Source organism: Brassica napus, chromosome C5 (genome assembly GCF_020379485.1).
Source record: "Brassica napus cultivar Da-Ae chromosome C5, Da-Ae, whole genome shotgun sequence".
Taxonomy (NCBI): Eukaryota; Viridiplantae; Streptophyta; class Magnoliopsida; order Brassicales; family Brassicaceae; genus Brassica; species Brassica napus.
In genome coordinates, this window is record NC_063448.1 from 7,500,727 (window position 1) to 7,561,674 (window position 60,948).

General features: G+C 37.5%; 7 protein-coding genes, 1 long non-coding RNA gene, 1 other non-coding gene and 2 pseudogenes across 10 annotated transcripts; 4 read left to right on the forward strand and 7 right to left on the reverse strand.

Moving 5' to 3' along the window:
* The first annotated feature begins 10,696 nt into the window (after nucleotides 1-10,696).
* On the forward strand, nucleotides 10,697-10,803 carry LOC125588062. Its single transcript, XR_007324458.1, has one exon. It is a non-coding gene; the product is annotated as a small nucleolar RNA R71 (small nucleolar RNA).
* A 2,526-nt stretch (nucleotides 10,804-13,329) lies between these two features.
* LOC106399409 lies at nucleotides 13,330-15,364 on the reverse strand. The gene is made up of 2 exons (XR_001280015.3): nucleotides 13,852-15,364; nucleotides 13,330-13,594 (listed from the first exon to the last, which is right to left on the reverse strand). It is a non-coding gene; the product is annotated as an uncharacterized LOC106399409 (long non-coding RNA).
* Nucleotides 15,365-22,735: 7,371 nt separating this feature from the next.
* LOC106398451 (MLP-like protein 328) lies at nucleotides 22,736-23,483 on the reverse strand. Its single transcript, XM_048757161.1, has 3 exons — nucleotides 23,453-23,483; nucleotides 23,081-23,246; nucleotides 22,736-22,994 (listed from the first exon to the last, which is right to left on the reverse strand). Exons 1-3 carry the CDS (start codon nucleotides 23,481-23,483, stop codon nucleotides 22,736-22,738), a joined length of 456 nt encoding a protein of 151 aa, XP_048613118.1.
* A 13,114-nt stretch (nucleotides 23,484-36,597) lies between these two features.
* LOC106444282 lies at nucleotides 36,598-38,407 on the reverse strand (annotated as a pseudogene).
* Nucleotides 38,408-39,165: 758 nt separating this feature from the next.
* On the reverse strand, nucleotides 39,166-42,590 carry LOC106439967 (O-fucosyltransferase 4). Its single transcript, XM_013881535.3, has 10 exons — nucleotides 41,990-42,590; nucleotides 41,685-41,754; nucleotides 41,492-41,559; nucleotides 41,283-41,371; nucleotides 40,986-41,183; nucleotides 40,643-40,847; nucleotides 40,365-40,532; nucleotides 40,047-40,214; nucleotides 39,767-39,957; nucleotides 39,166-39,671 (listed from the first exon to the last, which is right to left on the reverse strand). Exons 1-10 carry the CDS (start codon nucleotides 42,395-42,397, stop codon nucleotides 39,524-39,526), a joined length of 1,713 nt encoding a protein of 570 aa, XP_013736989.1. The 5' UTR covers nucleotides 42,398-42,590; the 3' UTR covers nucleotides 39,166-39,523.
* A 1,060-nt stretch (nucleotides 42,591-43,650) lies between these two features.
* Nucleotides 43,651-44,584, reverse strand: LOC106439968 (10 kDa chaperonin-like). The gene is made up of 3 exons (XM_013881536.3): nucleotides 44,376-44,584; nucleotides 44,146-44,285; nucleotides 43,651-43,902 (listed from the first exon to the last, which is right to left on the reverse strand). Exons 1-3 carry the CDS (start codon nucleotides 44,478-44,480, stop codon nucleotides 43,851-43,853), a joined length of 297 nt encoding a protein of 98 aa, XP_013736990.1. The 5' UTR covers nucleotides 44,481-44,584; the 3' UTR covers nucleotides 43,651-43,850.
* Nucleotides 44,585-45,136: 552 nt separating this feature from the next.
* Nucleotides 45,137-46,580, reverse strand: LOC106439971 (annotated as a pseudogene).
* LOC106439970 (serine carboxypeptidase-like 50) lies at nucleotides 46,580-48,056 on the forward strand (the record flags this gene model as incomplete). Its single annotated transcript, XM_013881538.3, has 1 exon — nucleotides 46,580-48,056. A coding segment is annotated over one exon (1,323 nt), but the record flags the coding sequence as incomplete, so codon positions are not given.
* Nucleotides 48,057-51,761: 3,705 nt separating this feature from the next.
* Nucleotides 51,762-52,892, forward strand: LOC106444283 (splicing factor YJU2-like). Its single transcript, XM_013885773.3, has one exon. The coding sequence runs from the start codon at nucleotides 52,125-52,127 to the stop codon at nucleotides 52,890-52,892; it is 768 nt and encodes a 255-aa protein (XP_013741227.2). The 5' UTR covers nucleotides 51,762-52,124.
* On the reverse strand, nucleotides 52,882-54,190 carry LOC106444284 (agmatine deiminase). The gene is made up of 3 exons (XM_013885774.3): nucleotides 54,031-54,190; nucleotides 53,637-53,747; nucleotides 52,882-53,531 (listed from the first exon to the last, which is right to left on the reverse strand). The coding sequence occupies exons 1-3, from the start codon at nucleotides 54,118-54,120 to the stop codon at nucleotides 53,370-53,372; spliced, it is 363 nt and encodes a 120-aa protein (XP_013741228.1). The 5' UTR covers nucleotides 54,121-54,190; the 3' UTR covers nucleotides 52,882-53,369.
* A 1,239-nt stretch (nucleotides 54,191-55,429) lies between these two features.
* Nucleotides 55,430-58,174, forward strand: LOC106439973 (transcription factor BIM1). Of its 2 annotated transcripts, XR_002658769.2 has the most exons (5): nucleotides 55,430-55,661; nucleotides 55,827-56,117; nucleotides 56,251-56,340; nucleotides 56,675-57,018; nucleotides 57,101-58,174. XR_002658769.2 is itself a non-coding variant. In XM_013881540.3 (4 exons), the coding sequence occupies exons 2-4, from the start codon at nucleotides 56,081-56,083 to the stop codon at nucleotides 56,863-56,865; spliced, it is 318 nt and encodes a 105-aa protein (XP_013736994.1). In that variant the 5' UTR covers nucleotides 55,430-55,661; nucleotides 55,827-56,080; the 3' UTR covers nucleotides 56,866-58,174. The 2 variants fall into 2 exon arrangements, 1 of the variants encoding a protein (XP_013736994.1); XM_013881540.3 differs by having other exon boundaries at nucleotides 56,675-58,174.
* The last annotated feature ends 2,774 nt before the right edge of the window (nucleotides 58,175-60,948 follow it).

Below are 60,948 nucleotides of genomic sequence, written 5' to 3' on the forward strand. Positions count from 1 at the left end.
ATGTCTTTGGTTGAATAATATGAAAGCAATCATAACTAGCAAGTCCAATGGCTATCTTAGCACCTCTAACAACAAATGTCTTTGGCAAAGTATGCTAAAAGCTTAGAAGAGTTGCCTCGGGCATTTCCTCGAACACCTTTCGGGTGAGAAATGCCTAAGGATCAACAACTGAGTGGCCAACTCAGAAGATGCATTATGTTCACTCTGTTAGCAAGGAAATATGAATGATCTACACTAAAACATCCTAGCTCTAACCTAATCACCCTTAATCTCCCTAACCCATGAATTCAAAAGGTGATTACTCACTAATCTCCATGATTCCTCTTAAACCCATGTTGGATTTCAGATTAATCATGTAGAGATACACAGAAAATAGATAATAAAACACAGAATTTCAATAATAAAACTGATCAATTGATTCAAGAGATGACTTTCCAAAGGTTTTTGGTGGTTTTTCTTAAGAACAAAGATGATCCGCCTCCTGGTGGCTTACAGAGTATTAAAACATAGGTTTAGAAAATAAAAACGTGCATAATGAAATGACCAAAAGGCCTTTGAGAAATCATAAGTTCGAGCAGAAATAAGACGCGCAGCGACCTCCGCTCGTCGCTCCGACAAGTCGCTCCATGCTTCGGGAGCGACCTCGCTGCGTCGCTGCGAGAGGTCGCTCCGGACTCGTTCTCGCGTCTCTGAGTGATGAAAACGCGAGCGACTCCTCCCTGTCGCTCCGTGAAGTCACTCCATGCTTCGAGAGCGACCTCACTGTGTCGCTGCGAGAGGTCGCTCCGGACTCGTTCTCGCGTCTCCGGGTGATCAAAACGCGAGCGACTCTTTCCTGTCGCTCTGGTAAGGTCGCTCTGATAGGAAGATCAGAGCGACTTGATGGTGTCGCTCCGGACTGGTCGCTCCGGTAAGGTGCTCGCCCAATGATCACTTTAAACACTTCTTTTGAACTCCAATTGCACCCAAATGTCTCCAAAAACTCCATGTGGTACTCCAATACCTGATAAGGACTCATGTATGCAAAATGCAACCTAAACATGGCTAAATCCTAATCTATATGATCAAAATGCACATGGGTGAATGGATAAAACAATAGAAATATGCAAGATATCAACTCCCCCAAACTTGTTCTTTACTTGTCCACAAGTGAACTTTCTAGAACTCATAGGGAGAGAGGTTTGAAGGTGGGAGCTCATAGCCAAAAGAAACACAACTAGCAAACACAATTAGCACACTCTCTTATTATACTCTAGCTTCTCTAGGCCTATCTCAACTCCTTTTGCCCCTACACTCATCATCAAGCATCCACACATTCAAATCAACCAACTCTCACATTCATTAAGCACAAAACATCTAGTGAATTCTTGCAAATGGTCAGTCGGTCCAAGTCATTTGGGTAAGGGAAGGCTTTTATTCAAGTGATTCAAGAGGTTCGAAACATAAAATCTTTAAGGTGGTTTACTCTCGAAACAAGTAGCCTTGACATTGCACATAATATATCTAAGAAAGGGACCAACTCATGCATACAATGCTCAATCTCCATTGTTCTACCCTTTTCCCAAACATACAATTACACAATCTTTCCCCAATGTCAAGCCCAACTCACATCTCTCACCAAAAGATCTCAAGAACGCCCTGCACACAAAACTATTTTCTTTGAAATCTCATAAGGATTTTTCTTAACTTCAAAACAAAATTTAGCTCTAAACAGTTTTGCTAGCCCCCTTTCTTCTTTTTTTTTTTTTTTTTTGGGGGGCCAAGACTTTTCATAAACTGAGCTAGAAGTTTCTCAACTTATCCCATAAAGACTAGTCAATTAAGCACAAGAGTTCACTCTTTTCCTTCCACTTTCTCATACTCCCAAATCAAACTTTACAACACTCACCCCCATCTATGGCTAGACAATGACGTGCCTAATCTAGCAAGAATGAAGATCAAGCATTGTCGTTCCCGATACTCTCAACATTATGCACATGTAAGACTTTCCTAAGAAGGCCTCACTCATCAAACAATGAAAGCTTAAAAGGAGGGAAAGGTTTTTGGGAGTGGTCTACCACTAGAGTTTGTCAAAAAAGATTGGCATAAAAGATGCGACAACTCAAGTGTGTATAGCCATGACTCAGTACACAAGGGACCCTAAGCAAGAAGCATTAAGTTCGTTTAGTTCAAATAGGGTCGTAGTTGGCTTCAAAGACTAGGTTTCAGCAATCAACAAGTTTCAAGAAGAGTTTTCAAGGCACGAAACATACAAGTCTTTTCGAGAGGTGCATAGCTTTTCAGGTGAAACGTAGTGTTCTTTATAAGGCATTTAAAATCATTGCTTGAATGCAACATATATGCCCTAGACTCTCCTAGAAATGCAAAATGATGCAAACTAAATGAATTTGTTTTTTTTTTTTAATGCAAATAGGTATGCAATGCATGACTCATGAAACAACATCAAAGCAAACATGATCAAATGCTTGGTACCTCCCCCAAACTTGAGTTACACAGTCTCTGTGTTGTCAAGTAAAGAGAGAGAGATACCGAAAAGAAAACTAATATGCAAAAAGGAAATGGTATATACAAGGGAGAGAAAGAAGTACCTCCTATGGATAGTAGGTGGGGCAAGATGCCCCAGCATCGTCGTCGTCAGGTGGGAAGGAGGTGTAGTAACCACCGGATGCTGAACCGGAGCCTCCATACCATGGTTGGCTCTCAACCTCGTCAATCTCGACCTCACTATCAAAAGAAGCGAGGGATGGGGACTTGTTACCGGAAGTGGAAGGTTGAGTGGGTGGGTTCCTCCACTTACGCTGAAGCTGCGCAGCAGTCAGGGGGAAGCCAAGTCTGCTGAGGTGGAGGCTGGGGGTTTGAGGTGTTCGTGAAAGCAAAGTCTGCTGAGCTACATCCAGCTATTCCTCCCCTGGTTAAGACATCAGCTACTTTCTTCATGAATTTGGCTGAGGTCTTTGCCTGCTTCTTTACTGTCTTGCTTAGCGCCTTGCACTTATTCTTCAGCTTTTCTATCGTTCTGTCCTGAGCCTTGTTCCACCTCTGAAGGCGACCAATGTGGTCATGAGCATCACGAAGAGCTCCAGGGGGAAGAACTCCGTCATGTGGTTTGAAGTAGTAGCGCGGAGGTCCATAGATATGCTCAGAAGGGTCTGCAACAGGCGAGTCATGTCGCGTAGGAACACTCCTTCTCTTTGATGGAGCAGCATGAACTGGATCGAGAGGCCCGTGTTCTCCAAGAAAGTACTCATGGGGTATGTTGAAGCTGATAGCTCCAGGTATTTCTAAATTCGTCAGGTTCCGGTTTGGAAGAACCACTTCGACTGGCTTGCCCTGCAAGTAGTAGTGGTAGACGTAGTCCTTCCCATACATCCCACTAAAATAGGTAGCAATCCTCAAGTAGGTGCCATCAATGAACTTAGGTCTCGCTGCGTCCTTTCCCAAGGGAACATTCAGAAATTGGAGCAGTGGTGTGATCATCCACCTATCCCCATCTTTGGGCGCGAATCAGTGGTGTACCACGCCCAGTCTCTGTAGTGCTGGAGACGACCCACAAAGAAACTGACCATCCCGAAGGTAGCATAGATGTCGGTGCTGGGAAAGGGTAAAACTCCAGGTTGGGCGTAGGGTCGGATAGCCGGATAGAGCAGTCGCATGTCTTCCTCAGTAACCGTACCAGCTTGCTTCCGTGGGTAGAATGCATGGACGAGCATCATGTGGAGGTAACGTACGGACGGGTGTCGGATGTGTGAGTTCTTGTCAGCCCCGGTAGTGTGTTTGTTTCCAGTGATCAACTTCCAAAGCTCCGTGGGAAGGTTCTCACACTTGGGTAGGGAGTGGTCTTCTAGGTCTTGGAACCCCATGACTCTCCCAATGTCCTTGAAGTTCATGTTGTATTCTCGTCCATTGACCTTGAAACTGATTTTGCCCCATCCTTGCCTCACATGCGCGGTGTCGTGGTAAGTGACCGCAAGAGAAGATAAGAACTGACAAGTGACATCCTTGTAGAAAGGATATGCCATGGTGAGGAGTTTTGGCATCTTCAAATGTCCTAGCATCTCCTCAATGTCAGATTCAAGACCCAACTCCTTCAGCAGATCAAGGTCGGCGAACCTGGTTGGAGTCCAAGTGACCTCATTCTTCAAGTGATCATACAGCTCCTCCACAGATGGAGTTTTCGCCCTATCTCGATCAACCGCAACCCCCTTGCCTTTGCACATCTTGGCTTTCTTCGTAGGTGTCTGCTCATCAGCACTCTCAGTTTCACTTTCCTCATGGTTGGGAACTGCTACACTTTTTCCTGCCCTCTTCTCCTGTTCTTTCGATTTCCTTGCAGCCAAAGTCTGCTGTCAAACAGTCCTCTGCGTCCCTGAGCCAGTTGGCTCGCAAGCTAAAGCTTTTCCTCTTAGTGCAAACTCTTGTCTTTCAGCTTCTTGTCTCTCAGCTTCCAACTTTCCCTTTGTCTTCTTAGCCATTTTCACCTGAGAAATTAAAAACTCGAAAACGGATAAGTAGATGGAAGTAAAGAAGGGCAAGACTTTGCAAGTGAAAATTGCAAAAGTGAACTTAACAAATGAATTATCAATTTAAACTCAAGTTCAACACAATGCAACAATTCTCACTCTTGTAACACCTTAACGCATCTAGTTCACCCACAGACACACCCAATTAAGGTCAAATTCGAAAACCTTCAAATCCATGAACCCTAATTTTGCCAAAGTGCAAATTAAACTCAATTTCACCATTTATTCGACAACCCAACTTGATAGATAAGCTTTCCCTAGTCTATTTCACCACAATCTAGCAAGAAAATGACCAAATTTCGATTTTCAAATCCTAGGGTTCATGGACCTACGAATTTGAATTTAAAAGCTCAATACCTTGCTTTGGATGAAAAGAAATGGTGAATGGGTGGTGAGGAATAGGCTACAGGGGCGAAAGCTTGGATTTAGAAACAAGAACTAGTTGATTTGGGTGAGAATTGAGAAAGTTTTGGGATTTTTGGTGTGGGTGAGTTTGAGAGAGTTTGAGAGTTTGTGAGAGGAGGGGAGAGTGATAGAGATGGAGTCGCGGGGGTTGGGGTAGGTTTAGGGTCGTCCGGTTCGGTCTAGGGTGGTTAAGGTCGGTTTACTTGAATTAAACCGGGGTTTAGAGTTAGAAAACTTACCTGGACCGGCTCAGGAGCGACGTGAGGGTGTCGCTGCGAGAGGTCGCTCCCGAGTCATTTTCTCGCATCGTGATTCGACGAAAACGCGAGCGACCTTGGAGTGTTGCTCTCGAAACCTCGCTCTGGAGCTGGAGCGACTTCGAGGTGTCGCTCTAGGACGTCGCTCTGGGCCAGTTTTTGAGCTCCGTGACGACGAAAACACGAGCGACTTCGAGGTGTCGCTCCCGTAACGTCGCTCCCAGCTGGAGCGACTTCATGTGCTCACTCTGAGAGGTCGCTCCGAGAGTGTTTTTGGAGCACAAAACGTCTTTAAGCCGAGCGACCTCGAGGTGTCGCTCCCGTAACGTCGCTCCCAGCTGGAGCGACTTCGAGGTGTCGCTGTGAGACCTCGCTCCCACGCACGATTTTTGCTCAAACCTGCATCGATCAAGCACCTGCACACGACTTCTCTCTTTTTTTTTTTTTTATGCAATAAGATGAAAATGAAAATACCAATGCAATATATACAAGGATACGCATGGGACTTCCTCCCAAGTGAGCTTGTTTTAAGTCTCTAGCTTGACTTTGCCTCTTTTTGGATTAGGCCGGGGTAGGGTCAGACAGTGGAGTTGAAACCCCATCTTCCTCTGGTGCAGTAGCCATGTAGAGCTTAACCCTTTGCCCATTGACTGTGAAGTCTCTTCCATCAGTACTCCACAAAACTATTGCTCCATATGGCCTAACCTCTTTGACTTTGAAAGGACCTGACCACCTTGACTTAAGCTTTCCTGGAAATAGCTTCAGCCTAGAGTTGTAGAGAAGAACTTGATCTCCTTCTTTAAACTCTCTCTTCAGGATATTCTTGTCATGGAAAGCTTTAGTCTTCTCCTTGTAGATCCTTGAGTTCTCAAAAGCATCCATTCTTATCTCATCAAGCTCATGTAGCTGAAAAATCCTTTTCTCCTTGGCACTCTTGATGTCAAAGTTCAGCAACTTTATTGCCCATAGTGCCTTGTACTCAAGCTCCACTGGCAGATGGCAAGCTTTCCCATACACTAGGTTGAAAGGTGTGGTGCCCAGTGGTGTCTTGTACGCTGTCCTATAAGCCCAAAGTGCATCATCAAGCTTATTGGACCAATCCTTCCTTGTGATCCCCACAATCTTCTCCAAGATAGACTTGATCTCCCTGTTAGAAATCTCAACTTGGCCACTTGTTTGGGGGTGATAAGGAGTTGCCACCTTGTGCTTCACACCATTCTTCTTGAGAAGTCCCTCAAGCAGTTTGTTAATGAAGTGGGAACCTCCGTCACTGATCACAACTCTTGGGACTCCAAACCTTGGAAAGATGATGCTCTTGAACATCTTGGTTACAACTCTAGCATCATTGGTGGGGCTTGCAATAGCTTCCACCCATTTGGAGACATAATCAACAGCCACAAGGATGTATTTGTTTCCAAAAGATGATGGAAATGGTCCCATGAAGTCAATACCCCACACATCAAACACTTCAACTTCAAGGATTGGATTCTGAGGCATCTCATTCCTCTTGGTGATGTTTCCTCTTCTTTGGCAAGAATCACACTTTGAAACAAAGTCTTGTGTATCCTTGAACATATGTGGCCACCAGAATCCAGCTTGTAACACTTTCGCAACTGTCTTGAAGGTGGCAAAGTGGCCTCCATAAGATGATCCATGACACTGTGTAAGGATCCCATCAATCTCCTCATTTGCAACCACTCTTCTATAAAGCTGATCCTTGCAGAGAATGTAGAGATAGGGTTCATCCCAGTAGTATCTCTTCACATCCTTGTAGAACTTCTTCTTGGCATAGCCCACAAGATTCAAAGGTTCTCTTCCTGTGGCTAGGTAGTTCACCAAATCAGCATACCAAGGTTCCTTCTCTTCTGTTGCCTTGACTTCTTCCAGCTTCCTACCAGTCTCACAAACTGCTATCACTGCTTCAATAGCCATGATCTGCTCCTCAGGAAGTCCTTCGTCAATAGGAATACCAGACTCTACCCTCAACCTGGACAAATGATCAGCTACACCATTCTCAACTCCTGGCTTGTCCTTAATCTCCATATCAAACTCTTGAAGCAAAAGGATCCACCTCAAAAGCCTGGGTTTTGCATCCTTCTTGGCCAAAAGGTGTCTCAAGGCAGCATGATCTGTGTAGACAATGACTTTAGACCCAACCAAGTAGCTCCTGAACTTCTCAAAGGCAAAAACAATTGCCAGCATCTCCTTCTCTGTTGTGGCATACCTCATCTGAGCATCATTGAGGGTTTGGCTGGCATAGTAGATCACATGGGTTTTGCCATCTTTCTTCTGCCCCAAAACAGCTCCCACAGCATAGTCACTAGCGTCACACATGATCTCAAAAGGGAGATCCCAATCAGGTGGCTGGACAATTGGAGCACTAATGAGTTCACCTTTCAGCTTCTTGAAAGCTTGTAGACATTCCACATCAAAACTGAAGGTGGCTTCCTTGCACAGCAGCCTGGTCAAAGGTCTAGTGATCATGGAGAAGTCCTTGATGAACCTCCTGTAGAAACCAGCATGACCAAGAAAACTCCGGATGTCTTTCACTGTCTTTGGTGGGGGCAAACCAACCATAACATCGATTTTGGCTTTATCCACCTCAATCCCCTTCTCTGAAATCTTGTGTCCCAGCACAATCCCTTCCTTGACCATGAAGTGACACTTCTCCCAATTCAGCACAAGGTTGGTGTCTTCACATCTCTGTAGGACCCTGCACAAGTTTGACAAACAAGCAGAAAACGAAGATCCGTAGACAGAGAAATCATCCATAAATACCTCCACAACATCCTCAATCAGATCAGAGAAAATTGACATCATGCACCTTTGAAAGGTGGCTGGAGCATTACATAGACCAAATGGCATCCTTCGATATGCAAAGGTACCATAGGGACATGTGAATGTCGTTTTCTCTTGATCATTGGGATGTATGGGGATTTGGAAAAATCCTGAGTACCCATCAAGAAAGCAATAGAATGGGTGATTTGCAAGTCTCTCAAGCATCTGATCAATAAATGGTAATGGGAAATGATCCTTTCTAGATGCGGAGTTTAGTTTTCGGTAATCAATGCACATTCTATGACCTGTGATGGTTCTTGTTGGTATCAATTCATCCTTGTCATTTTTAATCACAGTGATACCACCTTTCTTTGGTACAACATGCACAGGTGATACCCATTTAGAATCTGAGATAGGGTAAATAACACCAGCATCTAAGAGTTTAAGAATCTCTTTCTTTACAACATCCTTCAGGTTAGGATTTAACCTTCTTTGATGCTCGATAGAAGTCATTGATTCATCCTCAAGATGTATCCTATGCATGCACAAAGAGGGTGATATTCCCTTGATGTCATCCAGTGAGTAACCTATTGCCTTTCTAAATCTTTTAAGCGTTTTCAAAAGTTCAGATAGCTCAGTTTCAGTAAGTTCACTACTCACAATGACAGGATAAGTTTCATTAGGACCAAGGAATGCATACCTTACACCATGGGGGAGAGGTTTAAGCTCCACTTTAGGTGCCTTAAGCTCACTCCAGTCATTCTGCTGGGTGTCATCTTGCTGAGTGGCTGAGACTTCTTGGTGAACCATCTGTGGAAGCTCCTCGTACTGATCCTTACTGACAAACCCCTGGTGTGAATCCAGCATCATCCCATAGGCAGTACTCTCCAGGTTCTCAATCACCACAGCCTCTCTCTCTACAGTCAAAGCATGCTGTAGAGGGTCCTCTAGTGACAACTCTTCAAGGAGTTCATCAGCAAGGGCGTCCATCTCTTCAATGTAGAACACTTGCCCTTGAACTGTTGGCCTCCTCATTACCTCCTTGATGTCAAAATGGAGAATGTGCCCTTTACCCAGATGGAGATCAATCTTGCCTTCTTTCACATTAACAATAGCTCCTGCTGTTGCTAAGAAAGGCCTTCCAAGGATTAAAGGGTCTTGAGCTTCTTCACCCATTTCAAGCACCACAAAGTCTGTAGGGATCTCATAATTTCCAACCATCACTGGGAGGTCCTCTAAGATACCCACAGGGTACTTCACTGAACGATCAGCCAATACCAGAGAAAGTCTACACTTCTTGTACTGAGTGAAGCCGAGCTTCTTAGCAACAGATAGGGGCATCAAGCTGACACTAGCTCCCAAATCGCAGAGACATCTATCAAATACCATAGGTCCAAGAGCACAAGGTAATGTGAAGCATCCTGGATCTTCTAGCTTCTTTGGAATGACAAGCCTCTGAATGATAGCACTGCACTCATGAGTGAGAATCACCATGCCCTCCATCTCTTTCTTCTTTGCAGCTACAACATCTTTCAGGAACTTGCTGTATTGAGGAATCAACATGAAAGCATCAATAATGGGCATTGTGACCTGGACTTCACTCATTTGCTTTTCAAATAGAGCTTGGTACTTCTCTAGCAGCTGCCTCTTGAATCGACCTGGGAATGGGAGCTTGGGTTCATAGGCAGGAGGAACAAAAGAACTTTCACTTGCAGGAGTGACAACTTCACCATCCTTAACTGTTTTCTTCTCTTCTCCAACCTTTCCTTTTCCTTTGGCTTCCACTATCTTCTCCAAGATCTCGTCATTGATCTTCTCATCAACAATCACCACTTCATCATCTATGTTGATGGCGACCCCCTCACTTTGTTTCTCAGATCCTTGGTGAGAGCTCTCTGAGGTAACTCCTTACCATTCCTGAGAGTGATAGCTTTCATGGTTTCCTTTGGGTTTTGCTCAGATTTTCCAGGTAGAGAACCTTGTTGGCGATTTTGTTGAGTGTTCATGGCAGCAAACTGGTTTTCCAAAGCTCTGAACTTATTGTTGAGCTCATTGTAGCTCCCATCAATATTTGAGTGAAGGTTCTTCAACTCATAGCCAACATGCTTCTCACTTCTTGTTTGAGACTCCATGATTTGTTTCAGTAGAGCTTCAGTGTTGTTGACTTGAGGAGTTGAGGTAGAGGGATTAGATTGTTGTTGGGAAGAATGGTTGCCCTTGTTGTTGAAACCAGGAGGAGGGTTTTGCTGAGGTTGATAGCTGCCTTGCTGATTATTCCGAGGCTGATAACCACTCTGTTGGTTGTTGGAATAGGATTTCTGTTGGTAGTTGTTGTACTGAAAGTTGGGCTCTTTCTTGTACCAGCTACCATTGTTGTTGATGAAACACAGCTCTTCCTGACCTTCCAAACCCTCAACTTCATGGACAACAACTGGTGTCTCTTGGCTTGGGTTGCCAACAAAGTGCAGCTGCTCTTGGGTAGCTTTGTCAGCAATGAGGATGTCTATCTTATCCTGTAGAGCCTTCAACTCCTTCCTCGTCTGCTTATCATCTGTTCTACTACCTCTGTCGTGGTCTCCACTGTAGACTGCATCACTCTTAACCATGTTGTCAACCAGCTCCTCTGCATCCTCCTCAGTTCTCCCCAAGAAGAACTCATTGCTAGCTGTATCCAGTCTGGCCCTGTACTTAGGAAAAGCACCACGGTAGAATGTGCTCAGCAAACTCTCCTTAGAGAAACCATGGTGTGGGCATTGAGCTTGGTAGCCCTTGAATCTCTCCCAGGCTTCACTGAATCCTTCCAAGCCCTTCTGTTGGAAGCTGGAAATCTCATTTCTCAGCTTAGCAGTTCTTGAAGTAGAGAAGAACTTCTCCAAGAATGCTCTCTTGCAATCATCCCAAGTGGTGATGGAGTCGCTGGGTAGAGACTTCTCCCACTGATGTGCCTTATCCCCCAAAGAGAAGGGGAATAGCTTGAGCTTTAAGGCATCTTCGGACACACCATTGGTTTTTGACAACCCACAGTAGTTGTCGAACCTGTCCAAGTGATCAAATGGATCTTCTAGAGCCAAGCCATGATACTTGTTGTTCTCGATCACGTTGAGGAGTCCTGATTTGATCTCAAAGTTGTTGGCTGCCACAGCGGGTGCTCGGATTCCCAATCTATGACCATGAATGTTGGGGCGATCGTAAGTGCCAATGGGTCAAGCTGCTCGCTGTTGGTTAGCTGGGGCATTGTTATTAGCGCCATTGACGCCTGCATCATGTTGATGAACGTCTCCCATATCAGTGTTCAGTCTTTGCAGTTGAGCCTGTTGCTCTTCATCTCTTTTCTTTCTAGCACACTCTCTCTCTAAAGCTCTGATGTCTGCAACTCGTGGAACTAGGTTTGATGGACCGTTGCTCCGTAAGTTCATACACCTGTAGATTAAAGGGAGGTGAAAAAGAGTCAGTAACAAAAGAAAATAAAAATGACTTAGTCGCAAGCAATTGACTAAATCTCAATGTTTAAATCTACTCAGAATTTGGCAACGGCGCCAATTTGATGTTAGGAGTTTTCAAGGCTCCTAAGACAAATGTTGTAGTATAAATGATTGTCGAACCAGTTCTGAGAGATATCAAAGCACCGAGAATGCAAGTAATCACTTAATCTAAGTGCAACCAATGATTTAGATGGGTTTTTAAACTATAACTAACTAAAAGGAATAACTAAATGATGCTTTCTTAACTATGGGAAAAGAGAACTCATGGATATAGGGATTAGAACTCGGGTGATCAAGTTTTGAACTAAGGATGGCAAATGATCAATCAAACTATCAACCTTAAGCTTAGACACAATCCTAAACAAACTCTATGTCTAGATGAATGTTCATTTACTAACACAATTCAAACATCAAATGTCTTTGGTTGAATAATATGAAAGCAATCATATCTAGCAAGTCCAATGGCTATCTTAGCACCTCTAACAACAAATGTCTTTGGCAAAGTATGCTAAAAGCTTAGAAGAGTTGTCTCGGGCATTTCCTCGAACACCTTTCAGGTGAGAAATGCCTAAGGATCAACAACTGAGTGACCAACTCAGAAGATGCATTATGTTCACTCTGTTAACAAGGAAATATGAATGATCTACACTAAAACATCCTAGCTCTAACCTAATCACCCTTAATCTCCCTAACCCATGAATTCAAAAGGTGATTACTCACTAATCTCCATGATTCCTCTTAAACCCATGTTGGATTTCAGATTAATCATGTAGAGATACACAGAAAATAGATAATAAAACACAGAATTTCAATAACAAAACTGATCAATTGATTCAAGAGATGACTTTCCAAAGGTTTTTGGTGGTTTTTCTTAAGAACAAAGATGATCCGCCTCCTGGTGGCTTACAGAGTATTAAAACATAGGTTTAGAAAATAAAAACGTGCATAATGAAATGACCGAAAGGCCCTTGAGAAATCATAAGTTCGAGCAGAAATAAGACGCGCAGCGACCTCCGCTCGTCGCTCCGACAAGTCGCTCCATGCTTCGGAAGCGACCTCGCTGTGTCGCTGCGAGAGGTCGCTCCGGACTCATTCTCGCATCTCCGAGTGATGAAAATGCAAGCGACTCCTCCCTGTCGCTCCGTGAAGTCACTCCATGCTTCGGGAGCGACCTCGCTGTGTTGCTGCGAGAGGTCGCTCCGGACTCGTTCTCGCGTCTCCGGGTGATCAAAACGCGAGCGACTCTTCCCTGTCGCTCTGGTAAGGTCGCTCTGATAGGGAGATCAGAGAGACTTGATGGTGTCGCTCCGGACTGGTCGCTCCGGTAAGGTGCTCGCCCAATGATCACTTTAAACACTTCTTTTGAACTCCAATTGCACACAAATGTCTCCAAGAACTCCATGTGGTACTCCAATACCTAATAAGGACTCATGTATGCAAAATGCAACCTAAACATGGCTAAATCCTAATCTATATGATCAAAATGCACATGGGTGAATGGATAAAACAATAGAAATATGCAAGATATCAACCGTCACTACAAGAAATATGTACATTGTTAGCGCTGAAAATATGCTATATTAGATGTTTGATAGCGAATTAATAAATGCTATGTATACGGCAGCCATCATAGGTACCCCTTCTACGATAGCATTTTTTTGGAATGCTATGAAATATACACATATCATAGCAATACTCCTATGATGTTATTACTTTTTACCATAACATTTATAGTTTGCTATTATAGAATGAAGATTATAATAGCATTGATCTATGAATCTTGATAATACATTTATATATATATAAATTATCCGGAATGTATATTTAATTTCTTTTTAAAACATAAATTAGAATTAATTTATAATTAAATCAGTTAAGTTGACTAAAAATAATAAATTGGTATTTTTATAAATTGAATTTTGGTTTACATGGTTTACAATTACAATTACAATTACATGGTTTACTATTACAAAATGGTTTACTAATCAAACCACCGCAGCATCTAAACCCTAAACACATGTTCTCTCCGCCGCACCACCACACTACGACCACGCCTTGCACAACCGCCGCCGAGACCACGCCTTGCACCACAGACGCCGAGACCACGCTTTGCCTTCTCCATAGTCAAGCCTCTTGTACATCCTCCAACTTCCTTTACCAAAAACAAATCAAAATCAGATTCAAAGGGGAGCAAGAGATAGAGAGAGACGCGACTCTGTCACACCGCCTCCGGATCTGTTCTCTCCATCTCACTACAATCCGACTAAGTGAAGAGATAAAAAGAGACACCCTGTTCTTGTGAGTTTCAGATCTGTAACTTTTCTTTGAAAGCAATTTCAGATATGTAACTTCATGAACAAAAGAGAGAGTTGACAGGAGAAGAAAGATAAGACATGAGAAGAGTCATACATTGAGAGGGATGAGAAGAGCTGGTCACGGCCGATAAAAGAAGAGTCTTCGCGGCGGCGGGAGAGAGTCAGCACGGCTGTGGCTCGTCAGGGATGGGAAGGGAAAATCCGGTGATAGCAGCTCGAATGGAGCAGGGGAGGTAATGAGCAGAGCAGTATGAAACTTGAGAAGAAGAAATTTTGTGTCTGCAGAAGAAAGAACAAGAGAAAGTAAATGACGAAGGAGGAGAAAAGGAGAAATAATTTTAGTCCATGGATTCAACTTAATCAACGGTAGGGATAGTAATCCGTGTGCTTTTAGATTGACCAGTAAGATTATTTCTCTTTTTGTATTAATTTATTATTACTTATAAATTATAGAAAAGAAAAAAAAGAAAATATGTATATATATATGTTCGTAAATTCTTAAACTGTACCATATGTGTATATAAGACAGTAGCGGTCCTGACTATTTCAAGACCACAAGCTAACTAAAAAAAAGGCTGAGATTGGCATGTACAAGGTTCGAACCCAGGCTTCTAAGTGTAAAGATAGATGATTTACACCACTAGACTAAGAAGACTTTTTGGAAAAATGGCTGAATTTTATTTATATTATTTGAGGGCCGGAAGCCCATGCTTCCTTAGCTTCCCCTCAGGGCCGGGCCTGATATAAGATTTAATAAGGTTTGAGGATTGGGTAGGGTTTGAAGTTAATTTTAAGGTTAAGAAGTTTGGATTAAAGATTACGATGTAGGGTTTGAAGATTAGATTAAAGTTAGAAAAATATATTTTAAAGTTATATTTTTAAGAATTATATTTCAATTTAGGTTTTAAGTTTGAAGATATTAACTTTAGTATTTATGTATATCACTTGGGTTATATGATCTTAGTGTATAGTTTAGGGTTTGGAGTTTAAATTTAAAGGTTATAATATAGTGTTTGAGTTTGAAAATATTAGGTTTGGTGTTTAGCGTATGATTTGGGGTATGTTGTTTAGGTTTATAAGAAATTTTATAAAAATACATTTATGTAAAGTATCTATTTAAATAAATCTAAGATTTATATATAATTATAGGGTTTGGAGTATAGTGTTTTGGGTTTGGATTTAAGATTATATTTTTAATTAAATTTGAGATTTGAAGTTAAATAATAAAAAGATTAGAGTTTTATGATTTTTAGTTAGAGTTTAAGGTATATTATTGATTTGGAATATTATATAGGTTTATAGTTTAGGGTTTAAGATTTAGATTTAATATTTGAAATTAAATCTCGAGCGTTGATTCAAACACGAAATTAGAATTTAAATTTTAGATTGTATTTTAAAAATGATTTAATTTTGAATTTAAATTTAAGGTTATAGTAATATTATGAAAAATTGAAGTTTTAAAGTTTATGTTTAGGGATTTGGGTTTAAACCCTAAAACATAAACTTTAAACACAGTGCTCAAAACTTTAGTATTTTCTTATTTTAATCTTAAATTTTAAGTTTAATTCAAAATTTATATTTTCATAAATTTAATTTCAAATATTATTTTTAAACCTCAAACCATAAACTATACTTATTTCATATGCCAAACCATAAACTATACTTATTTCATATAAATATAATTTAATTTTTAAACATAAATTTTTTTCTTTTGATGAAATTTCAAAATTTTGCAATAAATGATGATTTTCACACCTAATACAATTATATAAAATATCTTATAACACAACTCTAATTATCATCTATTCATTACAATTTCATCTATAAATAAAATTTACATTTCATTAATTTTATAAAACATACATTATTTCATATATCATCCAAAGTATACATACACCAAAGCAATTCTAAGATTGCTAAGTTGTGGTGATTGATTACTACAATTAGAGGGATAAGTGAATTAGGGTTTAGGAGATGTAGAATCAAGCTCACTTTTTCTTAGGGTTCTAACAGAAAAGGGAAAATGAGAGATAAGAGAGAGGGAAAACAAGAGATAAAAGAGATGAGAGGGAACGTTTATGAGTTTCACTAAGTTTGCGTTGGGAAACCTGATTTTAAGCTTCTGATTATTAAAAAAATTTCATAGCGTTTATATAATGCTATTATAGAGTTATGAAATTTTAAACTCATCTACGATAACAGTTCAGTAAAACGAGCTATAGTATTGTGCTATGAATGTGGACTTTTTTTGTAGTGCGTCTATGTATTTCGTTACATTTCTGGTGTGCGGTGCTTCTCACCATCACCGGAAAAAAACTCACATTTTTCTCTTGTTCTTCCTTGCCTTCTTCACCTATGAGATTACATGGTATTTGTTGCAGATCGGGTCTATGAGTTTTCAGTTGTTCGGTTGCTTCCCACGGTATTGTAGGCTGTTCCAGTCAATATTGACTGCTCCTCTTCTTCCTTAGATTTCATCTAATGTTAGGAACTGCATCTCCTTGGTTGGGTCAGAGTTTATTCGTCTTTGATTTTGTATTCCTCGTCGTTAGCTTACCATCAATAGTCTCTGATCGTTTTGGTTTTCAAGATCTAGTTTTTGGTGTTCTGACTTCTATGCTCTCTTTCATAGCTCGAGGACGGCTCCATAGTTTTCTGATTTCGCTCCGTCTCCCTTTCCTTCTCTATTCTTGCATCTCTTTGCAGCATTCATCGCATCTCTGGTGGCTCTCCCTTTCACCATGTTTGCCACTCGAGATTTGGATAATGTTTTCGTTCGTGTATGCTATGTGGGCTTGGAAGGTTATTTTTGGTCTCAAGTTTAGTCTCTTATTTTTTGGTGGTTGTCTTCCATTCTCCCTCTCTCAAGTTGTTTCTTTTCTTTCCATGTTTTCCTTGGTATAGGTGAGCGGAGTTAGTCTCTTGGAGCTTTGGTCTCTTCTATCCAGAGCTTTGTGGTTTTTCACTTGCATGTCGTCTTGTATGTTCTTTTTTAGTTTGTGAGGTGTTTCTTACTTTTTAGCTACTGGTTGTGATTCCGGTGTTTTAGGCATATATTTTCCTGCTTTTTGGTGGCTTTGGCCTTTCGATTATTATTCTCTCTTTGGCCCGCTTTCTTAGTTTATGCGTTGGTTGTCTAGTTTCTTATTCTTAATTTGATTATCTTATGGTACTAATAGTGAAATAAATATAATTTGTAAATGAAATAATAAAAATTAATAAAAATAATAAAATGATGAAAAGTCGTGCTATTTTTAGATGTGAATAAATTAAATATTTAAAATATATTTATACTATTTTATTTATTTCTTGAATTTTAGAGACCAATAAGTGTGAGAAGGATTAAATAATACACAATTAGAAATTGATGGAGAAAATTGCAATAATTTAAAAGAAGAAGAATTTAAATACAAAAAAAACATGAGGACACATGTTAACAAACTCTCCTTCCACATGTCATAAGAAGGGAAAAAGCCAACTTTATATATATAGATTCTTACCTCTTAGCTGGTGGTTGTCCTTATCGTTCGTTATGTATGTCTCTTCCTGCTTCGTGGTGATTTTAGCCTTCTGTTGATTATTTTTCCTCTAACCCGCTTTCTTGGTTCTTTGCATTGGTCTTTGATCACGCTCCTTTGTGTTCGAACGATTGCTTTATCTCAAGATTATCTTTCTACCTTTTTCTGACTTTTGATTGTTTTGGCCAAGACACTCAATGATAAAGTGGGGTAAGTTAATTTTCGTTCTTGATCGCCTTTGAGCTCTGGACCTTTGTTGAGTTAGTGTTACTTTGGTATTTTGTTTTCTATGATTATGGAGGTTTTATGTTTAGATTATGTGTTTTGCTTTAGTTTAGTTAATATTAAGATAAATATATAGTTGTAAATGAAATAATAGAAAATAGTAAAAACTAATAAAATAGCGAAGGGTTTATGTTATTTTTAGCAGTGAATAAATTAAATATTAAAATACATTTATATTTTTTACTTATTTCTTTATAGTTTTGCAATTTTTTGAACAATAAAATAGATTATCAAACTTCAAATGATGATAGTTAGTGTGAGAAAAATTAGATAGTGAATAATTAAAAAATAATGAACCAAATTGCAATAGTCTAAAAGAAAAATGATCTAAAATGTAAGAAGACAAAAAAAGAGGACACATGTCAACAAACTCTCCTTCCACATGTCATAAGAAGAGAAAAAAGTCTACTTTATATATATAGATATAAAATATACAGAATACAGAATACTATAACCTTTGAATGCTACATGTACAAACTTAATTTTTTGTGTTTGTTATGTATATGCATTCCATTTTCTCTACATAATATAAGTGAACGTTGCATAAAAAAGAACATAATATAGGTGAACAAAAAAAAAGGATGATACATATAATATAGGGGAATTTGCCAAAATTAATTCACAACTTGATTTTAACCTCAAACCTATACCCAAACTTGAATCAAATGCAAAACTAACGTAAAAGCCTTGTGAAATTATAGCTCAGCCCCTTGTGACCAAACAAAAAAACAGAAGCCATTTTTACGAATATAGCTCCAGTAAATCGTCTGAGATGTTGGAAGTCGTCTGGACGACTTCAAAGTAAGTCTTCTGTTGTAGCTGATCTTAAAAATAATTTATAAATTTTTTAAAAAATATTTTGATAAGCGAAAAATTAAAATCATGTAATTATAAACAGATTTATGTGATATAAATTAAAATATAACAAAATTGAATTGTTTTCAACATAGATGAGTGTAGGTAGTGAATCATGGTTTTCTTTGGTCTAGGGTTTGGCAACATATGTTGTAGTATTGTATGTATTCTTAGGGTTAGATTTTGGAAAGATTAAATGTTTTTTGAAAAATTAAATTTTTACCTATACGTGTTTATTTGTGTGTATAGTAAACACTTTTGAAGTTTAATTTGATTTTATGAAGTGTTTAGTTAGTTAATTAAGTTTAGGGGTTATGTTTAGGGTCTAGACGACTTCCATGTAAGTCGTCTGGAGAAGAAATTAAAACAAACGACTTACATGTAAGTCGTCCAAATATTCCCTCCTAAAACTTTTTTAAAAATTATTTTCCCGCTTAAATATTTTAAACCAGACGACTTACTTGTAAGTCGTCTAATAAGTCTTCTATTTTAGTTTCCCGCTAAAAATATTTTAATTTCCCGCTAAAAATATTAAAGTCTTCTGGACGACTTACAAGTAAGTCGTCTAGGAAGTCATCTGAATCAAAAATATTTAACCTAATTGGATTTTTTGTCTCCCTATATAAAGAAAAATTTACACATTCTCTCTTCTCTTCTCAAATGGCTGCAACAAAAATGTAATGTTCATCATTCTAAAACTCTTCAACCTCTCTCTAATCTCTTTGACTTGAAAACACCAAACTTTATATGAATTTTTCAGTTTTGTCTCATGTCTTTCTTACTAATCTATCTTTTTTTGCAGGTTTTTAATCAGATGATACTCATCTTCCATTCATTTAAAGGTAGATCTATTAATTTTATATATGTATTTTTGTGTGTTCTATAATGGGAGATTTATCTAATCTTCCACTCTTTTTCTCTGTTTTTAAGCCATTTGAACGTTTTTGGATATGCAGGTTTTTCAGATCTGGATTTGATATGCAAGTTTTTCAGATCTGGAACGACTTACCTGTTAGTCGTCTAAAATATAATGCACTAGACGACTTCCAGGAAGTCTTCCAGATGACTTCCAAACGACTTCCAGGAAGTCTTCCAGACGACTTCCAGGAAGTCTTGAAGTCTTCCAGACGACTTCCATTTCAGTTGTCTGGACTTCCTGGAAGTCGTCTGACGAAGTCTCCCTTTCATAATAGATCTGAGCGTTTTGGTAAGTTTTTATGTCTGATTTTTCTTCATTTGGTAACTTCTTGTTGTATAAAATTCTTACTTTTTTCCCAAACTAAAACTCTCCAAACCCACTCTAATCTCTTTGACTTGAAAATACCAAACTTTATATGAATTTTTCAGTTTTGTCTCATGTCTTTCTTACTAATCTATCTTTTTTTGCAGGTTTTTAATCAAATGGTACTCATCTTCCACTCATTTAAAGGTAGATCTATTAATTTTAGATATGTATTTTTGTGTGTTCTATATAGGTAGATTTATATAATCTTCCACTCATTTTCTCTGTTTTAAGCAATTTGAACGTTTTTTGGATATGCAGATTTTTCAGATCTGGATTTTATATGCAGGTTTTTCAGATCTGGAAGACTTCTGGGACGACTTACCTGTTAGTCGTCTAAAATATAATGCACTAGACGACTTCCAGGAAGTCTTCCAGACGACTTCCATTTCAGTCGTCTGGACTTCCCGGAAGTCTTCTGACGAAGTCTTCTTCCATATCAAGTGGAGTCCAAGCTTTTCTTTTTAGAGGAATGATCTATAATAGTTTTGTTTGTGGTCTACTCTTTTAGTTGTGAATTTTTTGTAAAATCAGTAATAATGTTTCCCAAGATGTAATACATGTGCTAACAATGTGTTTATACATTTACAAATCAATGAAATAATAGACTTCAATAGCCTTTTTCTTATCTTTGGATCTCTCATATGCATAATAAACTCCAATGGTCTTTTTCTCATCTTAATAAACAAGAATGTTGGTAGCTTCATATTGATACAACATTTTAAGAAGCATTTTAACCCTTCTTCCAACTCATAACAATAATCATCATTAGTGTCTATAACAATAATACTTAAGAGAAGAAAACAAACAATAGTAACTAGTCAAAGCATATCATATTTTTTATAAGTTTATTTTGAAAAACTTAGTCAAATTTAGTAAAACTAAGGGAGAAAACATATTTTGAAAATATGAGTTTTACATATCTTGAAGTTACTTATCACTCTTAAAAATACAAGTTATTCAAAAACTAGCGTAGAAGACTTAAAAACTAGCGTAGAAGACTTCCATGGAAGTCTTCTCGGATCAGTTAGAAATTTTAATTAACGTGAATGTTGGTAACCTCATAAATATCATCAATTAAGTTAAAATTTCATTCAGTAGCCCAAATATTCATTAATAAACATGAATTAACAAGAAAATGTTAAAAATTCTTTATAGTTTTAGATAAAATGCAAGTTTATTAAACATTGACGCAGCCGACATCCACGGAAGTCGTCTAGTAGACTTCCAGAGAAGTCATCCATTTAGGTCATTTTTGCAATTAAAATTTTACAAATACTCTGTTGTAATGAGTAAGTTAACTCTACAGACTCTGTGTTCATGTCCAGAGTATAATCTTCTTGAGCCATTGCAACAAGATCAGCATGTGTCGAACCTTCACTCAAAAGTAACATTCTCGCTCCTTTGAAATGATCAACCACAAAATTCCAAGATCCATCTTTCAACAACCATTCTCCATACACTGCATGTAACTGACGCATCATCTGAAAAAGCCAAAATAAAACACATTAGCAAACATAGAACAAAGAAAACTAAAGTTTATTAAAGATCGACGCGGACGACTTCAATCAAACTCTTCCAGATGACTAAAATATAAGTCGTCTGGTCAACGCAGAGGTTATTTTTGCAATTGACTTTGAAATATGTTATCTGAGACGACTGAAAAATAAGTCATCTACTTTTGTTTGGTTAAAAAAAACTCCAAAAAGCTAGACGACTTACATTTCAGTCATCATAGGTTAGTTTTGCATTTGACTGGATTATTTCAGAAGTTTGACTTTCCTGATGACTTACATTTCAGTCGTCTGGTGAAAAATTGAAATATCAATAATTTATTAAAACTCGACGACTTACACTTAAGTCGTCATAGGTTAGTTTTGCAATTGAAAAATAAAACTTCAATATTTAATTATATATAGACGACTTACAATTCAGTCGTCCGTCCGACGACTTACATGTAAGTCGTCCAAAATTTTATTCCGAGATTCTGGTCAAACCTCGTAAATCCTGGGGGACTTACATGTAAGTCGTCGGACGGACGACTGAATTGTAAGTCGTCTATAGATAATTAAATATTGAAGTTTTATTTTTCAATTGCAAAACTAACATATGACGACTTAATTGTAAGCCGTCGAGTTTAAATAAAATATTGATATTTCAACTTTTCACCAGACTACTGAAATGTAAGTCATCTAGGTTCTTTGGAGATTTTTTTGTAACCAAACAAAAGGAGACGACTTATATTTCAGTCGTCTCAGAAAACAGATTTCAAAGTCAATTGCAAAAATAACCTCTGCATTGATCAGACGACTTCGTCTACAGCCAGACGACTTCGTCTACAGCCAGACGACTTACGAGGTAAGTCGTCTGGACGAACAGATCTGGAAAAAAACTCGATTTCATACCTTAAATTGGTGAGATAACTTCCTTAGCACACATAAGGCTTCTCCAAGCACACAGAATCTCAAACGAAAGTGACCCACCTAGAATCGTTAGCTTCTATGACTCTATGAACCATAAAAAATGTAGAATCAAAATTTTGAGTTTTTTTAGTTGAATGTGGAGAGAAAGTGAGAGAGATGTTGTGTTTAGTTCATAAGAATGAAGAAAGAAGAAGGGTAAATCGATTTTGGAAGCATTAAGAGCTTCAAATTAGTTGTTCATGGTGGTTGGGGTATTGATGACAATGACAATCTTGTAATTACTTGAAGATGATGAGGGTGAGAGAGTAAAAATGTTATTTTCGAAAAAAAAAAAATTTGATGGCATTTTCGTGAATTATATGAACTTGTGGGGTGAATAGGGCAAAACTAATTTCCAAAAAAAAGAGATTAGTTTTGTGTTTGATTTTGAGTTCTAGGTCAATTTTGCAAAAAAATCCTATAATATAAGCGCATGCAATACCGCCATTATTATCAGCATAAATGTACAGAATTAAAAGGAGCTAGGCGGATGATTATGTGACAAACACGAACTACATATTTATATTCGTTACGATAGATGATGGCTACGCCTTCTTCTCGTTCTTGAGAAAGTGATCATCCATGTCTGCAGCCAAGCTCTTGGCGAATTTCATGTAGTTGATGGGTTCGGGCGAGCCTTCGTTGCTCCCATATCATGGTGACTTTGCAGACGCAGCCTTGCTCAGTCTTAGGGATGAACTGGAAGATGACGTCATACACCTTAAGCTGATCCATCAGGTGACCCTCAAGCCCTCTGGCCGACACCGCCATCTTGTCGTCGTCAAACTCTCTCTTCTCCGTGAGTACCTCTTGCTTCCCATCTTCGTACACAAGCCTAGATTTAACAGAAAATGCTAGAAAGTTACATATATAGAGAGAGAAAAAAGTAAAAAGTGGACCGCATGTATATAGTTCCAGGACTTGATGGCACTGTGGGTGTCCCAGACGCCTTCGTGGACGTAGACACCTTGGATGTGATGGCCGACGGCATCCGAGAAGAAGTGGTTTTCGCACCTCTTGTAGTGATTCTTAGCCGACCCTTTAAGAGAAACCTCTGTCACCAGGTCCGGCCCAATACAAATATGGGCTGGAAGCAAAAAAATTTGACTGGTTACATATAAAAAAATAGAAAATGGTAGTTTGATGTACCCGAACCGAGCACCTCAAACACAATAATCGTAACCATAAACCAACTGCGCTACCAAAGCTTTTATCGAAAAGAAGCCGATATATTTCATATTCTATGTAGATCCGGAAGCACATGCTTCCTTTGCTTGTGTCCAGGGCTGCTACCGTCTGTCACGTATGTTCCTGACATCGCCATGGTGAAGCTTCTAAAAAGCTTTTGGTTACTTTTCCTTGGAAGAGTGTATTTTTTAATTGTTGTTTTCTGTATGGTTGATGCATAAATGAAAGTGTAGCCCTTCGTTTATACACTACAAGAAAACAGGGGGATTCTGATGGCCGAAATCGTCGGAAATTCGTCGGAATAGACCGATTCCGACGACTTTCTGACGAACTCGTCCGTCGGTATCGTTTCGTTGGAAAAAAAAAATTCGTCGGAATTTCGTCAGAACTTCCGACGACTTTCTGACGAATACCGAGAAACGTCATTCTGACGAACTTCCGACGATATTACGATGCAGATACACGAGACCAGAGTTCATCGGAAAAACTACGTACCGACGGAGAATGTTCCTCGGACACTTCCGACGTAGAGTGTTCCTCGGTACATTCCGACGGCCAACGGTCGTCGGAATATACCGACGGCCGTTGTCCGTTGGTAAATTCCGACGAACGAGGTTCGTCGGTAAATTCCGACGGATATATGTCCGTCGGTATATTCCGACGACCACTGTCCGTCGGTATATACCCATTTTTTTTTCAAATTAATTTTGCATTTTTATATATTTTTTGATATTAATAAATTTAAAAAATCAAAAATTTAAAACTAATAATATTATAAAATTTAAATTCATAAAAACCGAAATAGGAAAAAAACATTCATAAAGTTTAAAATTCATACAAACCGAAATAAAAAAAAAACATTCCGAAAGTTTTAAAAAGCCGAAATAAACTAAGATGAACTCAAAGACATCAAACGATCTAGCTTCTGCATAATCTCGGTGTTGAACTTCTTCTGGGATGCCAACTCAGCAAGGATAGTGGCATTCTCCGAACGGATAGTGGCATTCTCGGAAAGGATAGTGGTGTTCTGCTCCTCCAATGCCCCAATCCGTTCATCTTTGTCATGTAGCTCCTCGAGAATCATGGGATCGGCATACGGAGCTTGTGAAGAAGATGCCGGATACGAAGAAGCACGACGGGCCAACCCAACTAAACGGCCTCCTTTCCTTTTAGGAACCGCCTACAAAAATATTTAAAGTAAGTAAATAGGGACAAGTAAGTAATCGACATTATTAAAAAAATATATTAATAAAAAAAATTACCTTTTCAACCATCTCATTTATTTGCAATAGAGACAGGTTGGTTGAAGCTCCCGTGGAGTCGCCGTCATCAGAGAGAGGCTGAGATTGGGAAACTATTTCAGCTTCCACCAAATCAACTACACCTTTGATCACGGGGTCCTGAATTTGACCCGTCGTCTTGTTGTAGACGATCAACGGGATTACCGTCATTTGCTTCGATCTAAAAAAACCGTCATTATTAGCCAAGAAATATATAAAATATTTATTTAAAAAATATAAAGATAAATAATAATAAAAAACTTACAAGTTCATCCTCCTTAGTAGACATAGAGCAAGCGCCGAGGTTGTGCACATACATACCTTTCCCGCCACGATCGCTCTTCCGGTTCCTGGAGTTCCTAGAAGACGTCTCTGCAGTTTCTTCCTTCTCCCAATGAGCTATCAACTGCTCCCACACCGACCCGTTGATGAACCGTGGCTTCTTGTTCTTCTGCCAAACTGTCTTCCACGAGTTTATCTGCTTTGTGTAAGAGTCCATGGCCTTTTCGTTGAATTTCTTACGGACTGTTTCCGTAAGATCGGAGTGCCAGTTGAACTCTTGCTACAAAACAAACACAATTTAATAAGTAAATATATTTAAAAAAATGTTCAAACTTTAAAAAAATGAAGAGTTACTATACCGCGAACTGACGAAACCACAACTCTCGTTCGTCGGAAGGGATCACACTCCACTTTGGATATCCAAAACGGAGCATGGAGTACATCATCTGGTTGATGCTCCGGCTAATGCCATTTTTCGACTTGGTGAACCTTTAAAAAAAATACAAGTTAGCAAGTTAATTAAAGGAAAAAATATAACGGTACAAATAAAAAAATACTAACCAAGTGCTATGGCCTCGTCGTGGGTTGGTTTGGAGAAACGGGAGATGCTCTCGACCTGGTTGTTGAACCAATAGATGAACCGGCATGACCCCCGGATCCTATTGAGCAGCAGCGTGAGGGGCAGCGTGAGGGGCTGAGGGAGCTGGAGCGGGAATATATGCGGGAACCGAGTCATGAGACGATCCCGATGCATGGGAACTGCTCACCGAACTACGTCGAAGACGGGCTGCGGGGCGGACTTCATCCTCGGCCCTAAAAAAAAAAATTAACCCATCAAACATATTTTCAAATCATTTCTATTTTTAATGTTTTCATTTATATATTTACAAAAGGTTTTATAAACGTTTTTAAAAAAACTATTAAACCTTTTATATATATATATATATGTATACAAAATTATAAAATTTTTATAAATATAGAAAATTGTTGTTAAAAATTTATAAATGAAGAAAAATGTTGTTAAATATTTATATTTTTTTTTAAAAAACGTTTTATTATACATAGTTTATTAGTGGAAACTTATAAAAAATTATAAAAAATTTTAAAATTTTTATTATACATGATTTACATATATATATATATATATGTATATATACAAAATTATAAAAAATTTATAAATATAGAAAAATGTTGTTAAATATTTTTAAAAAATTTTAAAAACGTTTTATTATATATAGTTCATTACTGGAAACTTGAAAAACGTTTTTAAAAATAAAAAAAAACGTTTTAAAAAATCAAAAAACATTTTTAAAAATCAAAAAATGTTCCAAAAAAAACTAAAACAACAATCCAAACAACAATCTTAACTTATATATCCTAAACTATCCATTCAATCCTAAAATTTTCAATCAAACAACCTAAAATCCGAGATCAACTTCCAAAACCCTAAACAATTGATAAAAAAGAAGGTTTGGGATGATTCTTACATGATTTGGGGTTTGGGGAAGAGATACGAGGGTGAGGAGAGGATTCGCCGGTGAAGAGAGGTGGAGAAAGGCCGGAATCGCCGGAGAGGGGGAGAAATCGCCGGAGTGTTTTCGTTTTGTGAGAGAGAGGCCGCGGAGATAACGAAGAAGGAAGAAGAAGGGTTTTTATATCCGAGGATTCCGACGGACACGGGTTCGTCGGTATTCCGTCGGTATAATTAAAATATACCAAATGCCGATTCGCAAAAATTTTCAAGCGGTTTGGTTCTCCCGGGCTAATTGAAATTCCGACGGAATGTGTCCGTCAGTATTTTCCGACGGACACATTCCGTCGGTATATTCCGACGGAATTCCGACGACTTAGTGTTTAGGGTGTTGATTTCAAGTTTCTAAATGTAAAATCCAAATCTTTGATAATATATATAGTATTTGCATAAAGATTTAACAATAAAAATGTTTTATAACACGATTTTACACAACAACACTTTTTGTAGTGTAAGCTTATATAAATATGATTGTATAAGTATATAATGTTAAGATGAGATGTTATGAAAACAATGATATGCATACATAAATATTTTAATGAGTTGTGATATTTGAACGGTTGCGATCTAATACTATACTAAACACTTATTATGTGTTATTTTCATAGTTTTGGCATCTAAATTTATAGATTTTTATGATTGAAACTTTATAGAAAAACATGTCGTCGGTATTTCGTCGGTATTTTCCGACGAAATACCGACGACCTTTCCAAATTTTCAATGAAACCCGTTGTCGTCGCTATGTCGTCGGTATATTGCGAGGGATTTCCGACGGACCATTAAAAAAAAAAAAAAAACTAATCAGAATCTTCTGAATCTTCATCAAACTCCCCAACCTCGGCTTCCGGCTCTAAATGTACGACAGCATCATGTCCAAACACAGTCAAATTCTCAACGAGTTGAACATTTTCCAAATCTTCAACTGTCTGGGCGTTGCTGGTAGAGTCTGGTTGCAATGGTTCATCATCATCAGAAGTTCCATCCACTCGTCCTCTTGGGTTGATTTGCGTTACAGTAACCCATGGATCGTCTCTGTACGTCACCCGAGGGTAACTGATGTAGCACACCTATACATATCAATTATACAAGTATTAGTAAAATATATAACATTAATTAATTATATTGGTAAAAAATTATGAATAGATTGACATACCTGATCAGCTTGCGAACCAAGAATGAAGGGATCATAATATTGAAGTTTCCGCCGCGAATGAACTGATGTAACACCAAACGCATCAATCTTCACTCCTCTATCTGGGGTGGTGTCATACCAATCACAATAGAATACTACACAACGCAATCCAACCATTCCAGGAAATTGGATTTCCAATATTTCTTTTATGTTGTCGTAGTAGACATCGTCACCAGAAGAAGATGAAACACCAGCATCATATGTTGTCTTAGAATGACCTTTCCTTGTGAATGCATATCCTCGCGTACAAAATTTAGGATATGATTTGACCACATAGTTTGGTCCCTGCACAAATTCGCGTATCCAATCATCGAACACAAGACCTCTGGCCAAACCATCATTCACCTATAAATTAAAAACATATATGATTGCAAAATTAATTAGTTTATATATATTAAATTTAAACTAATCATTTGCATAGGGTAATATGATATATGACTCACATAACTACGAAGCCACGCAGCAAATCCTTTATCTCTAAGTTGTCGAAGCTCATCTTCTGTTGCATGTCTGTGAGTTATACGCAACTCCGCCATATATACACTATATACAAAAATATTATCAATATGAAATAAAATTATTGAATATTAATCTAACAATAAATGAATAAATATTTTTACCTCTCATATTGTAGAACATCTTCACAGTTGGTGAGCAAATATGTTTGCAAATGAGCGTGCTCAGTGTCCGTAAGTCTCCGCTTCGTGAATTTTCCACTAAGTCATCTTATTTCCTTGAACATGCTTGGGACAGTAACATGATATGTTGCTCTCTCCCCTCTATCATCATGCCGAGCAGGTCTTCGGTGTTTTGTATGCACTTCTGGTGGAAAATAATTTCCAGCAAAGATTGCAGTTTCTTCATTGATCACCTGTGCCACTATAGATCCTTCCACCCTGCTTTGATTTTTGACCATCTTCTTCAGATGATGCATATAACGCTCAAAAATATACATCCATCTGTACTGCACAGGACCACCAAGTTCCAATTCTCTTGCGAGATGAATAGCAAGATGTTCCATTACATCAAAGAATGATGGAGGAAATATCTTCTCAAGGTTGCACATGCTGACTGGTGCGTTTGTCTTCAAATTATTAATACCCTCTTCAGTCACTACTATGCTGCATAAGTCGCGGAAGAAAACACTAATCCCTACATAGATAAAAGACATAATTTTCGTAAGTATTAAGTTTTTATAAGCATAATTGTTAAATATAAAAATAAATTAAATTGTAAAAATATAATATACCTGCAATTGCTTCATGAACATTACGTGGCAATAATGCTGAAAAAGCAAACGGAAGGAGGCGCTGCATAATTACATGACAATCATGACTCTTCAAGCCAGTAAACTTTCCTTCGCTTCTATCAACACAGTTCCCCAAATTTGATGCATATCCGTCAGGAAATTTCACTTTATCTGTAATCCAATCAAAGAACTCTTCTTTTCTAGCACCATCTAGCCGATAAATGGGAAAAGGGGCCGTACCGTTCTCATCAACGTGAAGTTCAGAACGATCACAAATATCGACTAAATCCAACCTTGACTTCAAATTATCCTTCGTTTTACCTTGGATGTTAAGGACTGTGTTCATCAGATTATCGAAGAAGTTCTTCTCAATATGCATGACATCTAAATTATGCCGCAATAGATGACTCTCCCAATATGGCAGATCCCAGAAAATACTCTTTTTGTGCCAGTTATGTAGCTCTCCAACCGCATTGACTCGAATGTTTTCATGTCCACCTACATCTGGCGTCCTTTCTACATCAAAATACCTAAACTGCTTCAACAAATCTTTCCCACTAACTTCCTCAGGTGGACCATCAAACACCTGCTTGTTCTTCGTAAACGAAGTCTTACTCCTGCGGTATGGATGATCAGGTGGTAGAAATCGTCTGTGACAGTCAAACCAACACGTTTTCCTTCCGTTCTTTAGTTGGAAAGCATCTGTGTCATCTTGACAATATGGACATGATAGCTTCCCATGTGTTGTCCATCCAGATAACATACCATATGCTGGAAAGTCACTTATTGTCCACATAAGTACTGCCCGCATCTGAAAGTTTTCTTTGCGCGAAACATCGTATGTCTCAAAACCATGCGCCCATAGTTGTTGCAACTCATATATTAGTGGTTGAAGAAACACATCTAGTGATCTTTTAGGATGATCTGGCCCGGGGACGAGAATTGAGAGAAACAAAAACTCTCGTCGCATGCACAAGCTCGGCCGTAAGTTGTACGGTGTCACAATAACTGGCCATAGAGAATACTGTCTTCCATGCTTTCCAAATGGACTGAAACCATCAGTAGATAATCCAAGATAAATATTTCTTCTCTCTTCCGCAAATTCTGGATATGTTGACTGGAAATGTTTCCAAGCCTTTGCATCTGAAGGATGTCTAATCTCACCATTTGTGGAATGCTCTGCATGCCATCTCATTGCTTTTGCTGTGCGCTCACACTGATACAACCTCTTCAATCTTTCCGTCAAAGGCAAATACCACATTCTTTTGAATGGGATCAGAACTCTTCCCCTCGTCTCCTGATAACGAGGTTTCCCACAAAATTTGCATACATTCCGTGTCTCATCCGCTCTCCAGTAGATCATGCAGTTGTCAATACATACATCTATCACTTCATACGGTAGTTGAAGACCTGCAACAAGTTTCTGAACCTCGTAGTATGAACCCGGTGCAAGGTTATCCTCAGGTAGAATACCTTTGACAAAATCAGTAATCGCATCCATACATTCTTCAGCCAAATTATAGTCTGTCTTAATACCCATTAATCTAGTTGCAGATGATAAGACTGAATGACCATCTCTACAATTTTGATACAAAGGTTGTTTTCCTGCATCCTACATGTCAAAAAATCTCCTAGACTCGGGGTTTGGTTCTTCCCCTCTATAATGATCATGTACCATCTGCTCAGTACCTACACCATAATCTATATCTGTTCTAGATTCTTCTAACCTAATATCAGGCTGAGGTTCACTAACAGGCTGAGGTTCGCTAGTACTACCATATTCATAACCAGTTTCCCCATGAAGGTACCAAACTTTATAATTACGTGAAAACCCTTTCATATACAAATGAGTCCAAACATCAAATTCTTTTATAACCTTATTATTATTGCAAGAAGAGCAGGGACATCTTAACATACCACTTTTTGCATCCGGTTGCTGTTGAACAAGCCTCATGAATTCTCCAATCCCTTGAACGTATTCTTCCGTAAGCAAATTGGTGTTCAGATCCAAATGAGGTTTATCCATCCACGAACGATAATAAACTTCTGAAGACATGATTTTCACGGAATTGTTATGACTAAAGAGAATGAAGAGAGAATGAAGTGTGAATGAGTTGAATGAGGAGGGGTTGTGTTTATAGGAAATTGCTTACGGACCTCCGACGACTTTCCGACGAAATTCCGACGGATGTAAAGCAGTCCGTCGGAATTCCGTCGGAATTGTCCAATCTCAAACGGCTATACAACGGTCATATATATTTGTCGGCAACGGTCACATGGTTCGTCGGAATTCCATCGGAAAATACCGACGGAATTCCGACGACTTTGCTGTTAATCGGAATGTCGTTGGAAATTCATCGGAATATACCGACGAACTTCCGACGACTACAACGGTTACATTTTTTATCGGAATGTCGTCGGAAAATTCCGACGAACCATATTTCGTCGGAATTCCGTCGGAAATGACTGACGGAATTCCGACGACTTAATTTTTTTGTATTTGGTCGGAAATTTGTCAGTATTCCGTCACAAATGTCCGACGACCTTGGTGTCCGTCGGAACCTCCGTCGGAATTCGGTGTGTTTTCTTGTAGTGATATACATACAGAAACTCGTCACAACATTACAAGAAACCATGCATATATAATCTCCTATATATATATTAGTAGAGAAACGTTTAAAAAACTATAACGTGTAGTTTGTATTAATTAAAAAAATATCTTGATGAGTTTTTATGTAATTAGAATGCTAATTTTGCTTACGGCTTGAGAATCAATTAAAAATTTTGTTAGTCCAAAATAATATTGCTAGAGTATGTTATATTATATAGTATATCCATTATAGACCATTCATTTATCAAATTGAATTCTTTCCTTAAATAAAACTTACGAAATTACCTAATGTGATTAAGATATATACGACAATTAATGATTTTAAATAATAAAGATTTGCTAACAATTTGTATACTTTCTATTATTTTTGTTTAATTATTTATTATTAAAATAAATTACATAATTACATTAATCATATAATAAAAATTTAGATTTTTTTGTATATGTTATATTTTCAATATTTCAAAACAAGTATAAATTACTAAAATTGTTAAAAGTCTCACATAAACTTTTGTGATGAAGGTTTAAATATTTTTCTATAATAAGATACAATGATTGTAAAATCATATGAATAAATAATTTTATTTTAATAGGTGTTTATGTTAATATATATATATGTGTGTATATATATATGTATATATATATATATGTGTATATATATATATTTCATATCGTTTAAATTAAACTATTTAAATCATATGAATATACATACTTATATTTTGATATCTACATTGAACATATATTGAAAAGTTAATATTTTAATTTTGAAATTTTCATTGTTTTTTTAAATGAATATAAATTATTGAAACCACTAAACATTTCACATTTTTTTTAAAATCTTTGGTGTAAAATTTTGTTACACATATATGCAAATAATCAAGAGCAATCGTTTGATTTATATGCGCACGTGAACGTAAGCTTTTCATAACCATAATTAAATTTTAAATTGCTAAATCATGATATAATTCTAAGCTCTCGTATTTTCATTGTAACCAAATAGTAGGCTTGAGATTATTGGCCTAAACGTTAGGTTCTTATGCGATAAATGATTTTTTGACCTAAAATATTTTTCAAATGGGACCAGCTCATTAGTAAACAAATTATATAATTAACAAAAAAAAATTTAAAAAATTATTTAAGGGCCAAAAATATTTATTCGATCAAAAATATAAATTTTATTTTCCAAACGATATTTCCTAAGATTTTTATATAATTTTGTCCTGCATAAGACGCAGTTTGTATATATATTTGATTATTGAAATTTTTTTTTAATTATTGAAATAATATCTTATTAAGATAATAAGATGTAATTGATTGTAGAGGTCTGATGAATTTGGTTTGTCTTTTAGTTACTATTTTACGCTACGACTAAACAATGTAATGTTCAAGAATCAAGACATCAAGAAAATATATCTGGGCAAAAGCGATGGACAAGAAAGGTAAGTGGAACTTCGACGGGTTTAGGGTTTTTAATGCTCCTCAACGTCATCGTGGTATTGGTGAATCCACACGTGTGGTCTATGTGTCATCATCTCCACTCCTTACTTTAGGTTTCTTTGCAAACCATTTACCTTCTTAAGCAAAATGTTTGCGTGATTTTGCGTTATATTATATTACTATTATTAGAGATAAAATATCAGCATCAGAAATTCAATAAGACATTAACTAATATATAAATGATTATAGCTAATCCACTAATCGCTAATTAATTTTAAAATAGAAACTATAATAAACTCGAATCTAACATGGTATCAGAGCCTATATCTTAAATAAGTTACATCTAATTAATATAACTCTATCCAACCGGATATAAAAGTCGTAATCAATTCGCTCGACCGAGTATAACTGTTTAAAGTTCTGAATTACAAAAATATCGTCCTATAAGGACTAGGACTTAATGCATGATTATCTAAATATAGTTAAGACTTATACTCATTATTATTGATAGTAAAAGCCTACAATGAGTCAAATAGTTTATCAAGTCCTAACACGATTTAATTATAGTTTATCAAGTCCTAACGCGATTTAATTTTTAGTCTCTATTCACTACAAGAAAACAGGATCTTAACGACTACAGTATTAATAGCTAGTTGGTCGTAATATAAGCATTACGACCAATTAACTTCAAAAATCGATTGGTCGTTAGAAGATGGTCGTAATTAATTATTAGAGGCACATTGGTCGTAATATTACGACTAGAGATTACACTGGTCGTAACCTTACGACCAATTTACCTCTAATGTCGATGTTTATTAGTCGTAAGGTAACGACCACTTTACATCGACTTTAGATGTTCATTGGTCATAAATTTGACCAACTTTATTTATTTATTTTCAAATTTATATTTATTTACGAATTTTATATATTAATTAAAATCAAATGTTTAAATTTAATTTGAATTAATTTTTTTAAATTTGATAAAATTAAAAGAAAATATCTAACATCCGTAAACATAATAATATCCATAATATAAAATATTCAAAATACAAATTAATTAAAACCGAAAAAAACTAAGCATTAAGGTTTATTTCGTCGAAGAAGTCAGATGATGTGCCGGAGGTAGAAGCTGATGGATCCGGCTGTCCGAGAAAGGTACTCCCGTAAGAGTTTCTAGGCGCAAGGTTCCTAAGTTTCTTTCTACCGCCAGCCATAGCAATATCGTCAATCTGAAAAGAAAAAAAACCAAAAAAAAATAGATGGTTATAAAAAATTCAAATTTTTTATATAAAAATAATCTAAACCTATTCTAATTCCATCATAATCTAACTCCATCCTAATCTGCTTCCATCCTAAACTAATTCCAAACCTAATCTAATCACCTAACTAACCACCTAAAACTAAAAAAAAAAACTTACCTAGAGAGAGAAGGAAAGTCGTTGTTAGAGAGAAAGGTATGAGCAACCAAATGGCTTCGCGAAGTCCGAGTATATATAGAGTTTTGGTGTTAGTCATAAATGGGTTTTAATATTACGACCAATGAGAGACTAGCGGTCGTAAAGGAGACGTAAATTTACGACCAATGGGGGACCAAATAATATTACGACCAATTAGGGACTAAATAATTTTTTTTATTTACGACCAATTAAGGGCTAATAGTCGTAAAGAAAAAATAAAATTACGACCAATGTGGGACGAAGTCCTTTACGACCAATTAGGGACCAATGTGGAAAGAATTAAGATTAGTCGTAATTGAGTCGTACTTTACGACTAATTAGCTTCGTTTTGTGTTTATACCCTAAAACCAAAACCCCAAATTCCAAACCCCAAACATCATTAGTTTTATACACTTCTAAACCCCAAAGTACAAAGATTTTTTTTTAAACTAAGTTCATATATAATTGAGCAAACATGATAATAAGTTATATATTATTTGTAATGCAATACAAAGAGTTTAATAATATAATAAAACACAAACACTGTAACATAATCAAACTCGATCACTCGTCATCAGAAACATCATCCACTTCATCATTTTCTTCAAATTCATCTTCGTTGGCTTCGTCTGTTGCATCGTCTGGAAGTTCTTCATATCCCTGGTTGTGTGGATCAACAAGTAAGATATCATTTTTAGCTTGCTCAGGTACTTCTACTTCATTTACGACATCTTTTTGTAAAGGCGGTTGTTCATTAGTCAAGACTTGGCCCCGAGGTGTAACTTTTATAGCGGCTAACCAAGATATTCCAGATTGTCTGATCCTCGGGTATGGAATAAAACAAACTTGGTCTGCTTGAGATGCTAATATGTAGGGTTTAAATTTGTTGTACCTCCGTGTAGCATTTATATCAACAACTCCAAACTTGCTATACCGAACACCTCTATTGACGGTGGGGTCAAACCAGTCACATTTGAAGAGAACGCATTTCAGCTTCACCAGGTCGGGGAACTCCACTTCGATGATCTCTTGTAAGATTCCATAGAAATCAGTTTCACCTTTCACACATACTCCATAGTTCATTGTTGCTCGCCCACTTCCATATTCGTAAGTGTGAAAAGTGTAGCCTCGTGTGAAATACATAGTTGTTGTGGTGACCTTAGCGACCAGACCTTGTATCAATTCGTGAAACCACTGAGGATATAATGGATCATCATAATCAACCTGGATCATCAACATATATATATGAATATATAACTTCATTAATTATATAATAAATAACATATTTACGTTTGATAATAACTTAACCACGAATGTGCAACTACGTTTCTCGTAAATTGGTCGTTAATCAGATGGTAGCTTGTCGATGTAATTTAGTTGTACATTTACGACCATATTACGACTACCTGAAAGTGTGGTCGTAAATGCGAAGTTAGTTTACGACCAATTTACGACAAAACCTTTTAGTAGCAAAATTACGTTTAAGTTACGACGGACTTTAACATAGTCGTAAGTTAGACGTAACGTCGAAGTTAATTTACGACTACACATTTGTAGTCGTAAATGGTAGTCGTTACTCTCACGTTTTCTTGTAGTGATTAAGCTATAATTTTTTAATTCCTCCTAAGATTGTCATCAAGTTAGAGATGCTGTACAAGATGGAACCATTGTTACCGAGTATATGTCGATGAAGGAACAATGTGCTGACTTATTTACTAAAGCTCTCCTAATACTAGGATTTGAAAGACTTTTGTCCAAGTTAGGTGTACTAAATTTCGTACTACCAACTTGAAGAAATTTTGTATATTAGCGTAAAAATATATGTAAATAATATCCATAAGATATGTTCTCATCATATTAGGAAACACCAACTCTGTATATATATTGTCGTATGTCAATCAATAATAACCAAGCAATTCCATAAGATTTCATTTGATAACAAGTTTTTTTTGTTTATACCAAAAAAAAAGTTTTTTTTTTTGCTTGAAACTTATTTGTAAGAGAAAAACTTGTATGGATTCATGTATACTTTTGGACTACTTCGCTTGACTGGATCAGATACGTTTATTTTAATAAGTTTGGCTCATATCAGATATCGTGGCAGCCTATATGATATTTTTTTTGGATGAAATTTCAAATTTATTCATCTTTTTTGGAAACTAACATTTACAAAAGAATTATATGACTACTTTTGACAATTTTTTTATGCTATGTGTAAGCGAAAAAGATTAAACTGAAAGCCTCTACTACATGGTGTGTAAGAACCATCTCTGAAGAAGCCTTGCATACTTATGTCATGCGCTATACTTGAGAGATGAAATGCGATTCCGCATTATCTTATCTATTGCAATGCACATGGCATCTGCTGTCATCCAGCTTGTGTGATATGTTACCTTGCATTACGTTCTCGCCAAATATGATAGATGGTCATTTAGAAAAGCATTTCGAAAAGGATAGTATCTAGCGTACCAACTTTCAGCGTCTGCAGATGGTCCAACGTCAGCTGCCAGACCGGATCGATATGAAAGCCTATATGATATTTCAATCCAAAATAGCAGATAATTCAATAAACGAAGAACAATATTATTCATATAAATAAAAGTTGGACATAAAACACCATGATGATAGTAGGAAGTGTCATGTACGAAACAAACACACAAATTCATTAGACACACATAAACAAAAGGGAATCTGATGATGATGATGAAGCATCATCATTCCTGGTCTTGGAGGATGTAGTCATCCATGTCAGCAACCATCATCTCGACGAACTTCATGTAGTTGATAGGCTCAGGAGAGTCTTCGTTCCGCTTCCCCCACACCATAGTGACTTTGCAGATGCAACCTTCCTCAGACGTGGGGATGAAATGAAATGTTACAACATACACCTTTAACTCCTCCATCACGTGACCCTCGAGCCCATTAATCGTCACGGCCATCTTTTCGTCGTCCATCTCTATCATCTCCTTGAACATTTCCTCCATCCCATCTTCATTACACACGCAACAAAGATTTAATTTATGTACTAAGAGTTGTATTATCCTTCCAAGAAAATTAGTTTTGAGATAGATTAGTATTTTTATTATTACAATATCTCGTATTAGAAATATGTAATGTTTATATTCCAACTGTATAGTTTAGTCTTTCCCCTATATGTTCAGCATTCAAATCCTATCTATAGAGAAAGAGAGTATAGATACGAACCACGAGTGTAGTTCCAGATTTTAATGGTGCCGTGAGAGTCCCAATCGCCATCGTGGACGGTGACTCCTTGGATGTGATGGCCAATGGCGTCCGGGAAGAGGTTATGCTCGCTCCTCCATCTCTTGTAGTGTTTCTCTGCCGTACCCTTTAGGCACATCTGTCACGTATGTTCCTGACATCGCCATTGATGAATCGATTAGCTTTTGGTTGTTTTATTTTAAACTGTGTTTTGTTTATTTTGATAATGTGAAGATTGCTATCGGCCTTTCCTTTTATATACACAAACACACCATTAATAATTGCATTAACAAATAACAACCACATTAATAAGGATTTTCTTATACGGCTTTTCAAATTGTCGACGGTTTCAATTAGATAGTCATCATATATGTGCATTACTTTTAATAATTGTGCTATATGATTGACTTTATAGCATGTAATTGAGGAGAAACATCAAATGTTTTTCTTCAAATTAAAGAAATTAAAGATAACTATTAATTCTTATCACCAATTTTATTTTTTCATTTTCTATACGTTGTAACTATTCTAAACACTTACGAATTTACAAGTAACTCTATCATAACTATATAATCCTTTCTATACGTTCACAACATTTCCCAAATCGTTGTTTCTCCAGGTGGGTTGAAGATATAAATAATTGATTATTTATTTAAAAACATCATCCAAGATATTATAGTGACGGTTTACAATATCACCAAATCTTATTGAAAAAGATGCCAGCCATTTGCTGACTAACACAAATCTCCCTAAAAGGATAAGTCAACTGTTCAATGGTAGACAATCGTTATAATAATAATTTTAAAATATAAATAAGTTGAATGTAGTTTTCCTTTCTAAGCTACTCGCGAATTGGAACATGAAGCTGGAATGGGATGAAGACTTGCGCAGGCAATTACCGACACCGGCACACGACATTTAGATGTGTGCTGGTAAATACAGGGCAGGCATGCCCATCAGGCCGTCCTTCACTTGATTATGGAGCTAAACCGGACATTTAGATGTGTGCTGCTAGAGTTATTAATGATATGGAGTTGACTTTTAAATTAGAAAGACTGTAGACTTTCAGCTGATAAACAAGACTTTTTAGACCGCATTTCTAGGAATAAGCAACAAGATTTTGAACAATGAGTCAGTAGAATACAAAAGGATCACCAAAGTCACATATGTAAATGTGCTTAGAAAGCAAACAAAGATGTCCAATAAAATTACTCTTTTGAAGTAGTGGATGTATTTCAACACAGCACACTGGAAAGGATAGAAGAATTGTATTTTATTAAAGTCCTTATTACTAAATCATGGTTATAGACTTAAGCTAACAATGTTAGAACATGATTAATGGAAATTCTTAGGGTGAAGTTCTTAACGGAATATAAGAAACCGTCTATTAACTTTTAACTAAAAAAACTAAGAACCAGTTTTTAAATATCTTATTTAAGATCATGTTCTTAGTCTTTACGGATTCAAATTCAGGAGTTAGTCATTTCCAAACAAGGAGAGATCAGTCTCTAGCCAAGTTTTGCCGAAGCATCACATTCACTGGGGAACCAAAACAATCTATAATGAGAAGAATTCAAAAGCTTACTTCAAAATAATTTATAATAGATAAAACAAAAAGGAACCGGTCAATGTACAAAAGCTTTGTTATCCCCTAACCTACATTTATTTGTGGGCAACCCAACACTAGACACTAAATGTACAAAACGCACGGGGTGGTTCTTGGTGGGAGCTAGTCTCAGTTCCTCAGTCTAGATACATCGACTTCAACGTGTCAAAAAATCCCACCCGTGGACAATGCTTGAGAAGTCCCCGAAGTTGCAGGCTAGTCCTCTCTCTATCGCTCTGTTATGCGGATGTGTCCAAAGAATTGAAAGAATTACCAATACAATGAAACTAAACAATGTGACCAGATTCCAGAATCTCTAGCAACAATGTATCAGGTGGTTGCTGTAGTTCTGTTCCTGCGGCACATACAGTCAGGGCAAGGGAATATGTAAATGGAGTCACTTGATCGTTTCAGCTCAAACCCCTTGGAGTCGCTATGAGACCTCATGATTAACATTTGATGTTTAAAACTTCTCCAGCTGCCAGGTGAGATCAGAAAGAGTCATTGAGGGATCAACAAGATATTATAAAACCAAAAGGCATGTGTATAGGTGGAAGAGGCAAGCATCGTTACCTCAACTTTGGATTGTCAAAGAGTACTGCTAACTTTCGCTTGTCTGGCCGAATCGTCTTTGAATGTCCTCCAAACAAATACCTCCGATGCCCCATTAGGAAATGAGGGAAGTTCCCTCCTTGTGTCGTCACAAACACCTCACTGTGGAGACACACTGTGTAATCTAGTGCAGCCATTCTCGAGGAGAAACTCTGTACACAGACACATAATTTAATAAGCCAGATAAGATTCATCACGTGGATGAGAAAACAATGGAAGATCATGCAAACCAGAAGCCGACCTTAAAAGGAGCTAGTTCTTCCTCAGACGCAAGCATCTCCTTCGTCTGAAGATTAGGGAACATCTCGAGTAGTGGATCCATTGTTCTGTTCCCACCATATATCGGCCCAGAGGCCAGGTATATATATGTGCTTTTGTTGAAGCCCATTCCTCTAAGTATCAAACCCACCTGATAGGTTTACAAGGAAGAAAACTGAACCAACAGGAACGAGCTACTCTACTACTCACATCATTGCTCACAAGGGTATCTACGGATTATTCCACAGTAGTTTCTACGGATGAAAGAATACAGTGATATTCTCGTATAGTTTATGCTTACCTCTAAAGGAGTTAAAGGGCATTTGCCATTGAGCCTGTTAGCTCCTGGTCGTATGACGCGGCCAGGTTTCGTGAATTTCCCTTTCCAACCCCGTTCTCTCGCCGCAATCATGTCTTGTTTTTCTTGGTTGCCACCATCAAATACACAGCAAGAGAAAGCTACCATATCCTGCAAACATGTTCTTATGATATATTTAGTCTTTCACCTCAGACACAGATCTGTTTTCAGTATATACAGACATGATATAATGAAGCGTTTCTCATTTACAGGTAACAAACCTCTTCAAAACGAAGATGCACAGAAACGTACTTCCCAGTGTTGTTTGCACTAAGCTTCTTCATTTTCTTCACCAGTGTTTCTCCTTGGGTGAGTATAGGTTTTGCAAATCGCAAAGCTACATTATTCGCCAAACATCTAAATTTCTGAATAGCTCTTGGAGCATCAAACGAAAGTCTATTTGCAAATGGGGAAATCCTTATAACCCTGTGCCACGAAAAGACAACAAATACTTCAAGAACCTGTGTCCTAAACCAGAATCAAAGCTATATTACACAAAAAAAAAAACAAGGCGACTTATGGTAGTGACCAACATTAATAGGTGAAGAAGACAGTGTGACTCACTTTTCTTCAAGCAGCTTTGGCAGGACTGAGTCCCGGTAATAGCTAGTGGGTGCCCAAGCTTTAACTCTGAAGTTATAGACATTTGTCAAGTTATAGTCAAAACGCTCCATTAAGTACTCAGGAACCGTATCGACCACCCGCACATCATTTGCTAAGGTACTGATAAAGTAATCTTCATCGTAGATGTCCCCAAATTTACTGCAAGAAAAGCTCTCAGTTAGAAAGTAGTTGAATAAGGAACGGCTTGGTTGAATTTACAAAACCAACAGAAGACAAGAAAAACAGATAATCTGAAACCTCGGATCTTTCCATATGCTGTGATAGTGAAAGTTTGGAATCACAAGGGTCGCATTAAGGTAGCCTGCCACAGCAACCGCATTGCATATCTAAGAAAAACATAGTTAAGTCAATAACTTTACCTTAGACAAGGCCGCTAGACACATGCAAGAAGGCTAGAGTGCAACAGATCAAATTTACTGATAACACGAAAAGACAGACAAACCTACCGAAGTCCGCTGCTGATTCAAGCCTCCATTTGCCTCAATGAATATGAAACCATTTGATTCAGGCAAGACTAGAATTGTCCCCAGCAGACAAAAAAAAAAGAAAGAAACTTCATAAGGCCAGTGTAGTTCTGTTCTTCGGGTCAGTGATGTAGGTTTTTCATGATATGAAATGACAAGGAAAGCAATGTAATACCTCCATTAGACTTGTTCACGCATGGTTTCCACTCCACCCCTTTATAGGAACGTTTCCAAATCGTTGATATCTAGAATGAATACAATGGCATGTAAGTTAGGAAGGAATAGCATATCAAGAACAACAAGTACCCTTATATATATAACAATAATATGGCAACAGAGAATCACTGGCCAATCAGGCATAGAGGAAAGGATGGATAGTAATAAACAGAGTAGTGCTTCCTCCTAAACCTTTGCTATATAACAGAATCAAAACCTATATACATTTCAACACTCCTACAATGCCCACATTCTCAAACGCACCGCATCAGCCGTGGCATTATCGGCGTCAATCTCCGCGCGGAGCTTAGCGTAAGCCTGCGGGCTCCTGTAGACAGATCCGGGCGCGGGACGGCGATGGATGGTGGGACCCGCGTCAAACGACGCCTTGTGCATGTGAAAGAGCATACAGGAGATGTATATTACAGGAGCGAAGAGTAGAATTCTCCGACGACGCCGGAGAATAACCGATAAGACGATCCAAGAGATCCGGTGTGCGAAGGTTCGACTCGGAGGTTCGGATGATTTAGACCGGAGGAGACTAGGTGACGGCGGCGGAGACGGGGAAGAGTGGGAGCTTCCCGGAAGCCGGATTTGAATCGACGGATCTCTCTCCGCCTGGGAGATCATGGCTTTCCCTCCTCCTCCGTCAACGCCGTGCGTCATTATCATTACATCCTTGCATTGTGACAGGTGGCAAACGCCGATTGGGTTAATTAATCCCCGGCGGTGGAGATACTGTGACGTTAACGGACAAGTATATTTATATATATTTATTGTACACTCGTGCGGTGGAAGCGTTGTCGATTCGATCACATGCACTTTGATATGTGTTTTATGTTCTACTTCTACGATTCTCTTTTTCTTTTTTTTTTTTTTTTTTTTGAACAATTTCTTTCTACGATTCTTTTCCTTTCCTTTTCAACTCTAATTGAATGCTATCGGTTTCTGTTTATGGTAATTTGTAGTGTTATACTATAAAAACCACTCAGGACAAAGACGTACACATTAATATGCTTCCAATGACCGAGATATATTTTGATAATTAACACAAACAAACTATTTGCCGTACTGCAGCTAACACGAGACGATACTATAATTAGAGCTGGGTTCGCGGGTCGACCCGCCCTGCCCGCCCCGCCAACCCGCGGGTCGACTCATTTTTTTCACTCAAAACTTCGATCCACATGACCCACAAAGAAAGATACACATACCCGCACCCGCTCCGTCCAAGTTTGCGGATAACCCGCGGGACCCACGGGTAATATAAATTTTAATAATATAATTATTTTAATTATATTTTAATTATATAATACTTATTTTTCTAATAAAATAATTAAATTATATATTATTTTCTGAATTTATAGTATTTTATATATTTTTTACGAAAATATATATTATTTTTTGAATTTTTTTAATTTTTTTCGAGTTAGCGGGTACCCGCGATTCAAAATCGACCGATCCGCATCCGTCCCGCGTAGAATCGACTCGACCTGCACCCGCACCCACATGTTGAAATTTTCGAAATGGCCGACCCGCATCCGCCCCGCAGCAGGTCAAATAGAGCAGGACCCGCGGGTAAAAACTAAAATTTCCAGCTCTAACTATAATAATAAGTTAATAACACACCTAAACGACCAACCAGAACCCTTTTTGTTTATTCTTTTGCTTTTTGAAAGCAATTTGAAAAGGAGAAATAACACAAATGGCACCAGTTTGCAAATATCTCGACCTGATTCAATTGGCAAAATGTAATGATGTCAAAGCCATAGAAACAAATCAAGCAGTCAAATAAGCTAAATTTCTAGTTATGAATCCAGTAATGAAATTCGTTGACAAAAAAACATATGATCGAGAGAATGTGCAAGTCATCATCAGATCACGGAAGAAAGTAACGAAAGGATTGGAATCAAAAGATGCAACAGTCAAGTTAACTTCTCTTAAGATTGATGACCATTTGGAAAAACAAGAACGACTCATAAGGGATTAAGATAGTCCATTTAAGGTAAAATTTCAATGACATGTCCAACCACATTCAAAGATAAACTTAATAAAATAAGTTGCTTGTTCTCTTCCCATAACATAAAACGCCAACAAGACCGCCACTCGTAGCTACTTAGCCTTCTCAATCTTCGTGCAACGTCCCCAAGACGTCCTCATCACGGAAGAGATGGTACCTGCATCCATCACAAACAAAACAGTTTTGAGTTCAATTCTACAGTTGCAACTTCAATCAATTCGTGCTGTAATTGCCATTCTATTCTCCTGATCACGAGATTTTCCACTAACCAGGCATTCAATTACTCAATACGAGTAACATAATTTCCAAATTCTTCAAGATGTTACAGGCAAATTCTCTATATTTTCATATCTAAAGCAATCTACAATGTAGAATCGAGAAGAAAACTGTTTTCACTTACTCCTTCTCGCCGAGCTTGACCTGAGTCCCGCCGTACTCTGGAAGAAGAACAGTGTCACCTTCCTTGACAGAGACCGGAATCAATTTCCCGTCCTTATCCCTTGATCCAGGTCCAACTGCTATCACCTTGCCCGAGTTCAGCTGTAAATCAAGCTCATCGTCTATCAGATCTTTTGAAAGCCAAATCAAATCAGAAGATCTGTGAAAAAAAAAAAAGAACACTAGTATTACCTTGGAGGCTTTCTCAGGGAGGAGGATGCCGCTCTCGGTTTTAGCAGGCTGGATGACTCTCTGCACCAGGATGCGGTTGAACGTTGGGATCAGACGCTTCATCATTTCTTCTCTCTCTCGCTCTCTGGGGCTGAGTCTGAGGAATTCTAGGGCTTTTAAGAAGACGGGGAAGACCGAATGTTCTAGATAGCAGGTTGGGAGAAAAAAAGCCAAGGGTTTAGGGTTTATTTGCACCTACTTGGGCCTGTAATTAGTTTACGGGCCTGCCTCATTTCTTGCTAACCAAGTTCTTTGCAATGACTGGGTAATAGATTGAAAAAAAAAAAACAAACGGACTCAGCAAGCCCATCATGGACTGGTCAACCACATTCCCCCACTGATTCAAGATATTTACGTTTCAATCCTGTGTTCTGACTATCATCTCCTTTTGCTCAATCCACTCCTAAATATATGTGGATTTATAGACACTATCTGGTTGAGACGAAATCCATGAATGGCAACGAGACGAATCATGTATTGAAACATTTGCAAATAAACAGATTAGATCAAATGTGGCAACATGAATATCATTAGGGGAGGGGAATACTTAGAAAAGGGAGTTAATCATGAAGTTGGCAGGCCCAGGGGCGGATGCAGGACTACATTTAGACGGGGGCACAAGAACTTTTTTCCTTATGTACAATTTTATAAGTAGAAACAAACCCTTAGATTTGTACTAACTACTACAAGAAAATATAAAATCAGTCGGGGATTGTATACTCTTAGTCAATCAAAATGTCTGCCTGCTTTTGCCTTGTACAACAAATCAAAGTCTGATCTTACAGTGTGTTTATTACATTGGTGCGCGTATATTCCATGCTCAATACACCAAGACATATTCTTATCTTTCTTGGTGGGAGACTCAAAGAGGAAAAATAGTTGGACTTTGCAATAACAAGATTAGGTACACAGCAGAAAAACCGGAGATGTTTTATAATCCATCAACGCCTCCCTCTAGCCACTTTCATCGAGCTGGCCTTGAGAAAGAAGGTGAGCCATGTATTGCTGCATTTACAAACAACGAACTCATCACTTACTTGGTTTTGTATTCAAGAGCTAACACACATGATTCAAACAACCATTTCTATTAACACATGGCACACAAGAAAAGTCAGCCTAGTCCTAGTACTTATGGAACCAGACCTTCAAAACACATCATCATCCGCACTATATAAACTGAGTTAAGAAGCCAAGTTAAGTCCATAGAGAGATTAAGAAACATACAGAGTGGTAAACGTATGGAGACTTTCCCTGCCGCTCAAAATGCTTAGCCATTATACGGAACTCAACAGGACCCCAATCCTCAGATTCATAGCAGTTCCCAAGCGCCGCTTTGTACAACTTTAAAACCAAACCAATTGCATCAATCTCCACACAAATATGTAATCACTAAGAACAAATCAACTCTAAATGACACAATTCAATAAACGAGGACTCACCTTAGCTGTGTCGGTCAGAAGTTCGGTACCGGCAGGGTACGATGCATAAAACTGATCCCCCCTTGAGAATCCTGCTCTTGTCCTACAAAACAATCGAAATTAAAAGAAAGAACAAACCAAATGAAGAAAATTGAGATCCAAGGTTACGCTTTGAAAAAGCTTATTACGTGTTGTTTGTATATATAGAAGAATGTAAGGGCGGCAGTGAAGCTGTAGAACCCAGCGTAAGAGACGACCCGTCGTAACTTCTGGATCTTTAGAATCTCATTGCATAAATCGAAGACCATCATCTTCAGTTCTTCACCCTCGAAAACCCAACTCGCTCAAACCGAGTAAGGATCAGAAACCTTTAGAAACTCTCTCTCGAGTATTATGTCGAACACCTTGTGATCACTTTACCGAAAGAAGCACGAAGTGCAATTAATAAGTCCGGCTTCTTTTGGGCCCAATGAAGCCTTTTATCTTGGGTCACCTGAAAAGTATTAAACTATGAAAACTTTTCATTGAAAAGCATTCCCAAAATAAAAATGTTAAAAAAAGTAATAATTTATTCATGTTTATGCAATTTAGGTTAGTAACCACGTGTTGATGTAAAATGATACTAAAAATGTTGGTAGCCACGTTACATTGGTTACCAGACAAACACAAGACTACAAAAGTAATAAATTTTTGCAGTATCTTTATGTAAAGCCACGAGCTAGTGGCAATAATGACAGAGACATTTGAATTGTGTCCTTCATTACACTCTTCCTCTTGCTCTCCACTCTCCTCATCGCCGTCTCCCTCGAGTCTTTACTGCCGCCACTGTTTCCCACTGAAGCTCTCCCCACTAAATCCGGTTACCTCCGGGTTAAACCCGCCCCAGGCTCCTCCATGTTCCATGCCTACTACGAAGCCCAAAAGCCAACCACACCTCTCACCGACACTCCACTCTTAATTTGGCTCCAAGGTGGGCCAGGCTGCTCTTCCATGATTGGCAACTTCTACGAGCTTGGCCCTTGGCGAATAGTTTCACGCGCCACCAAGCTAGAACCTAACCCCGGCGCTTGGAACCGCATATTCGGCTTACTTTTCTTGGATAACCCCATCGGTGTCGGATTCAGCATCGCCGCTTCAAAACAAGACATACCACAAAATCAGAGACAGGTGGCAGAGCAGCTGTACGCAGCTCTCGTGGAATTCATCGAGCAGAACCCAGGTTTCGAACACCGACCGGTTTACATAACCGGCGAGAGCTACGCCGGGAAGTATGTTCCAGCTATTGGTTACTATATCCTCAAAGAAAAGCCCAATGGGAAGGTTAATCTAAAGGGCCTGGCTATTGGAAATGGGCTAACCGACCCGGTAACCCAAATCCGGACCCATGCGGTCAACGTCTATTACTCGGGTCTGGTCAACGCGAAACAGAGAGAAGCGCTCGAGAAAGCTCAAGAGATATCAATATCTCTCGTGAAGGCTCGGAAATGGCGCGAAGCAGCAGATGCTAGACTCGAACTATTGACGCTACTAGGCAACATGACAGGACTCGCGACGCTTTACAACACCGCACGGATGATACCGTATAGAACGGACCTGGTGGTGGATCTCATGAACCAGAGGGAGGCGAAACGGGTACTGGGAGTGAGCGAAACGATGCGTTTTGAGGAATGCAGCGATGAAGTGCGAGATATTTTATGGGGAGACTTGATGAAGAGCGTGAAGTTTATGGTGGAGTACGCGGTGGAGAGAACCAACGTCTTGTTGTATCAAGGTATGCTTGACCTAAGAGTCGGCCTCGTTTCAACGGAGGAGTGGATGAAGACAATGAACTGGTCAGGGTTGGGGATGTTTCTGTCGGCGGAGAGGCGGGTGTGGAAGGACGGCGACGGTGATCTCGCAGGCTACGTACAAAGGTGGGGGAATTTGTCACACGTGGCGGTTTCAGGAGCAGGGCATTTAGTTCCGACAGATAAAGCTGTTAACTCAAGGGATATGATTGAAGCATGGGTTCTGGGAAAAGGTTTGTTCAGTGGTGAAGATGTACGTCAGACATTAACGGCAAGCTATTAAGTCAAATATATTGGATACTGGAAATTTAGTGGAAGATCTATTTCACTAGTTGTGTTGTGTGACAGTGAATAAGAGTTTATTTTAGTTGTGCTTCGAAATTTCATTGTAGGATCAGTTGATCAATCTGTTCTCAAGGTATTACTTTTCTCGGGTATAAGTAGGGATGTTATACAGGGTTATCCAGCCCAACCCAGTCCTATAAAATATAAACCAGCCCTATCTAACTCTAATCATACTTTAGCCCTAATAATATATGCATGAAGGGCTCGATCAGGGTTAGCTATTCTGAAATGTATTTCAAAACACAAACAAATAATATTAACATGTGATTTAGATAATTATAGTAATATCATCAAAAGATGTATGATATAATCAAACAATGTTTTGCGGTTTTGGGAATTTAGACGGAAAACAAAATTTTGTGGGAAATTAAATTGTTGCGGCTATGACCAAAAATAAGATTTTGCAAGTTCAACAAAATAAGATTATAAATTTTGGCTTAAAAACTTGATTTTTCGGTTTTAGCGGAAAAACTTGATTTTTCGGTTTTAGCGGAAAACTTGATTTTAGCGGAAAATTTGATTTTAGCGGAAAAACTCGATTTTCCAGTTTTGGCGGAAAAACTCGATTTCCTGGTTTTGGCGGGAAAACTCGATTTCCCGGTTTCGGCGGGAAAACTCGATTTCTCGGTTTCGGCGGGAAAAGTCGATTTCTCGGTTTCGGCTGGAAAACTCGATTTCTCGGTTTCGGCGTGAAAACTCGATTTCTTGGTTTCGGCCGGAAAAACTTTTTTTTTTTTTGCAATTTTAATGAAATATCAAATTTTATGAATTCGGAAGGGAATTTTTTTTTTGAAGTTTTAAACCTTTTTTTTTTTTTGAAGTTTTAAACCATATACTAAAATATTGTTGTTTAACAAAAAAAAATAAAGTTATCTAGTACTCTATAATAGGGTCAACCCTATCAAAACCTTTATTTCTGTAGCCCAACCTTAAATTGGCCCTAAACACTTTAAAAGTAATGCACTAGGGCAGAAGCCGGTCCTAGGAATATAGTGGCCGGAAGCAAGAGAGAAAAAAAAAATGGCCACTTTTGAAAGATAAAAACAGAAAAAAAAAATTAATATCTGAGATGGTTAGAGGAGCTTCGAACCCATGTGCTGATTAAAGTGTAGACAAGTACATTCTACCACTAGACTAAAGGAAATATTAGAAAAATGTGGCCGAAATCAATAGATAAAATATACGGCTGAAAGCAGATGCTTCTCCTGCTTGGTCCAAGGGCCGGCACTGTAGGGTAAGGGTTCTTAAATTATTGGATGGGCTGGGTCAACCCTAAGTCAAACAGCTCTATATAACATCCCTAGGTATAAGTAAGTTTTCTCCTGCATTCATCATTAGAAGTTATATGAAACTTCATTGAGATTTAAGATTAACAAGCCAAACCGTTGAATATAAATAATAAAACTAAATACAGATCAGCACTGTGCGCAGATATTGTTTTGATAAATCTTTCTAATAATTTGTCAGATTATATTATATGATTTTCAAAAGTTATGGTTTATATTTTGAGTTATATAATATGTGGATATAATATACTTTTGTGTTTTTTGTTATGTTTTTGACATCCAGATAATAGATTTTTTTTTACTTATAAAGAATTGATTTGTGTTATAATATGTGTTGTATGTACTGTTAGTTTATAATGTAAAAATTAAACTCCCCCTTAAATAATTGTTTTAAAAACATTTAGCCCTATAATAATTTTAACCTAAACAGTTTTATTATCTTCTTTATTAATTTTGAGTTATTGTACGTTTTTATATAATTCAGTTTATAATGTATATATGAAATGTAAGTGGTTTTAAACATTAAACACATGTAAAGTGGTCGTATTTATTGCAAATGTTTTTGTACAAATAATAGGTATATTGGATTGAACTCATGTAGTATTGAAATTTTAAAAACCGATTCAATCAAGTATAAGGTGTAATATATTTGAGCCAGTTAAGTGGTACTTATGTATGAAATAATATTAATTTAACTGATGAGGATTATACTATTGTGAGGTGTGATGTTACAATAGAAAATACGACTGATATTTGATTGAATTCATGTGAATTATATATTGTAGTATAAAAAATTGAACTTTCAAATACCGGTTCAGTTAAGTGTGTAGTTTAATCTATTTGGCATGTCATATGATCATACTTTTGTTATTTCTGATTTGAAGTTATGGGTATTATATTTTTGTATGAATCTAATCTATTAATTTAGGATTCTACTTTTTATTTACCATACAAAAGTCTATGTTAGACCATTAATTAAAAACTAAATTAAGTATCCTAAATTTATGTATATGTGATATTTTCTAACATAAACATTATATTCATCTAAACAATAACATTCCTAAAAAAAAGCCAAATATATTTCAATTATGCAATTATTTTGTTTATCATATTTAGGCTAGACCAAACTCTATATATATTTCAGTAACTAATTTAAAAATTAAATAGTATAACCCAATTCTTTTTAAAATTATCATAAAATTATATACATAAAAAAATTATATTAAATATATATATTTATAACTTATTTTATATTTTAAATGTTATTTTAAAAACAAACATATATCCGCACGTACATGCGGGTTCAAATCTAGTTATAATTAAGTGAAAGGCGTGAATCGTAAGATGTTATAATATATTTTGTTTATATGTACCAGTTAGGACCGATTTGTATTATTAATAATGTATATAAATCGGTGATATATGTTGTACATATGAGTGTGATATTTTGGTTGATTATAGTAGGTTGTATGAATTAATAGTACTTTTTTTGCCAAAAGTATGAATTAATAGTTCATTGTCACTATTTCCACACAATATATATACTACAATCAGAGTCAAACTGATGATTAGTATAATTAGTATATATGTGAAATTTGTATTGTTCTTTTGTTAGTAAATTATCGATGTATTATTTACTGTGAGGTTAGTTTATATTAAGTAATGTAGGGTTGACGTTAGGAATGTAACATGAATGTAATATAAGGATAGTGTAAAAATATGATAGATTCTAAAATAAGTCAAAGTTTAAATGACAACTTTTATATAGTAGATAAAAAATAAGATCTTAAATTAATAAATTAGACGTAGTATGGAGATTTGGCAAAAAAAAGAAAAACAACTTTGATTTTAGTACAAATCTCCAAAATAACACATTTCTAAGTTTATATCACAAAAATAACACTCAAAAACTAAAATGACCAAAATAGCATTTTATCTTTTGAAAATTTTAATTTTTTTATTTTTCAAAATTTGAAATCTTATCCCCAAAACCTCATTTCTCAACTCTAAACCCTAAACCCTAAACCCTAAACTCTAAACCCTAAACCCTAAACCCTAAACCCTAAACCCTAAACTCTAAACCCTAAACCCTAAACCCTAAATCCTAAACCCCACTCTTTAACTCTAAACCCTAAGTTTGTGACTTTTGATAAAACATTAAGTGCTATTTTTGTGACTTTTGACTTTGAATGCTAGTTTGGGAACAAAAACTTGATTTAGTGCTATTTTTGTCTTTTTCTCTTGATTTTATCTTAGCGAATTTACCAACAAAGAAATGGAGAATTTCATGTTTACCACTTTCATGGTAACATTATTAATCTTTATTACCACTAAAAGGACATTTTCAAAAAATATATTTTTCATTAAGTGGCAAAAGACTCTTATATCCTTGTTTTCTATATATATATAATAAATAATTATTTAAATAAAAAATAAAAATAAATAAATTATGTTTTCAAATTATACTTTTTCAAATTCTAACTTTTTATAAATTTTTTTGAATTTCTTTTTTGATTTTTTTTCAAAATTTCTTTTTGAAAATCAAATTGTGTGAAACTATTTTTATATTTTTTAAAGTATTTATTTATATATTTATTAGAATCCTAAATTTCACATTCTAAAAATTCTACCCAGCCCTCAAGTCTAAACTCTAATCTAGATTAATTAATTCTAGACATATAAAAAGGTTTTTTACTCAGAGAAAAAGTGCAGTATTCGTGTCAATTTTCCACAGAGAAAAAGAAACATGTGTTTTGAGAGAAAAGGAAACACCAATAGCTGTTTTCTTATAAATAGGTGTCTTAAGGGACAACGATCCAATAACTGCGAAACACTTTTGTTCATTCAATTGTTCTGTGTGCTCTGAAGATAATTATGGGAGAACGCAAAGTCCCAAACAAGTATATTCCGCCAGATTTTGATCCGAAGAAGATACCTCGTCTCCGTAAACCGAACAACCAGCAAAAGAAGATTCGATTTATGCTACCGGTTCGTATTCGTTGTAACACATGTGGTAATTACATGTCGGAAGGCACTAAATTCAATTGCCGTGAAGATGAAGTCATCAACGAGACGTACCTAGGGATTAAAATCCACAGGTTTTACATCAAGTGCACCAACTGCTCGGCAGAGGTGACAATTAAAACCGGTTCAAAGAACTCGGGTTATATTGTCGAATCAGGTGCAGTTGGAGTTTATAATGGACTCGAGGAAGAGGAGAAGCATGAGGTAGCTGAAAGCGCCTTGGAGTCGTTAGAGAAGAGAACTAAGGTATCTAAAAGAGAGATTGAAGTTATGGCTGCACTTGATGAGATGAAGTCTATGAAATCTAGAAGAGCCTCGGTGAGCTTAGACTCACTGCTTGAGGCTTTGAATAGAAGAAATAAACTAAAAGAAGAGAACGCGGAGGAAGAATTGCTCATTAAGTCTATAAAATTTGGTACGAGGACTAGGATTGATGAAGAGAAAAACGATGAGGTTTTGGATGAGAAGAAGACGAAGAAGCCTAAGAGACGTGTTAACTGTACATCTCCCATTCAAATATCTTCCGTTCGCATAGTCTCGAAGAAGACTGCAAAGGTAACAAGGGGACTCGACTCTCTGTGTCACAACTACGGCTCAGACAGCGATGAGGAGAAATAAATCAGTTTTTTTTTATATAGCTAAGGGTTTTTATATCAAATCCTGATTTTTTTTGTCAACCTATTAAGCCATTATATTAAAACCAGCCTATTACATTGTTTTGTATATTACATCTGGCTTTCCTAGCTAATTCATCAACCAAACTTAGTCTACTTCTTCGAACATAAGAAAAAGTGAACTCATTTGCTTTGGAAGCTTCCACGATGTTCTGTATCATGGAGATACACTCTGTGTTACGGACTTTAGTGATGGTTGCTGCAGTATTATACTGGTTCAACTCATCCACAAGTGATTTACAATCACTTATAAAGTTAACTCAGCTTAAAAGCAAGTCTTCTCATTTGCTGTACTGCCATGAGTAATGCCATTGTTTCTGCTTCTCTTGGTGTGTTTGTTGGGTTGATTGAGGAGGATCTTTGTAGGTGCTGAGTGCCTTCATTCCTGTATAAGGGCCAGCCAACACCTGCAACCTCCTTTTCATCTTTCCAAAAAGCATCTACATGGCAAAAATATTGATACTCTGCTGGTATAGCTTCTTGTATCCACCACAGTTGGTCCAGAGTCGCGGAACCAAGAATCATTCATGCTCATCTCAACAACTCTAATCTCCTCTGGAAGCTGTTTCCCTGCATTTTCCCACTAACATTCATGGAAGCAAAACAAAAAAAAAAGACTTCAGATAAAAACTCGAAGTTAATGATGTTTTTCTATTTCCGCCGGTATGAAAATTCTAACTAAGCATACCTGAGCCGAGCTTGCACAGACCACAGGTTCAAAGACTGAGATTGCCTTTGCAACATCTACAAACACTCGTTGGGCAGGTAAAGCGTTGTGACGCCAGTTATCTTGCCGTTCCTGCAGCCATTGTTTATATCAGAAACTCAGAATTAAGAAAAAAAGAATCCAAGATCACAAAAGCATGTTTATAGATCGCGATGCCACAGATCGCATCTCTAATCAAATCTATGAGCAAATCGAACTATGAGCAGGACCAAGAAAAGAAAAACTGAAAACGAAGATCGCATGCAAAAGTTATAAACAGCAAGATCCAGTTTTACAGAATGAATTTTCTCCAATCAAAGGAACAAACATTCATTCTCTACGTAAATGGAGTTACGAGAAGATAGAGAGATCATACAGGCCAACCGATCCAGGTTTGAGCATGAGGTTCCCACTCCGCCGGCATGTAAAAGCCGTGATCCGCCGGAGATTCTCGTGACTCCTGCATTTTCTCTGCGTGAGATGTGAGAGAGCTGACAAGTCAGATATTTCAACTGTGACACTACTTTTCCTAGGAAACCCACATATTTATTGTTTTCTTTCAGTTCGACCCCAGTACTTTACTATTCCCGACCCCACACCTCTAGTGGCGTGCGGAATCAGAATCTACGACTTTAATTACTGACAGCTGGCAATCAGAATAAGAATCTCCGCCCATGCTGTACGAACTTGTCTGAATAATTTACTGTTTTGACATTTCAAGCTGTAAGAAACGTAATTGATGAAGAGGTTTTTAGTAGCCCATCAATCAAATATCAGTGATAAAAAAAAACATTGTTTATGATCCTAAATTACAATCGTTATAAGGGCCCTTAATCTCGTCATAATCAATAACCAAAAAAGCCACTAAGGCACAACAGAATCTCTGATTCTAGTTCCTAATCAGATTACTGATGTTGAAAGCTCTTTAACATCATCCGAGACTTGTTCGTAGTCTGTCTTCAACTTTTCAAGATCTTCTGCGCTTAGCTCTCCTTTGGCCGGTTTAAGCATGACCAATACGCAACATGTTGGTCGTTTTGTTGCCCCGGCTTGCGCAAGATCCTGAATATAAATCATTCAAATTTAGAAACGAGCAAGAAGATACATAAGAAGATAGATTTAGAACATTTGGCTTACTTCTTTGGATGGAACGTAGACGTAAGGAACACCAGCTTCTTCACACAAGACTGGGACCATCTCCTCAGTCTTTCAGACATAAGAGTTAAGGTTGTCGTAAGAACAACATACCTTTGTGCGAAAATCAACTAGATTAAAAGCAGCCTTATACGAATTCTCGATGAGATCTTTAAAAGATGGCTCGACAGAGAGAAACTTGTCGATCCAGACGCAGTTAGCTGCCGAGATCGTTGAACCGCCACTTGCGGTGCTGTCGGCAAGGACGTTGGTTACTATCTTGGAGGACATGCGTTAAGCTCAGTTATCGAAGAAGCTTGTTGTAGTAAAGAGAGAATATGATTTGCTGTGGGTCCGCCAGACTTGGCGGCGAGTAAGCTGAGGATGACGTTGATTGACGCCGGAGAAAACACAAAGTTGTAAGTTTTCGCGGAGGTGGTGGCGATCACGTGCTTAGCTACACTAAGAGCGAGCTCGTTTTGCTTCGTTATCAAGTTTAGGAGGTTCATATTTTACTGCTTGGTTAAACTGGGGTTTACCATACACTTGCAAAAAAGCAAACTAACTAGACATCCATCAACCACGTGACACCGTTAGAATTAACGTCGTTTAAACGGAGTGTATTGCTGTTAAAACGGGGAGCGTTATTAACGAGTGTATAAAAGATCTCCGCCTTCTCATTACCTCTCAAAACAGAGAGAGAGAGAGAGAGAGAGAGAGGAAGAGAGGGAGTGAGAGAGCTCTCTGGCTGATCTTTTTTTTTACCCCGATCAGATCGAAGAGTTTGCGTCTCGGAGTTCGAACTTCGGTTGCTCCGGCTTAATAGATCCAAGCTTCACCACAATTCGCCGTCGTTGTTTCATTATCGACAAGGTACGCTAATCGTGTCCGTCGTTGATTTAGATTTGACTTGGAATCCAGTTTATCGATCTCAATGCTCACGAGTTGACTTGAATTATGCGAAATTCTGTTGGTTTGAGCTTGAATTTTGCTGAATTATGGTTAAACTTACGAATCTCTCTGCAATTTCGTTGACAGATCTATCGAGTCCGTTTGTTTCGGTGATTTCTTCAGTAAATCTCGTCGAACTGGAGAATTATCTGAAGTCTAAGCTCAATTTCTCTTCCACAAGCAACGGAGAAGAGAATCATCTGTTGAATTCTCAGATCTAAGTTGCTAGCTACAGAATTCTCTATAATTTAAATTTGCGTCCGAGAAAATCGTGATAATTCACCGCGCATAGAGTTATTTTGAAAAAAAATATCCAAGAACCGTTGAAGTTGTCGTTGTTCATGGAGCTTCCTCAACCTCGTCCCTTCAAAGCTCAAGGTAACACATAGACCTAATTTTAAAATAGATAAAAAGGAAGAGTTTAATTTTTATATTATTCAACTTCCAATAGGATTATTTTTGCTTTTTGCTTTTTCGTTTTTAATTTTGATTTTTAGAAGAATTTCAACAGGGAGAAAACCAACACATGATTTTTTATCGCTCTGCAGTCATCCAACTCTCCAGCCAGATCCAAAGCCTACACCACCACCTTCTTTTCAAGGTATTAATTTACCTTTTTGCCCTTCATTAAAAGATTCTCTTAAAGCCGTCACGTTTTTTCCGCGCGTGCATCTATTCTGATCTGACCACCTCTTTAAGACGAATCATGGATCACAATGTTGCTATCTCATTGGGCCCCTAATGGACCCAAAGCCCAAGACAATAAGGGACCGTTAATAGGGGAAATAATTATAACTGCCACATGTTTAACTATATGGTCGCATAACAATTTTTATAACATTTTATGATAAGGTCGTGTGGGTACGGTCCGGTTTAAACAATGTGAATGTATATGCGTATGGTTTATAGAATTTTTTTGATGAACCATGGAGCAGGTAGCCACTTGAAAACCCATGATTTTCTACAACCGTTAGACTGCGTTGGTGCTAAGGAAGAGACGAGTAGGGTTGACACAACCAGGATAGCTTCTGAGAAGTCACCTCCTCCTGCACCGCCTCCATCTGCTCAGCGGTATGGACCATCTCCTCAAAACGCTTGTCTTTGCCTGGCTGAACAACACGTTTAGGGAGATCACCGTCATCAGTGTCACTGCCACCTGGAAGATAACGAGATGCACCACCAGCAGTATTGGTATCTTGAACCTCATCTAACTCTTCCTCGGTGCTACTTCCATTTTCACTTTCACTTCCAGGCTGGTGAACAATGTAACACAATGAAAGTAAGTAAAACCAAACGGGTAAGCCAATAGACTAAGTTATCGAAACCTTAGCAAATAACTTCGAATTCAACATCTTTCTTAGGGGGAGAGGTAAATGTTAGGCAGTGGAAGCAAGGAGAATCTACATTCCACATAAGACATTCAAAAACAAGAATCACATTAAAAAGAAGCAATGAAAATGAACCATTTTATCACTCAATTTCCAAAATCTGGATCAACTCATCAACCAACTTCAGATTTAGAACAACTCAGAATACTTTCATTGATTCCAAGCTTATAAACGTGACTCGGCACAATTGGCTTGCATAATACTATTGAAACGATGATGTCTCAATAACTAGGGGAAAAAATGGCCATTAAACGAGAAGCATGATCAAATGAAGATTACAGATATGAAACAAATTAACTCCAGCAAAATACATATATTTTTGTCATAAAACCGATGAACAATAGAAATTTTTCTCAGTTTTTATACAAACTCTTTGACATTAGCATTGATTCAAATATGGAAGCAACTAATACACCAATCTTATTTGAAATACATCAATGCATTCAAACACACAAGAAAATAAAAGTGGATCTGCATATGTCTGAATCTTCCATAACATAAGCACAATCTAATAAGCAAGAGTGAATAATATATATGTATATCTTCAAGACAAAAACATTCTGAAGGCAAATCAAAGGGTTCAAGAAGCAAGACAGAACAAGAATGTGAGGAACTCACCTGGAGAAAAAACTAGTTTGAGAACTGCACCAATTGTAAGAGTTGATGCAGCCAATGCTTAATAAAGAACACGGTTTTAGGGTTAGGTTTTTCTAGATATTTAAGGACCTGTTGGTAACTTCACATCTTGTCTCTAATTCCAGTTTCCAGTCGTTTTTTTGGGCAACCAGTCGTTTTAATTTTAAACGCAGCTTTTGGTTTGGTTTGATATATTTTTATTAGCATTTTCTACGGACGATTAAAACTCAGCTGAAGAGTAAAATTCATTAAAGGGACATGATGTCCTCAACTTTATATGATTTCGTAATTGATTAAAAAATAATCACACGACAAAAATATGGAAACGGATAATAATGAAAAGGTGACTTGTAGAACAAGGCACACACATAATAAGATCATTCTTCATTCAAGCCTTTAGTTTCTGCACACTACATAACAAAAAAAATATTCAAGCTTAGTCACTTCATTACATGAGCATTTGCTTCATAGACCAAAGACTCTCAAGTTCTTGAACCAAAGGACTTTTCCCAAGATTTGTTCCTCGTGATCTAACCGGGCCAAAAGGAGATGGGTTTGAAAAGCTTGAAGCTCTTAGAGATAGCTGAGCTTGTTCAAGAACCCTAAACTAGGCGCAGCACCAGTACTTCATCTCGAGTGTAGCCTCCCTCAGCTAACCGGTAAGATTTCATTCCTTTGTGTGTGAGTCTATACGTTTCATTATCTTCTCCTTCTTCTGGAGTTTCAGATTCTTCTTCACCATCATCCTGATCTACCGTGGGAATCTTTGGTTTTGAAAGTTTTGAAATGGAATCTTGTTAATGTTTGTATACATGATCTTAGACACGCTTAGGACAAAAAAACGCTTTGCATCTGGAGCTATCCCACTTTGCTTATAGATTAGTTTGCTGTTCTCAATCACAACTTCATATGCCTCTCTTTCAGTCTGTTCTTAGGAAACAATAAAACATTGGTCAGGAGCATATATAATCGGTCTACTAAGCATAGTATAACTCACCGGACCAAGATACTTGATGCTTTGTTGGTATAGTTTTGATCTTGGACATCTTTCATGGTTCAATTCTTTTCCATGTATGTCAAGCCTATGTTAGCTCGTAAAATGTATGTACTCCTGATAACTGTCACACTTTTTGATTGTTGAATAGCAAATCTACCAATAGAAAACGGGTTGGTTACTGTCACAGTGGAGCCAAGCATGATAATAGAATTGCATATTGTGGCCATAGCGATGTCGAAGATCAATCTGTTAAGCTAGGGAAATTAAGATCACACCTGGCTTTACACAAAAATTACAGCCACACAACAAAAAGACAAATGGTACAAGAATATTCTTACTGCCTCAAGCCAGTGTTGCAAAGCCAACTTCCTAGCTTTCTCGTCTTTTGACAAGCTCTTACCCACCTAAGGGACAAAAAAGTCTTTTGACAAGCCTTTACCCATCAGCTAAAACAAGCCAAAAGAAAATCGAGATTCATAGAAATTGTCATGAGTACAAACCCATTTTCACTTGAAATTACAGTCAATAGTTTCTTGTGTTGTTAAAAAAAAGAAGAAGATTCTCGCTACACCCCTGAAAATGTCAGATATTCAAATATCATTACTGAGAAATTTCACTATCTTGTTTGTAAAGTTTCCATGCATTGCGTTTTTCTAACCATCAATAAAATAGTTCATGCACGTAACATTTACCCAAAAGTACAGTTAACTAAACTGGAGAAAGAAAACAAAATGGGTCAAGGAAACAGAGCCCATGAGACGGAAAAAGAGGTGTACTTTAATGGAAGAGAAGAACATAGCCAAAAAGGAATCATGAAAAGAGGAGAAAGAGTATAATAGAGTCCACATCGTTAATGATGGTGTTCCCTAGGCAATATATATATATATATATATGTATGGGCAATCTTTCACTCATGAGCTAGTTTTTGGATATGAGTTAGCTCCATCACTAATATGGTATCAGAGCCAGATTGAAGAAAGCCCAGCATATGATTTCTCAAATAAACAGTTTCCTACCTATATAGCATGTACAAGTGGTCCATATTGCTGTGGTATATCTGAAATGTTGGGCTTGGGCTGTTTCCATTGGACCGTTTCCCACCAGTTTGTTCTGGTTTTTAAATTGATTGTAAGACTTGGCATAATAGATCGTGTCATCCATCTGATTCAAAAGTTAATGTTCTATCGGATATGTTGTTTTTTAAAGCTTTAAAGAATGAAAAACAAGATACTCATGTTTGTCATATCTGTCTTCTTGCTAAACAAAAGCACTTACCTTTTAAATCTCGAAAGAACATATGCGCTTCATCCTTTGAACTTGTTCACATTGATACATGGGGTCTATTCTCAGTTCCTACTATTGATGGTTGTAGATATTTCTTGGCAATCGTAGATGATCATAGTAGAGCTACTTGGATATACTTGTTGAAAAATAAATCTGATGTGTTACATGTTTTTCCTCGATTCATTGCTATGGTTGAGAATCAATTTAAGACGAAAGTTCAATCTCTTAGGTCTGATAATGCACATGAATTGAAAATTGCTGATTTGTTTCTTGAAAAAAGCATCATTGCATATCATTTTTGTCCTGAAACATCTCAACAAAACTTTGTGGTAGAGAGAAAGCATCAGCACATATTGAATGTAGCTAGGGCGCTCTTATTTCAATCCAATGTTCCATTAGAGTTTTGGGGTGACTGTGTCATGACGGCTGTCTTTCTCATCAAAATAGGCTTCCTACTCCAGTCCTAGAAAATAAGTCTCCTTATGAAAAGCTTACTAGTAAAGTTCCTGATTACCACTCGTTAAAGAGTTTTGGTTGCTTATGTTACTGTTCTACATCTCCCAAAGGTAGAAACAAGTTTGAACCGAGAGCTAGAGCATGCATTTTCTTAAGATATCCTACTGGGTACAAGGGATATAAGCTATTAGATATAGAGACACACGCCGTTTCTGTCTCAAGACATGTCATTTTTCGTGAGGATATTTTCTCTTTAGCATCGTCTAACATCAAAGACATGACTAAAGATTTTTTTCCTCATTTTCATTCACCTGCAAACCCTGATGAAGTTCCCTCTGGAACTACATCTTCTGATGTGCATCGACATTCTGATGCATCATCTTCTGAGCCTTTGGTTCCTTTCGAATCAAAGCCTCACAGACAAAAGAAAACCCCAAAACACCTGCAG

Excerpts from the sequence above, each read along its gene's own strand:
- LOC106398451 (XM_048757161.1), bottom strand. The coding sequence starts at position 23,483 with ATGGCGATGTCAGGAACATACGTGACAGACG. Across the intron at positions 23,247-23,452 it reads AGGAACATACGTGACAGACG|CCCATATTTGTATTGGGCCG; the intron begins GTAGCAGCCCTG and ends TTTTGCTTCCAG. Across the intron at positions 22,995-23,080 it reads GACACCCACAGTGCCATCAA|GCTTGTGTACGAAGATGGGA; the intron begins GTCCTGGAACTA and ends TGTTAAATCTAG.
- LOC106439967 (XM_013881535.3), bottom strand. The coding sequence starts at position 42,397 with ATGATAATGACGCACGGCGTTGACGGAGGAGGAGGGAAAGCCATGATC. Across the intron at positions 40,848-40,985 it reads CCAAAGCTGCTTGAAGAAAA|GGTTATAAGGATTTCCCCAT; the intron begins GTGAGTCACACT and ends TTCGTGGCACAG. Across the intron at positions 40,215-40,364 it reads GCCCTTTAACTCCTTTAGAG|GTGGGTTTGATACTTAGAGG; the intron begins GTAAGCATAAAC and ends TAAACCTATCAG.
- LOC106439968 (XM_013881536.3), bottom strand. The coding sequence starts at position 44,480 with ATGATGAAGCGTCTGATCCCAACGTTCAACCGCATCCTGGTGCAGAGA. Across the intron at positions 44,286-44,375 it reads TCCCTGAGAAAGCCTCCAAG|CTGAACTCGGGCAAGGTGAT; the intron begins GTAATACTAGTG and ends CTTGATTTACAG. Across the intron at positions 43,903-44,145 it reads GTCAAGCTCGGCGAGAAGGA|GTACCATCTCTTCCGTGATG; the intron begins GTAAGTGAAAAC and ends TGATGGATGCAG.
- LOC106444283 (XM_013885773.3), top strand. The coding sequence starts at position 52,125 with ATGGGAGAACGCAAAGTCCCAAACAAGTATATTCCGCCAGATTTTGAT.
- LOC106444284 (XM_013885774.3), bottom strand. The coding sequence starts at position 54,120 with ATGCAGGAGTCACGAGAATCTCCGGCGGATCACGGCTTTTACATGCCG. Across the intron at positions 53,748-54,030 it reads AAACCTGGATCGGTTGGCCT|GAACGGCAAGATAACTGGCG; the intron begins GTATGATCTCTC and ends CAATGGCTGCAG. Across the intron at positions 53,532-53,636 it reads TCTGTGCAAGCTCGGCTCAG|TGGGAAAATGCAGGGAAACA; the intron begins GTATGCTTAGTT and ends CATGAATGTTAG.
- LOC106439973 (XM_013881540.3), top strand. The coding sequence starts at position 56,081 with ATGGAGCTTCCTCAACCTCGTCCCTTCAAAGCTCAAG. Across the intron at positions 56,118-56,250 it reads TCGTCCCTTCAAAGCTCAAG|GGAGAAAACCAACACATGAT; the intron begins GTAACACATAGA and ends GAATTTCAACAG. Across the intron at positions 56,341-56,674 it reads ACCACCACCTTCTTTTCAAG|GTAGCCACTTGAAAACCCAT; the intron begins GTATTAATTTAC and ends ACCATGGAGCAG.